At 48.7% G+C, this 71714-nt stretch overlaps 2 protein-coding genes and 1 pseudogene across 2 annotated transcripts; 1 reads left to right on the top strand and 2 right to left on the bottom strand.

Moving 5' to 3' along the window:
- Positions 1-26445: 26445 nt before the first annotated feature.
- LOC136517336 (acyl carrier protein 2, mitochondrial-like) lies at positions 26446-30074 on the bottom strand. The gene is made up of 2 exons (XM_066510887.1): positions 29776-30074; positions 26446-26896 (listed from the first exon to the last, which is right to left on the bottom strand). Exons 1-2 carry the CDS (start codon positions 29983-29985, stop codon positions 26720-26722), a joined length of 387 nt encoding a protein of 128 aa, XP_066366984.1. The 5' UTR covers positions 29986-30074; the 3' UTR covers positions 26446-26719.
- Positions 30075-33947: 3873 nt separating this feature from the next.
- LOC136515747 (uncharacterized) lies at positions 33948-39446 on the top strand. The gene is made up of 7 exons (XM_066509254.1): positions 33948-34091; positions 34166-34313; positions 34470-35813; positions 35926-36045; positions 36138-36147; positions 37006-37382; positions 39391-39446. Exons 1-7 carry the CDS (start codon positions 33948-33950, stop codon positions 39444-39446), a joined length of 2199 nt encoding a protein of 732 aa, XP_066365351.1.
- Positions 39447-58594: 19148 nt separating this feature from the next.
- Positions 58595-60309, bottom strand: LOC136518234 (uncharacterized; annotated as a pseudogene).
- Positions 60310-71714: the final 11405 nt, after the last annotated feature.

Genomic DNA, 71714 nt, shown 5'->3' with positions numbered 1-71714 from the left:
CGGTATCTTATACAATTAGGAGAGGCATCAGTTGAGGAGGCCCATCGAGTTTGTTTCTTCTCCTTGTCCCTATCAGGGCCAGCCTTCACTTGGTTTTCATCATTGCCGGTCAACTCCATTACCAACTAGGCTGACCTCGAGAACAAATTTCATACATATTTTTAGATTGGGACTAGAGAAAAGAAGATTACCGATCTAACAACTATACGGCAGAAGACTAATGAATCAGGCACTGAGTTTCTTCAGAGGTTCTGAAAGACTAGGAACTTATGCTTCTCCTTAAACTTGGCTGATGATCAGCTAGCTGCTTTTGCCGTTCAAGGAATGCTGCTAATGTAGAAAGAAAAGCTGTTGGGACAAGAATTTGATAACTTGGGTTAATTGGCTCAATGAGTGGCAGCACTTAATAGCCAATTCCAGAGTATGCATAGAGATACCCGATTTCAAAAGGGTACCACAGTGGCCAAAGCTTATAATCCATACTCAGTCGATGATGACTATGAAGATGAAGAAGAGGTTGCTGTGGCTAAATGGAATTGGGGCAAGAAGACAGTAATGGTACCGAATCCTTGGGGAAGAGGAGTCAATGAGAGCTATGACTTTGATGTCACAAAATCAGACAAGCTCTTTAATTTTTTGCTTGAGAAGGGACAAATCAAGTTGCCTGATAATCATGTTATGTTGCCCCTTGATCAGTTGAAGAATAAAAAGTTCTGCAAGTTCCATAACGCTACTTCTCATTTCACAAATTAATGCAGAATCTTCCGGTAGCATATACAGAGGGCTATTCAACAAGGGAGACTCAAATTTGATACGCCTCAAAAAATGAAAGTTGATGATAATCCTTTCCCAAGAGATCAAAATATGGTTGACACTAGGCTGATCAAAGGAAAGACTAAGGTCCTAACATCAACCAAATCAAGAGAAGCTGGAATAGTCGATCCAAAGATGCAAATATCAGCCGATGAATATAGGAAAATTAAGAGACGTCGTGATAAGCAAAAGAGCCGATATGAGCAAGGAGAAACGTCAAAAGATGGGGCGACAAAGCTGCGAGTTACATCTCAGATCTTGTTGAATAAGTGGCGGCGACAGAAGAAAAGGATTATCAGTGTTGGTTAAAGTATCAAGAATATCGGCGTCAACTGGAAAAAGAGAGGTATGAAAGGAAATAAACCAAATCACATTAGAATTGTCCTTTCTTCAGACATTGCTGGAATGAAGGTTTGAAGTTACCTACCAGACATGACTGTCCAGAATGCAGCAATCAATATTGGGAGTTTAGGCAATCTCAAACCAGCTGCCGGTCTATCCATGCTCAAGATGCATATCATCATAATAACATGGATCGGCACTTAAAAAATAAAAGTGTTCATAATCGACAGGGAAAAAGAGTTGTTGACCAAGACTGGGCTGATTATGAAGAAGAAGGCAATGAGATAAAATATGTTTGGCAAGAAGGCCAATGGTGCCTAGGAGGTTTGACAAGAAGCCAGAAGAGAAGGGTGCAACGCCTAAGGAATAGAGAGTTGGAACAGGCTCAGGCATCCGGTAAACCACAAGTATGGCGTACTAAGCAAACAGCCGATAGAAAGCAACCATCGGCTAATATCCAAATGGCTTTTCTGTTGCCATCAGAATTCAGAGCTCCGGTAGATCAAGAAGTTTATTCGGATTCGATGAATCAGAATATGAGGAGATAGTTGCCAAGTTGACGGTTGTACAACAAGCAATATTTGATAAACCGGTCAAGCATCGACACTTAAAGGCTTTATATATGAAAAGTTTCATTGATGGGAAGTCGATGAACAAGATGTTGGTAGACGGAGGTGCTTCTGTCAATCTTATGTCTTACACCACTTTTTATAAACTTGGAAAAGGACCAAAAGATCTGATGGAAACTAACATGATGCTTAAGGATTTTGGAGGTAATGCGTCTAAGACCCGGAGGGCAATAAATGTTGAACTAACAATCGGGAGTAAAACTCTGCTTACCATATTCTTCGTCATCGATGAAAAAGGGTCATACAGTTTGCTCCTCGGTCATGATTGGATTCATGTGAACTGTTGTGTGCCATCAACCATGCATCAGTGTTTGATTCAATGGCATGGGGATATATTGAACTGGTTCGTGCTGATGAGTCAGTGAGCATCACAATAGCCAATCCAGTCTTCTAGGAACTAGGAGAGTTCGAATGCTTTTCTAGCAAGTTATGGGAAGGAGGCTTCATTAGAATCAACAAAGAAAGCCAACAGCTGATGCAAGCAATCAGCTCTAAGAGTTTATTTTGATAGATAATCATGGATTCGTGTCGGCTATTGGATTGAGGAAAAAATAGGCATTAGTCCAGGAGATGGGTTTAGGCCGACATATGCGAATGCTAAGTCGAATCATAAGTTGATAGATTTCTGAAAGGAGTTCTGTTTTGCTTGATGGGATGCTTAACCTAGGTTGATAAAACCATTTAACCTTTTGTATGAAAAGTTCTGCGGCAAAATATTTAAAAGGATGTTATCCTAGCATTTGATCAACATTTGATAGCCGATTCGTTCAGTCATCGGCTCTAATAGCCGGTACCAGAAAGGTATCGCCTCTAGTTCAAAAAACTAAAAATCTTCAAAGACATAAAAGCCGATACGATACGTATCGCCTCCAGAGCAAGAAATAAAGACAAAAGTAGTCATACACAAGGGCATTGCGCTGAGACACATTCATGAAAGAACAGGAGTCTTTGTTCATCAGTTTACCCTAAGTACAAACTAATCAAAGACCTTGTTCACTACATCCTTCGCGGATGTAATATCCACAATGGCCTTCGCGGCAACGATGAATTCTTTGAGCAGGTCCTCATGTCCCTCAGGGTCGTCTCCCATCGAGAAGCCAGCTTCCATGGCGTGGAGGCCATACCCGGTCTAGACTTGCACCGCGGTTAGCGCCACCAATGCACCATGACGAATGCCGTGGAGGGCAATCTCCTAAGCGTGGGCTAGGATGTCTTGGAGACAAGCATTGATGAGGGGACCCCGAGCATTGATGGCATCCACGGCCGTGTTCGCTAGTAGTTGGAGAGACTCCGACTGCACCGTCAGGGCTGGTAATCACAGAAGACTATAAAGATAAAGATGGTGGAAATTAGAATAAAAGCATGCATGAAACTCGTCTTACCTGCTACCACGGCGTTAGACTTAGCCAGTCGCGCTCGAATGGCATTGGCCTCCTCCTTAGCCATATTAAGGGCCGCTTGGAAGACCCCTAGACTATAACACCCGTGGTGTTACATGGTACAGTTCTTGCTAAAACACTGCATGAGCATCATACTTGTTTGTACATGGGTGTAATATAGGGTATAAATCAACGTACGACACTTGAAACATTCATCTAAAACAAGAAACAAATGTTACATTTTATGTCGCTTTATATCGTTTAGTATTCTAAGTGAATTTTTATCGAACAAAAATACTATAGAATGCTTATGCAAAACTTTGATAAAGTTCATAGTACAAACTTTCGAGGTGACGATAAAATACGTGCAGTCGAAGAGGGGATTCACTAGCTAGTGTATCTAGTAGCTTGGAAAAGGAATTCGACGCGAAACCGTTTGAAGCTTAGTCGTTTCACGTAAGTTTGAAAATGGGTCGACGAAGCCATGTTCGGCAATTTTTGTAGAGCAATCAGGTTAAGAAGTGGTGAGATGTCTTGGCTTAGTTCGATAGCCCTTTGTACCCTCTTGTCAGTGTTTCGGACTGGGGGGTCCTCAACCAACTAGTAAATGTGAACTGCGTGCCCCTAATCCCAGATGGTGATGCAAAGAGACACAAGGTTTACACTGGTTCAGGCAATCAATGCCCTATGTCCAGTCTGAGAGATCGATCTTGTATTCCTTGCACCGAAGTGCTCGTAGTAGGGGGTTACAAGCTAGGTGAGAGAGGGAGCTAGTCCCAGGTCTCGGCGAGGTGTTGTGTGGGCTGCTTGAGACGTTGCTCTCACACAACTGGGGAGTGTGTGTGTTACCCAGTGTTCTTCGCCATGAGTTCTCCTCCCCCTAAAATGGCCCAAGTCCTCTCCTTTTATAGTTTGAAGGGAGGACAAAGGTAGTACAAGAGCTAACTATATGGCATCATGTAAACAGGGGCGGAGCGTCCAAGCCCTGTGGCCTGTTCCTATGGCAGCGTAGTCGTCAGAGTGGTCCATCCTTGGAGCACTAGGGCGGCGTGCTGGTCCCATCCGATCCTGTGCATCATGGGAGCCCCGGGACTGCCTCGGAATGGGTGCGGCGGTGAATGTGCGAGCCGCTGTGGACTGACTGTGCGCGAGACCAAGGCTCGGTCGGTGCCAAGGCTGCACCGCAGTGGGGGGCCTCGGTGGACACGAACCCTGAGATAGCCGAGACCTTGGTGCACAGTGCCGAGGCCTCGAGAGGGCGACTAATCTGGTGCGCTGGCTTGGAGGCGGTGATGACCTGGGCTGTGCAATGTCATTTTCGAGGCGGGGATCGCGGGGCACAGTGTAGTGTGGGCGCCAATCGTGGGCACAGCATCAGAACACAGTGACCGGTAATCCCCGCCGTGCCCTGTCCCAGCCGGTATGGCGCTGATGCGACCTCAGGTCCCGTCGGCCATTCTGCGATGTTGAGCCATCGTTCGGCTGAGATCGCGGGAGTGGTTGACGTATTAATGGGACATGACATGCTGTCAGGAGGGTCGATCGAGGCGGGGGGGTGACGGGCTATGGATGAACCAGCCTTGAGCGACACGGAGAATGAGGCCTCATGCGAGACGGGGATTTGACTCCTTGCCGAGGCCTTCTGCGAGAGGCCTCACGTGAGGCGGAGATTGCGCTCCCTACCGGGGCCTTCCGTGAAAGGCCTCGCGCGAGGCGGAGATTGCGTCAGGGCGCTGAGACCTCCTGTGCGAGGCTCGAGGCAGGGCGGAGAGCCTGGTAGGCTCGGACGTGGCCGGTGAGGAGCCTACGGCTTAGCTTCTAGCTTTGCTTTCTGGTGGGATTTAAGTGACCCTTTTGATGTTTGCTCAGGGTACCTAGTTCTATGATACCCGACAGTAGCCCCTGAGCCCCTGGAGGAGTGCGTGCACTCTCTCGAGGGTTTGCCGAGGCTTGGTTTATAGCCGCTCCCGTAGGAATTAGGTTTCGTTTCTTGAGGTTCCGGTGGGTGCGCGCGAGCGCACCCACCGGTGTAGCCCCCGAGGCCCTGGAAGAGTGGAGTTACTCCTCCAGGGGTTTTTTTTGTTTTCGTGTTTTGAGTGAGGAGTTTTTATCGTATTTGCCGAGCCCACAAGTGCAAATTCAGGTCGTGGGGGTCTCGGCGAGGTTGCAGGAAAAGCCCTCTAGCCTTCGCACGGAGCGAGAGGTCCGTCAGGGGTCCCCCTGGCTTTTGGTACTACCCTCATGCTTCCATTTCGCTCGGAAGGAGGGGTGGAATGTGCCTCGCTACCCTCGGTGGGCACGAGCGGTGGCACTTCCGGTGAGCTGTTATCGGGTAAGTCCGAGTGGAGGCCCATGCCCCATTCGCTAGGGGACGGCTAGTGGTCTAGAGACACACTCCAAGAGTACCAGAGGGTTTCTCTAGTGGGTGCTGAGGCCGTTTGCTGGGCCTCGGTGGCTTGGTGCCTCCCTACGGTGGGATCCCATTCAGAGACTTCCCTGCCGGTCTCGGACATGACTTTGGGCGTCCCAAGCATTTCGCTTGCTTGGGCCTCAGCCCCGTATAGGCTCGCCCACGGTTGTCCCTGACTCTGTTATCCTAGGGCAGCTATCGAAACCTCTTGGGGCCTAGCCTTCGAACCCCTGGACCGTAACGGGCTCGGTGCCCTTTATCGTATTTGCAACGAAACTTCTAGCGTGGTCTTAGACTGTTTGTCTTTGTCTTGGGTGCAGGAAGAGCCCCCGAGCCTCTGCCCAGAGCACGAGGGCGGTCAGGGGTCCCCTGGCTTTTTCATCCGACCCTCACATATCCTTTTCGATCGGACAAAGGGTTTGTTTGCCGAGCCCATTCTGGTGAGAGCCGAAGCCGCTAGTCTTGGCAAGGCTGTAGGAAGAGCCCCTAGCCTCTGCGCGGAGCGAGAGGGCCATCGGGAGTTCCCCTAGCTTTTTATACGCCCCTCGCGCGTGAGGGTTTGTTTGCCGAGGCCCCTTTGGGCACGAGCCTGAGTCGCGGGGTCTTGGCATATCTGTAGGAAGAGCCCCCTAGCCTCTGCATAGGGCGAGAGGGCCGTCAGGAGCTCCCCTATCTTTTTGTATGACCCTCACGCTTCCTTTTTGCTCGGAAGGAGGGTTTGTTTTGCCGAGCCCCTTCGAGTGCGAGCTAGGGTCGCTGGGTCTCGGCAAGGTTGCAGGAAGAGCCCCTTAGCCTCTACATAGAGCGAGAAGGCCGTCAGGGGTTCCCCTGACTTTTTGTACGACCCTCATGCTTCCTTTTCACTCGGAAGGAGGGGTGGAATGTGCCTCGCTACCCTCGGTGGGCACGAGCGGTGGCACTTTCGGTGAGCTGTTATCGGGTAAGTCCGAGTGGAGGCCCGTGCTCCGTTCGCTAGGGGATGGCTGGCGGTCCAGAGACACACTCCAAGAGTACCAGAGGGTTTCTCCAGTGGGTGCTGAGGCCGTTCGCTAGGCCTTGGTGGCTCGGTGCCTCCCTACAGTGGGATCCCATTTAGAGACTTCCCTGCCGGTCTCGGACACGACTTTGGGTGTCCCAAGCATTTTGCTTGCTTGGGCCTCGGCCCCGTATAGGCTCGCCCGCGGTCATCCCTAACTCTGTTATCCTGGGGTGGCTGTCGAAACCTCTTAGGGCCTAGCCTTTGAACCCTTGGACTGTAATAGGCTTAGAGCCTGGTTCCTTCATATGATAGGAATAGGCCGTGGGGAATATCTTCCCTATTGGCTCGGCAATGGGTGGCGCGCCTTTTGGGCGGTTTCCTAGGGAGGCAAAACGACGCCTGCTGCCGTAGTGGCCGAGTGTGACATGGTGGATGGGACATAACTGTTCTCGCATTTAATGAGAAAGACGTGGGCGCGTGGGCCGACGAAATTGGCTCATGGTTAACTGCGTCGGATCGGGGGGAAACTTCCCCGATTTTGTCGCCAGTTCGTTTCGCCTCCCCCCCCTACATAAATACTCGAAGAGTCTCGCCCCTCTTCACCTTACCTTGCTTGCATTAGCTCTGCCTCCGTCGAGCCATCGCTAGAGCAGCGGGTGCCGGGAAGAAGGGAGAAGAGCGAGCCTAGGGAGAAAGCGAGAAAAAAGCGAGAGCGTGGGAGAGAGAAAAACTCACTGCCACATCCAATCCCTCCATCGCACTCATGGATGGCGACATCGTCGTTGTCGAGGCAGACCCCTAGGATCTGTCGGATGTTACCGAGGAGATGCTTCAGTCGCTTGTCGACGGTGGACTCCTCCGCCCGGTGATGGACCCCACCAGGCCAGAGTGGATTGCTCCATATGGTGAGCCAGAGCTGAGGCCTCATGACGGCTACGTCGTGAGCTTCATCTCCTTTCATGAGCGCGGCCTCGGCGTCCTGGCGGATCGGTTCATGCGGGCGCTCCCGCACTACTGTGGCATGGAGCTCCACAACTTCAATCCCAACTCCATCGCTCAGGTAGCTATCTTTGTTGCCGTCTACGAGGGGTATTTGGGGATTGCTCCCCATTGGGAGTTGTGGCTCCACCTATTCTAGGTGGGGCACACCACCAAGCCGACGGGCACGTCGGGTACGAGGAAGGCGATGAGGGCCGGCGGCTGCACTCTCCAAGTGCGCCAGGACTGCCAGCACCTCTACATCCCAGCCCAGCTCGTGTCCTCCAACCGCCGGTGGTACACAAGCTGGTTCTACCTTTGTAACGATGACAGAGGACTTCCCCCTTACACTGGGCGGATTGTGGGGAGCTGCCTAGAGAGATGGAAGTACGGCGTCTCGAAGGACGACTAGCCCAAGCTGCAGCCGCTCCTAGAGGGGTTGGCGAGGCTGTGGGGCCATGGTCTTACCGTGGCTATGGTCGTGGCCGCCTTCCATCGCTGAAGGGTGCTGCCACTGATGGCTCGGCGGCGGCGACTATTCGAGATGAAGCCGGGTGAGCCCATTGAGGGCATCCAGATGTCCTCCTCCGTCCTTTCCGACGAGAAAATTCTTCGACGGGTGGGGGAGACAGTAGAGGCGAAGCTGAGGGGCGGCAACTTGACCCCTATCACGATGCGACCGTCGCGGGGGTTCCTCTCGCTGGTAAGTCATGTGCCGCTGTAGCCTCCAAGCCTCCTCAGTCTCCCCTTACCCCTTGTTCCCTCATGCGCGTTTGTCATTCCTGCAGGGGATGAGGGACATGCGTTCCTCTCTGCCGCCCATTCCCGAGGACGCGAGGCGGCGGGCAATCAACCGGGCGCACGCCGAAGCGCACAAAGCAAATCCTCGCGCGCGAGGAGCTAGATAAGCGCCGCCGTCAACAAAGGAAGGATGGTCTCCCATTGGAGGAATCCCTGTCGTCGTCACTATCGACGGAGGCCTTGGACGGGGATAATGAGGGGGAGGTGGGGTGAGGTCATCTAGACCATCTCCCTGACGTAGTGGAGGTGGTGCCTAGGGCATTGGCAAGCAGCCTGGCACTCCCGGGGGGAGGGGGAGAAGCGGACCCAGGGTCGGCAGTTGCCAGCTCTAGGGCCGAGGCCGACATGCCCGAGGCGCGGGCGTTGGGCAAACGCGTCGTCAGCCTGGTGGGCTCGGCGGCTATGGTGGAACAAGTGGCGGTGGAGGCGACGCTACTGCCCCCGCAGAGGACCGAAGGGGCGCCGGGGTTCATTGAGGACCGACCGATGCCAATGGACACAGAGGCGACGCCTCTGCCACCGCCGCCACCTTTGCGGATGAGGGCTGCCGTGGCGAAGCGGTTGCCACCCCCGCTCGAGGTAGGTGTATTTTGTGGGGTCACGGTACTTTCTGTTCGCTCTTTGGTCTCGTGCTGACCCTGTAGGTGATTTTTCCTTAGTCAGAAGCGGCCTACGAACGAGCTTCCCTTGGCGCCCCTTAAGGCGCTCAAGGCGAGCCCCGGCTCCTCCGCCCACTTGGTGGCGGAGGCACAAGCCACCATACAACGCGGCGTGGCGTCGGCGAGGGCCGACCTGAAGGAGCCAGCTGCCCAAGGAGGGGCTGCCGAGGCAACCCCGACACCGATGAGGGAGGGAGTGCTTCCGCCCCGCGAGGGCGAGGCTCACGAGTCAGATGGGGCCGGCATGCCCTTGGTTGCCGAGGCCCTCGGGGTCTTTGAAGCTAAGGCGACGGAGGCCAGGGCGCCCAAGACCGCCGAGACCGCAGTGGCCACAACCAGTGTTTCTGCGTCCACTGAGGCCACGATGGCGGAGGTCGGAGCCCCTGAGACCGTCGAGGCCATAATTGCGGAGGTCGGAGCCCCTGAGATCACCAAGGCCATCGTGATGGCGGTGAGGCCATCTGTCCAGGAGGCGGAGATGAAGGCGGTGGAGGCCTCGGTGGCGCCCTTGGTTCAGGGCCCGCCGTTGTTGCGAGAGAGCACCCAGGAGGCGGAGGTCTATCCAATCTCCTCCAACGATACTTCCCAGGTGCGGGAGGTGGTCGACGCCGAGGAGGCCAGTGCCGTGGAACAGCCAGCGCTGATCTTGGATGAGGGAAGCTCGGCGCTTGTGCGGGCGCGACCCGAGCCTCGCAGGTGGGATCACCCGTGGGTACTGTGGCGGAGCCGAGACGACCCTGAGGGGGAGCCTCTGTTTGCCCTCGAGGATGTAGCCAAGGCCGGGCGTTGGGGCACCTTCGAGCAATACCGCCAGCTGGCAGAGCGGTCGCTACGGACAGCGCTGTCCGTGGTGGCCGACGAACTGCCCGGAGTCACCTAGGTTCGCGTTTTCCTTTCTCGTGCGACGTTGTCTTTTTCTGGGTTTTGTTGCAATCAATGACCCCTGTTCTACTTCCCCAGGAGCTCGAGACCCGGTCCCTTGGGAAGTCGGTCTTCTTCTCCGGCGGGAGAGGGGCGTCTAGGACCAGCTTCAGCGGCAGAAGGGCCTTCTTGCCAGCGCCAACGAGCTCTAGTCGGCGCGGAGCACGGAGGTAGAGGACCTCCGCCTTCGTTGTGCCAACGTGAAGGTCAAGGCGGCCACAGCCCAGATGCAGCTTGCCCCTCTAGCGGCGCGGGTCAAGGAGCTGGAGGAGGAGCTCACCCGCGCGGTCAGCGATCAGGAAGCCTTTAGGGGCCGAGCCATTGAAGCTACGGCCTCGGCCACGGCTCTCGTGGGGTAGCTGGGGGTGGTACAGAATGTGCACCGGCTGATGAAAGGTGCCTTGGATGAGGCCCTTGCTGTAGCTGAGGCCTCACGAACTGAGGCTGTGGTTTGGAGGGGGACGGTCGAGGGTGAGTTTTAGTCCCCACGTTTTATTTTCTTCTCCTTATGTTCGTTCCCTAACTTCCTCGTGTGACATAGAGCTGGGGAGTGAAGCTTCTAGGGCGACCGAGGCTTCTCGGGTCGAGGCCCAGCGCTTGAAGGAGAAGGCCGAGGCTTCCCGGGCCGAGGCCCTATGCTGGAAGGAGAAAACTAAGGCCTATCAGGTCGAGACCCGACGCTAGGAGCTGAAGGCCAAGGGTGAGTTCCGTGGGCTTCCACTCCTAATTTAGGTTGTTTTTTCTTCGCTTAACCTTATTTCATTTTCCGTGGTGCAGAGTCAGAGGTGGAGGTTATTCAGGTGGCCGAGGCTTCCAGCGCGGTGCAGATGGTGCTCAAGACCGAGATCGAGGAGCACGAGGTGCTGAAGCATGCTGCCCTTTCTGCCTGCGAGGCCTTAGAGGTTGAAGGGGTTCAGTCAAGCAGCTCCCTTGGGAGCCGTTTGGTTGCGCTGAGCAGCCAGATGCGCGAGCGGCTCCGAGGAGCGCTGCACACGGGTGTCAAGCGGGCGTTGGCCATCATCTCCTCTCACTATGTTGGCATTGACCTCCTGGCCATCAGTGATGGCTATGTCTTGCCTGATGATGAGGAGGAGGCCGACGCGGTGGTCACAAAGCTGATGGAGGCGGTGGAAGGCCCCGGCATGGCGCTGGCAAAGCTTTTTGAAGAGGAGGTGGTCCCTCCCCTACCGCCTGCCGATGCTGGAGGCCCTGAGGCTTGACCTAGGCCCAAGGGGCTATGTAAAAATAGAGTAGAGTAGGAATTATCTTTGTATCACAACGCTTGTGGATGTCGAGGCCTTTCTTTTTGAAGTATTTGTGTTTCTTGGTTGTTTTTCTCGTGTTTCCGATCCTCTGGCCTCTGTTGCTCCTAATCAAATTTTGTTTGCAAAACACCGCCTTGGGGCCTAAGCTGTCCCTTGGGCGAGAGGTAGTGATGGAGTGCCGTAGCCCGAAGGCGTAGGCCGTCTCACGACTCTACCGGCCTCTTGCTTAGGAAACAGACTTTGGTCCGAGGGGTTTTTACAACCGATTCGTCAGAGCGTGTTAGAGACTTGGCGTAGGAATTTTTTCAAAAAATGACTGAAGAATGGTGCATGGGACTTAGGGGGAGTCCCCCATCTAGCCCCCGAGGGAGGCTTGGTTTTGCTGAGGCAGAGCCGAGTCTCCCTTACCGTGTTATTGTATTGCTGAGATCCGCGATGGGCTCGGGGGATTTCTCGAAAAATTATACCAACTAAAGAACGCTTTTTAATTGTATTTCGAGAAACAACATATACAATGCTTGGAAATTTAGGGATAAAAGTGACATAGCTGTTCTATGTTCCAAGCGTTGGTGAAGACTTCGCCCTTCTCGTTGGCCAGCTTGTAGGTCCCGGGCTTCAGTACTTGGGCGATGATGTACGGTCCTTCCCATGGTGGGGTCAGCTTGTGGCGGCCCTTGTTGCTCTGTGCTAGCCTCAACACCAGGTCACCTACCTTCAAGTCTCGGCCTCGGACGCGCTAGGCCTGATAGCACCGTAGCGTCTACTGGTATTTAGCTGAGTGTAGTAGCGCGACATCTCGGGCTTCCTCTAGTTGATCGAGGGCGTCCTCTCGGGTGGTGCGGTTGCTTTGTTCGTTATAGGCTTGTAGCCTTGGGGAACCATATTCCAAATCGGTGGGGAGGATGGCCTCGGCCCCATAGACCAGGAAGAAAGGCATGAACCCTGTGGCTTGGCTTAGGGTGTTCCTCAGGCTCTAGATGACCGATGGGAGTTCGGCGAGCCATTTCTTGCCAAACTTTTTCAACCGGTTATAAATTCTTGGCTTGAGGCCTTGTAGTATCATGCCGTTGGCACGTTCTACTTGGTCGTTGGTCCTCGGGTGTCCTACGGCCGACCAGGCCACATGTATGTGGTGGTCATCGCAAAACATTAGGAACTTTTTACCGGTGAACTGTGTCCCATTGTCGGTGATGATGGTGTTGGGAACCCCAAACCTATGGATAATGTTAGTGAAGAATAGCACTGCCTGCTCAGATTTGATTCGATTGATCGGACGGGCCTCGATCCACTTGGAGAACTTGTCGATTGATACTAGTAGATGGGTGTAGCCCCCAGGGGCCTTTTGTAGAGGCCTGACCATGTCAAGCCCCCATACAGCAAACAGCCACGTGATGGGGATGGTTTGGAGGGCTAGGGCCGGGAGATGTGTTTGTCGAGCATAGTACTGACATCCTTCATAGGAGCGTACTAGCTTGGTGGTGTTGGCGACCGCCGTCGGCCAGTAAAACCCTTGGCGGAAAGCGTTTCCTACGAGCGTCCAAGGCGCCGCATGGTGCCTACAGGCACCTACGTGCAAGTCCCAGAGCAGGGCTCGGCCTGCCTCGGCAGTGACACATCGTTGGAGGACACCAGAGGGACTTTGCTTGTACAATTCGTCATTGTAGAGGACGTATGTCTTGGCTCAGCGCGCAAGCCGTCGTGCTTCGGTCCTGTCACTAGGAAGCTCCCCCTGATCAAGCCAATCAAGGAACGGGATTCGCCAATCCGTGTCCTGATCAGCTTGTTGTCGGTGATGATGGTGTTGGGAACCCAAACCTATGGATAATGTTAGTGAAGAATAGCACTGCCTGCTCAGATTTGATTCAATTGATCGGACGGGCCTCAATCCACTTGGAGAACTTGTCGATTGATACCAGTAGATGGGTGTAGCCCCCGGGGGCCTTTTGCAGAGGCCCGACCATGTCGAGCCCCCATACAGCAAACGGCCACGTGATGGGGATGGTTTGGAGGGCTAGGGCTGGGAGATGTGTTTGTCGAGCATAGTACTAACATCCTTCACAGGAGCATACTAGCTTGGTGGTGTCGGCGACCGCCGTCGGCCAGTAAAAACCCTTGGCGAAAAAGCATTTCCTACGAGCGTCTGAGGTGCCGCATGGTGCCCGCAGGCGCCTGCGTGCAAGTCCCAGAGCAGGGCTCGGCCTGCCTTGGCAGTGACACATCGTTGGAGGACACCAGAGGGACTTTGCTTGTACAATTCGTCATTGTAGAGGACGTATGTCTTGGCTCAGCGCGCAAGCCATCGTGCTTCGGTCCTGTCGCTAGGAAGCTCCCCCTGATCAAGCCATCAAGGAATGGGATTCACCAATCCACGTCCCTGATCAGCCTGTGGAGGTTCGGTGTTGACTTCCATGGACCTCAGTTCGGTCCGAAGGGGTTCGGCAGTGGACACCACACCCCCCCGGGCCCCCCCCACCCCGGCATCGAGTTTCGCCGCGGGTTTCCAAAGGTGCTGGCCCTCTCTCTGTTACCAAGGGGTAGTTAATGGAAGGTTTGTGGAGGTCTCTGGAAAGACGTTCGGGGGGACCGGAGCCCATGCCGAGGCCATCTTTGCCAGCTCGTCGACGGCCTCGTTGTACTTCCGCACGACACGGTTTAGTTCGAGACCGTCGAACTTGTCTTCTAGGCGACGTACCAACTTGCAGTAAGCCTTCATTTTGGGGTCGAGGCAATTTGACTCCTTCATCACTTGATCTACGTCGAGCTGCGAGTCGCCTCGGACATCGAAACGCCGTTCCCCAAGTTCGATGGTGACTTGTAAGCCATTGATGAGGGCCTCATACTCGGCCACGTTGTTGGAGGCGGCGAAGTGGAGCCGCACCATGTAGCGCATGTGTACTCTGAGGGGCAAGATGAAGAGCAGACCCACGCCTGCTTTGGTCTTCATCAGGGATCCATCGAAGTACATGGTCCAGCACTCCGTCTGAATTTGAGCAGGTGGTAGCTGGGTGTCTGTCCACTCCGCCACGAAATCGGCCAAGACCTGAGACTTGATCACTTTTCGAGGCGCAAAAGTCAAGGTTTCCCCCATAAGCTTGACGGCCCACTTGGCTATCCTGCCTGAGGCCTCCTGGTTATGAACTATCTCACCTAGGGGGAAAGATGACACCATAGTCACTGGGTGAGACTCAAAGTAGTGACACAGCTTGCGCCGGGCTAGGACTATGGCGTAGACCAGCTTCTAGATGTGGGGGTAGCATGCTTTGGTCTCGGAGAGCACCTAGCTGATGAAATAAATAGGTCATTAGGTGGGCAGAGCATGCCCCTCTTCCTGCCTCTCTACTACTATGGTAGCGCTGACCACTTGGGTTGTTGCGGCGATGTAGAGTAAGAGGACCTCGTCCCTAGTCGGGGGTACCAGGATTGGAGGATTCGCAAGCAGTGCTTTGAGTCTGTCAAGGGCTTCTTCGGCCTCGGGGGTCCAAGAAAAATGCTCGGATTTTCTCAAGAGTCGGTATAGAGGCAGACCTTTTTCGCCGAGGTGCAAGATGAAGCATCTCAGGGCCGCAAGGCATCCCATGACCCTCTGTACTCCCTTGAGGTCTTTGATCGGTCCCATGCTGGTTATGGCCGAGACCTTCTCTGGGTTAGCTTTGATGCCGCATTCCGAGACTATGAATCCCAAGAGCATGCCTCGGGGGACCCTGAATACACATTTCTCAGGATTGAGCTTGATGCCCTTCTCTCTAAGGCATTTGAAGGCTATCCTCAAGTCGTCGACGAGATCCTTGGCCTTTCTGGTCTTGACCACAATGTCGTCCACATAGGCCTCGACGGTCTACCCAATGTGGTCACCAAAGACCTAGGTCATGCACCGCTGGTACGTGGCCCCTGCATTTCTGAGGCCAAAAGGCATAGTCACGTAGCAGTACATGCCGAATGGTGAGATGAAAGAAGTCGCAAGCTGGTCAGACTCTTTCATCTTGATTTGATGGTAACCAGAATACGTATCAAGGAAAGACAGGGTCTCGCACCCTACAGTGGAATCAACGATTTGATCGATTTGTTATAATGGGAAGGGGACTTTTGGATAGGCTTTGTTCAAGCCGGTGTAGTCTACACACATCTTCCATCTACCATTTTTCTTCTTGACTAACACGGGGTTAGCCAACCACTCTGGGTGGGACACTTCCTTAATGAACCCGACCACCAAGAGTTTCTGCACCTCCTCACTGATGGCCCTATGCTTTTCCTTGTCGAAGCGGCACAGGCGTTGCCTCACTGGTTTAGAGCTGGCCCGGATGTCCAAGGTGTGCTCGGTGACCTCCCTCGGTATGCCTGGCATGTTTGAGGGACTCCATGCGAATATGTCGGCATTTGCACGAAGAAAGTCGATGAGCATGGCTTCCTATTTGATATTGAGGGTGGCGCTGATCCTTAGCGCCCGGTCGTCAGGGCAGGCGGGGTTGACCAGGACGAGCTTGATGGCCTCTGCGGGCTCGAACATCCCTACGCAATGTTTGGAGTCAGGCGCTTCGCCACTGAATTGGTCGAGGTTGGCGATGAGGGTCTCAGCTTCGGCGAGGGCCTCGGCGTACTCGATGCACTCAATGTCACAGTCGTATGCGTGTTCGTACGTGGACTCAATCGTGATGATGCCGCTGGGGCCTGGCATCTTGAGCTTGAGGTAGGTGTAATTGGGAACTACCATGAACTTGGCATAACATGGCTGCCCCAAGATGGCATGGTAGGCTCCTTCGAATCCGACCACCTCGAAGGTAAGGACTTCCTTGCGGTAGTTGGAGGGGGTGCCGAAGCAGACGAGAAGGTCAATGCGTCCAAGGGGGCGCGTGAGTTTCCCTAGCACAATGCCGTGGAAGGGTGCGACGTCACCTCGGAGCATCGATCGGTCGATCTCTAAGAGCTCCAGGGTGTTGGCGTATAGGATATTGAGGCCGCTGCCTCCGTCCATCAACACCTTGGAGAGTCGGGTATTGCCGACGATGGGGTCAACAACAAGTGGGTACCACCTGAAATTCGGAACATGGTCGAGGTGGTCGTCTTGATCAAAGGTGATCGCCTCTCGAGACCAGTCGAGGTACCGGGAGTGGCCACCTCGACTGAGAAGACCTCTCGGCGTTCTCTCTTTCGCTATCATGCCGTAAGGCACACCGAGGGTCCACCGAAGATCATGAAGGCGTTGCGTACCTCGGGGAACCCATCATCCTTGTCATCGTCCCGGTCGCCCTTCTGCTTGGCGTCATCGTCGGGGGGCCCGAGCCTGGCGTAGTAACGCTGCAGCATGGAGCAATCCTCGAGGGCATGCTTGACCAGGCCTTGGTGGTAAGGGCAGGGTTTCTTAAGCATGTCGTCGAAAGGTTTGGGACCCCTGGGGCCTCAGGGATTCTTGTGTTATACGGCCATGACCAAATCGGCCCCCAGGACCTCCTGCTTCCCCAGGCGCCCCTTCTTCTTTCTCTTGGGGAGGCGGGAGGCCGAGGCCTCGGGGGCCTCGTCCCTCTGCTTACCCTTGGCGTCGCTATCGGGGAAGATGGCTCCAACAGCCTCCTCACCCAAGGCGAAGTTGGTGGCGATGTCGAGAAGTGCGGCAGCTGAGCATGGCACATTCCGACCTAACTCTCGAACCAAGTCTCGGCAGGTGGTGTCGGAGAGGAAAGCCTAGACGATCTCCGAGTCACCGACACTGGGCAACTCGGTGCACTGTTTGGAGAAGCGCCGGATGAAGTCTCGGAGAGACTCGTCTGGTTTCTAGTGATAGCTTTTAAGATCCCAGGAGTTCCTAGGGTGCACGTATGTGCCTTGGAAGTTCCCGATGAAGATCCTAACCAAGTCGCGCCAGTTGTGGATTTGTGAGGGAGGAAGGTGCTCGAGCCAGGCTCGCGCCGAGTCTGACAAGAGCAAGGAGAGGTTGTGGATGATGAGTAGGTCATCGTCCATGCCACCTAGCTGGCAGGCTAGGTGGTAATCGGCAAGCCAGAGTTCAGGGTTGGTCTCACCGCTATATTTTGCGAGATTGGCTGGTTGCCGAAACCGAGCCAGGAAAAGGGCAGCGTGGATGGCCCTGCTGAAGACCCGAGGGCCTGGCGGTTTAGGAGAAGGACTACGGTCCTCCTCGCTATCATAGCGGCCGCCACGGTGCGGGTGGTAACCCCGAGCGGGCCCCTCGTTGTCGTGGCGTCGTCGCCTGCTGACCACCTCATGGTCTCCCTGCACTCGCGTCGATTGCCGAGGCGGTTAAGAAGCACGGGGACCCTGTGGGCTATTGGTGCTCGGGCCGGCTCGGGATGAATCGAGGCTTCCCTATCCTGCTGAGGCAGTGCTGCGGGCAAGTTTGAGGCGCCCCCGTGCCGTCGGGAGGAGGAACTTTCGGCCTACTGTACCGCGGCGGTCTCCAGGAGATCTCGGAGCTCGCTGCGGACCCACCGCCCCTCCATGGTAGAAGGCTCAGGCATTGTGTGGACCAGCATTGCCGCAGCCACGACGTTCTGGCTAGCGTGATTGAAGACTAGGGGTTGCTCACTCCCTTCGTCATCGTGGATGCGGTGATGCACATCACGGGCCCTCTGTCGGGCTCCTCCACCTTCGCCGCGACCTCACTGCTCCTGTTCGAGAGAGTCTCAAAGCTGCTGTAGAAGAAGTTGGTCTTGTTCGACCTTGGCCTAGAGCTCACGGAGTTGTTCTAGGTTTAGGCGTTGAGGTCGCGCAAGAGTGGGGTTCTCGTTTTGTGCGGTCGGTAGGACAATGCGCGAAGGTGTGGCGGCGCCTGTACCTGGGCGAAGCAGGGAACGGCTGCCCGCCCCCTCATCCTCTTCGCCTGCCCTTGGCATCCCGAGCCCTACGTGAAAACACTCGCGAGTGGGGTCGTAGGTGCCCTCGTCGTCGGAGTTAGAGTAGCCGAAGCAGTAGTCACTTGCGGCCAGGAAATGGCGCATTGCTCTAGGGTCATGGAGTCTAGAGAAATCCATTCTGGGCCATGCCTCATCCTCCTCCGAGGAGTCAGCGTGGGCGTCCAGGTCGAGAGCAAAGCGCTGGCGGCGTCCCAAGGCATCCTCGTGAGCAGCAGTGTAAGCATAAGCATAAGAGGCGGCGGCATTTCTCAACCCAAAGGGGTATGGGGATGGTGCCGCCACCGGGCTCTACTCCGCCGGAGTCGGGTTCTCAGGGGTGGTGGAGCGGAGCTTGATGACTGGGCATTGCCGCGTTCCACCGGCGTTTTTCCCTTGTCCAAGCTCAGGCTAGACAGGTCCCCGACCAGGGACCTTGCGCCAACAGCTGGTCGTAGGATATCGGTGGGGAGCGGCATGTCGCCCTGGATTCGCGTAGCGTCGGGGTGATCGTGCTCGCATCGTGCCTAGCGAGCGCGGTGAGAGCGGCCGCCCGGGCGCTGCCTGCGCCTGGGCTACCGGTGCGTGACTTCATCGTCGGTTGGTGGGGCTCGAGGAGTGAGGAGTACCATGTCATACTCATGCCCTAGAGACATGAACTCTAGGCTCCCAAACCAAACCACCATGCCGAGACGCAACGGCCGTACGGGGTCTGCCATCCGGAACTTGCTGGGATGACAAAACTGACACGCAGAGGTCCCCTACCTGGCGCGCCAACTGTCGGTGTTTCGGACCGAGGGGTCCTCAACCAACCAGTAAATATGAACTACGTGCCCCTAATCCCAGATGGTGATGCAAAGAGACACAAGGTTTATACTGGTTCAGGCAATCGATGCCCTACGTCCAGTCTGAGAGATCGATCTTGTATTCCTTGCACTGAAGTGCTCGTAGTAGGGGGTTACAAGCTAGGTGAGAGAGGAAGCTAGTCCTAGGTCTTGGCAAGGTGTCATGTGGGCTGCTTGAGACATTGCTCTCAGGCACATAGGGAGTGTGTGTGTTACCCAGTGTTCTTCTCCGTGAGTTCTCCTCCCCCCTAAAATGGCCCAAGTCCTCTCCTTTTATAGTTTGAAGGGAAGACAAAGGTAGTACAAGAGCTAACTATATGGCATCGTGTAAATAGGGGCAGCGCATCCGAGCCCTATGGCCTGTTCCTGTGGTGGCATAGTTGTCGGAGTGGTCCATCCTTAGAGCACTGGGGTGGTGTGCTGGTCCCATCCGATCCTGTGTGCTGTGGGAGCCCCAGGACTACCTCGGAATGGGTGCAGTGGTGAACGTGCGAGCCGCTATGGACTGACTGTGTGTGAGACCAAGGCTCGGTCGGTGCCGAGGCTGCACCGTAGTGGGGGGCCTCGATGGACACGAACCCCGAGATAGCCGAGACCTTGGTGCACAATGCTGAGGCCCCGAGAGGGCGGCTGATCTGGTGCGCTGGCTTGGAGGCAGTGATGACCCGGGCCGATTTGTCCATGCAATGTCATTTTCGAGGCAGGGATCATGGGGCACAGTGTAGTGTGGGCGTCGATCGTGGGCACATCATCAGAACACAGTGGCCGGTAATCCCCGCCGTGCCCTATCCCAGCCGGTATGGCGCTGATGCGACCTCAGGTCCCGTCGGCCATTCTGCGATGTCGAGCCATCGTTCGGCTGAGATCGCAGGAGTGGTTGACGTATTAATGGGACATGACATGCTGTCAGGAGGGTCGGTCGAGGCGGGGGGCAACGGGCTATGGATGAACCAGCCTTGAGCGACACGAAGAATGAGGCCTCGCGTGAGACGGGGATTGGACTCCTTGCCGAGGCCTTCCGCGAGAGGCCTCGCGCGAGGCGGAGATTGCGCTCCCTGCCGAGGCCTTCCGTGAAAGGCCTCGCGCGAGGCAGAGATTGCGTCAGGGCACCGAGACCTCCTGTGCGAGGCTCGAGGCGGGGCAGAGAGCCTGGTAGGCTCAGACGTGGCCGGTGAGGAGCCTACGGCTTAGCTTCTAGCTTTGCTTTCTGGTGGGATTTAAGTGACCCTTTTGATGTTTGCTCGGGGTACTCGGTTCTATGGTACCCGACACCTCTTGAGGGTAGAATGGCTGGTTTTGTTTTTAGATCATCGAATTAGGTGTTGTTGCAACTTTAAAAAGCGTGCATGACATGTTTTGCACCTCCGGCCGTGGTCACCGCCTCTGTTTGGCTTGGCACCGTTGCTCTGGCTTGCCCCGCGTGCACTGCTGCGCCAGCCATGTCGCCACCACCACACTTGTGCAAGCACGTCCACGCACATGGTCCTTATGCCGTTGGCCACAGCCTTCTACCACCATGCTCTGGCGCAGCTCGCGCATGCCGCACGTGCCCAGTCACGCTGCCCACCGTCGTCGCCGCATGCTGGTCGCTCGGCCTTCACTACCGCCTGGTCCACACCGCTGTTGCGCACTTGGCTCGCGACTCGCGCACACACGCGCACACTAAGGCCCAGCGGGCCTAGATGCTCTACCCCTCCATCACATCCGCCTACACCATTGCTCGCCGTCGTGTCTACCAGCGTGTTTGGCTCATCCGAACCAGTGTCGCCACTCGCTCGAGCATGCTCACGCGCACCGCCTACATAGGCACTGCTCCTATTGACGTTGCGACTACACATGCATGGGTTGGCCCCACCAGCCCTCGTCTTCATGGTTGTGCGCATGGACATACCACATTGCCCCATCGCATCGTCTGGACGATCGCTGGCTACGCCACACCAAGGCCTACTCACTGAGCCGGTCCCCTCTTTTGAAGGCAAGTGGGGGTACAGCGTCGTTGAAAGGTCCTAATGGCTAGAGGGGGGGTGAATAGCCTAATAAAATTTCTACAACAACACTTAACAAAGTGGTTAGACAATTATGAGGCGAAGCGAGTGTTGCGCTAGCCTACTTAAAATGCAAGCCACCTACCACAATTCTAGTTTAGATAGTGTCTATTCACACAATAGCAAAGACACTATTCTATTTTAGTGTGCTCTCAAAGACTAACTAAAGAGCCACACCAACCAAGCAAGCAAGCTCTCACAACTAGCTACACTAAAGAGCTTGTCAACTAGTTTGCGGTAAAGTAAAGAGAGTGATTAGGATAGTTATACTGCCGTGTAGATGAAGTACCAATCAATCACAAAGATGAATAACAATGGAGACCAATCACATCGGAATCAAAGGATGAACACAATGTTTTTTACCGAGGTTCACTTGCTTGCCGGCAAGCTAGTCCTTGTTGTGGTGATTCACTCACTTGGAGGTTCACACGCTAATTGGCTTCACACGCCAAACCCTCAATAGGGTGCCGCACAACCAACACAAGATAAGGATCACACAAGCCACGAGCAATTCACTAAAGTACCTTTTGGCTCTCCGCTGGGGACAAGGTCAAGAACCCCTCACAATCACCACGATCGGAGCCGGAGACAATCACCACCTCCGCTCGACGATCCTCGCTGCTCCAAGCCGTCTAGGTGGCAGCAACCACCAAGAGTAACAAGCGAAATCCGCAGCGAAACACGATCACTAAGTGCCTCTAGATGCAATCACTCAAGCAATGCACTTGGATCACTCCCAATCTCACTATGATGATGAATCAATGATGTAGATGAGTGGGAGGGCTTTGGCTTAGCTCACAAGGTTGCTATGTCAATGAAAATGGCCAAAGATATCAGCCACAGCCGGCCATGGGGCTATAAATAGAGCCCTAATCAAATAGAGCCGTTATACCCCTTCACTGGGCAAAACGCGCTCTGACCGGACGCTCTGGTCATACTGACCGGATGCTGGCCCTCAGCGTCCGGTCGCCCGATGGACGCCACGTGTCATCGCCTTCAAACGCTGTTCGTCAGATTCCAACGGCTACGAAGCTGACCGGACGCTACGGTCAAAACTGACCGGACACTGAAGCCCCAGCGTCCGGTCGTTTCCAGTAAGCTCCCCGAGGCATGTTTTTCCGACCGGACGTGTCCGGTCCACCTTGACCGGACGCAGACCAGCGTCCGGTGCTCAACCCTACCCACTATGTCGTCTGACAGCTCGACCAGACGCAGCCCTTCAGCGTCCGGTCGCTGAGTGACCCAGCGTCCGATCAGTAGACCGACGCTAGCATTAATTCGATCAACTCTATTTCAACTCTAACTTCTTCACCCTTGCTCCAATGTGCCAACCACCAAGAATTTTGCATCCGGCGCAATAGAAAATAGACATTTCATTTTTCCAAAAGCGCCAAGGGACCCAGACCCATCTCAACCCTACAAACACCTTGTGCACATGTGTTAGCATATTTTCACAAATATTTTCAAGGGTGTTAGCACTCCACTAGATCCTAAATGCATATGCAATGAGTTAGAGCATCTAGTGGCACTTTGATAACCGCATTCCGATACGAGTTTCACCCCTCTTAATAGTACGGCTATCAAACCTAAATGTGATCACACTCTCTAAGTGTCTTGATCACTTAAAACAAAATAGCTCCTATGGTTTATACCTTTGCCTTGAGCTTTTTGTTTTTCTCTTTCTTCATTTCAAGTTTAAGCCCTTGATCATCGCCATGCCATCACCATTGTCATGCTATGATCTTCATTAGCTTCTCTACTTGAAGTGTGCTACCTATGTCATGATCACTTGATAAACTAGGTTAGCACTTAGGGTTTCATCAATTCACCAAAACCAAACTAGAGCTTTCAGTCGTGCCTAACTCGCCACGGGCGGTAGTACGATGTCGGGCTCCAATTTAAGCTTTTGTCATCGCTGTCGCTGTCGTCACATTAAGCCAAGTGCCGTCGCCCTCAAATTGGCCATGTGCAGTCCATCCCTTTCCAATTCACCGTGCGCCCAAATAGCTAGAGTAGTTAGCTTCCGATTGGAGTCATTTGGATGGGCTTCCTTCCTTCGGTGAGGTAATGGGGAGAGTTTTCCCCTTGGTGGTCCGCCATGGCTAGCACGATGAGTTCCTGGCCTGGGGCGCTGCTCCTTGCTCTTGTGTCTAATTCGAGCAGGGTTGTTGCCTCCCCTTGACTCGTTTGCCTCGCCCGTGTAGTGGCTCCGTTGACGGAGCAGTAGGGCGCTGGGAATGCCCGCTTTCAAGCCATCCTACGCATCGCTGGTAAGGCCCTCCTACTCCTAGGATAGCTGGGTGAGTCAATTTGGGCCGAGGCTCGCCGGAGCGTGGGGGCGGCTACCGACGAGTTGGTTTTGATGCCGCTCCTGTGGCTAGCTCGGTTGGGCATAGCAGTTATTCAATTAGGGCTTCAAGGTGGTTACTTTTAGCCTACAGATGTTCACCAGTAGAAGTAGAGGCATTCGGTTAGGTGGTTTCACCGGCGTTAGGCTACCGTGGCCAGACCCCTCCATGGCACGTGGCCACGCTTGCGTGGCACGCCATTCTTGGCGTTTGTTACCTCAATCTATTGCGCGTGGCACGTAGAAGCTCATGGGGGTGCTGGTGTGTGCCAGAGAGGTCTGTGCTCACCGGCGTTTGGCCGGCAAGGGCACGGCCCTATTAGTCCGGCCAGGGGCTTCGTAAAATGTGAATTTAAATAGAAGTAGGGTCCTAGATGCAAACTTTGTGACTCGGTGAAATAGTACTTGAGTGGGTTGTGTGAATATGGTAGAGAACAGGGGATTTTTCGCTAAAGAGCCAGCCGCACGCGGCTCCGCTGTGGACCGCTTGAGTTGGGTCACGTCGCGCGTCGCCGAGTGGGCCGTGCCAGTTGCTGCGCATGCGCGTAGGTGGGCAGCCGGGGTGGGCCAAGCCGTCGCTCGCGGGCCGCGCGGTGAATTCATTTTTCAATTCTCTAGTAAATTACCAACGTTTATTCAATATAATTTCTAGCTGAACTTTGATAAATTATAGTAAATTGTGTAGTTATTCAAAAATAGTAAAACTAATTTTGTTAGGTTCACAAAAACACCATCTACTTGTTAGTATAGTTAGCTGTGACAATGGTGGGGTCATAAATTCAAACTAAAGAGCTTAGTATTATGTAGATTAATAATTATAGGAATTTTGGTAGTAAATTGGTGATAGCTATAGCTATGAAAATTTTATAGTAGGCTCACTAGATTATTATGTACTTGTTGTAAATTTTGTAGCCTTAGAGTAGATTGATAAATAGAGTAGCTATTATCCTTGCTTTATCGTATATAGCGTAAATCAGCATTAGGAGTAAGAATACATGTAGTTCCTATAATAAGGTATACCATACTTCATACTTGTTATTGGAAACAATAGATAATTTAGTACCGTGGTCGGTAGCACTAGCTTAGTAGTTAGACAGATGTACTTTATTTTAAGAGTTGCTGTTGCTATATTACTAAGTATTGCATCATCATTTCATGCATGTAGATCACGAGTTGGAAGAGTTCATGCCCGTCGACGAATAGGAGTACGATGAAGTCATTGAGGAGTATGAGGAGGAGATCCTCGTGCAGGAGGGAGCCTCGGAGCCTTTTGGTGCTGACCTTACTGACCCGCCGCCTACCCAAGGCAAGCCCCGGTGCATAACCCCTATTTTATGACCACTTATATATATATATGATGTGCATTTAAGTTACAGGCATTTTGTGGAAACTATGTGCATAAATATATCCACCCATGAGTCCTACTAGTATAGGTCGAGTAGCTGCTATGCTTAGGATGTCGGTAGTGTGGGTAGCCTGTCGTTACTCACAAATAGGTGGTAAATATAATCACTCATGATTAAATGGAGAAAAGGAAAAATGGTGACCGGACAGGGATATGGTTTGGGTACTGGTGGGTGTAAGAGGTTGTGTCCTATGGCCAACGGGGCATAGCTTGGTTACACTTTTTCCCTGTCTGGTCGGTTAAGGATCGGTCGTTGCAATGGATATGAGGCAAGTCACAGATCTATTGTCCCGAGCACATACTTAGGTATGAGCGCAGAGAAGACTTGTTGCTCTCTTGTCATGGATTCGGCTCTTTCCGGACCGACTGATTGGAGGCGGAGATGGTGGAGGTCCTTGCACCACATTGAGTCTGGGACTCAGGAGTGGGGGCTTGGAGTCCAAGTTTGGATGGGGACCTAGACACCCAGGACACGAGGGTGATGGGTTAGTCCTTGTGCCTGGGGTACAAGCGGGCATGTGTTTTCAGGACACCCAGCTGGGCACATTGGTTCACGAATCGCCACCGAGTCGGTACGACTTTTCTTACCTCTAGCATCGTAGTAAGAACTAAAAGTTGAAAGAAGAAGAAATGGAACTGATTGCTCAACTCTTGCTTGAAGTAGAACATGGGCTTATATAGACTGGATAGATAATAACTTAATACGGCTGATAATAACAACATAAATAAGGACCTACTATTAGTATTGCTTTCTGCTAAAAGAAAACCAGCAAACCATGAAGTTTATCATATTCCTTGGAGTCGGGAAATTATTTCCACTAGTCGGATAAGTCTTGCGAGTACATTGTGTACTCAGGGTTTATTTACCCCTGTTGCAGGTGATGCATGAGAAGTACCTTTGTGTGGAGGATTCTTCTGGTGGGCTCAGACGGATCCTCGTTCTTATCGCTAGATGTTTATTTTAAATTCCGCTGTTTATCATTCCGCACTCTGACATTTGGTAATGTAATAATGTAATTTTTAAGAAACTCTGATGTACGAAATGGACCTATATTGTAACTTGTTCTCATTATTGGATCCTCGGGAAAAATGTGGATCTTTTGGGTTCTCCCTTGGGGTGTGCCCGACGGATACCGCCCGTTGTAGCTTGCTTTTGGGGTGCTTAGTGTCTGGTGGAAGACGAGCACCTCCATATTTTATCGTTTTTAGAAAATATAGAAGACCACATTGAAACCACCCAAATGATTAAATTTGTCTACTTTCAACGGTTAAAGGATGTCGTCTGGGCGAACCGAGCCTAGCTCAGTTGGTTAGGTTCCTTGTGGTGAAACTTGTCCATCTAGGTTCAAGTCCTCGACTTGGCACGGGCGCTCGCATTTTGCTGGATTGCGCTGTGCTTTCAGTGATAGGCAACGTCTCCGTCGACAGCTAGATATCTATGATGACTTCATCAATCTCGAGATCTGCCGACACAGTCTTACGGAGGTGCTCATAGGGCCAGGAGTTTGTGTGCGTACATTGGGTAAGTGTACGTGTGTCGTGAACGTCTGTGTTAATTCGCAAAAACAAATGATGTCGTTTGGTTTCAACAGTTCAAGGTCTATATGTATTACCCAATTTCATAGTTTTAACTATTACCCCATTTCATTGTTTAGGGTGGACGGCACAGTTTCAACAGTTAGAGGATACCGTCCATTACCCAAAAATGAACTGATGTGCAACTTGGACATTGAAAAATATACTTCACCCTTTCAAACTTACACATTAAACAATGAAGCAGAAAGAAAGCCCAAATGGATCTGTGGATTAGTTTACTAATGAGGGTTTCCATGCACCGTGTGTACAATGTTATGAAGTGTTCCACAGTTCACACACACATCACATGCATGGTGTCACGAGAACACAAAATCGTTTGATACACGTTTTATTCCCACAGATTCAGAAAGATAAAGAAATGCCTTCCTATCTACTGGGGTAAGCTACAGAAAAATGGTCCCGTGTCGCGTACAAGTTCTGGATGCAAACGCACGTTGAAATAAGGAAAAAAAAACAAATCCTCTTATTTTGCTTGAGGGTGCGAAGCGATGAAGTCAACTGCTGTCTTGATGGAGTCAATCTTCTCTGCTTCACTGTCAGGGATCTCGAAGGAAAATTCTTCCTCAAACGCCATCACGACCTCAACAGTGTCCAAGCTATCGAGTCCAAGGTCCTTCTGGAAATGGGCAGTAGGTGTCACCTGCGATTTGATGGAGAAACAAGAACTGGTTACTGATGATGGCCCAATGCTATGAATTTATAATCCCTGAACATTCGGAAGTTCAATATCTAATATTGGACCTAGTTTGCAGTACAAATTAGAGAAGTCATGCTACACACTGATGCCCATGGAACACAGAAGTAATCCAAACACTAGTGCCCATTTTGTTAAGCCCCAGATTAGAGAACTTGATTACTGAAGCAATGCAGAAATGGATCAGAGCTAGCATACAGCATATAGTTAAATTTGAAATACAACCAGGAGTCCTAAGGTACTAAGACAACAGATTGAATGATTGGCAAATATCTTACGACAGACATTGAGCATAAACTAAAGAACTGTTATACTGATCTTAAACAACAAAGCACAGAGAAACATTATTTAAGAAGGGTACTTATTTCATGAAACACAACATGAACAGATTTACCATTGACAAAAAACAGCTGCTTCCTCCAATCACAAATATAAGTCCATATGGGTTTGTCCAAGTCAAGCATTTTTTAGCTTTGATAACCAACAAGTTAAAGCTCCATTTGTGCGAACTAGGAACAAATTCTAGGGGGTTTGTCTAAATGTACTCCTATAAGATACTACTATTTGTTTATTTGCTTTTCTAACGGGTATTCTAAGACAATGTTTAACAAGAACAGAGGGTAAAATATTAAAGAAAAACATACAAACAAAACATATTGACAAGTTTTCACCCTTAATTTGATTGTAAATGGTTAGTTATATCAGGTCATACTAGCACTTGTACATCTATCAGGACGTTCCCATCAAATGGTTCACTACAACATGCAGGAACAGACACTACAACAAAGTTGGATGTGATGCTAAAACAATGAAAGAAAAGATATTACTACAGTTATCATGTAAAACACTTTCACAACATATAACTCTATTTAAGATAATATATGTTTTATAGATAGTTGAAGGGCGGGCCTGGTGCAAGCGGTAGAGTCTTACCGCCTGTGACCGGAAGGTCCTGGGTTCAAGTCGCGGTCTCGCATTGCACAGGCGAGGGTAAGGCTTGCCACTGACACCCTTACACAGACCCCGCACAGAGCGGGAGCTCTTTGCACTGGGTACGCCCTTTTATATGTTTTGTAGATAGTTGCAGACTTGCAGGCAAAGAGAAAAACACTGGAGTCTTTGTCCATGCCCTACTAGACTTATGTTGTCATAGGAGGAAGTGACAATTGCTACACTTGTGATTATGTTATTAAAATAATCCAAGCATTATTAATAAGAAACTCAAGTTCCTATAGGGAAGACAAAAGCTTTAGCAGAAATCTAAGTGCAGATTTCACTGTTTCAAACTTTCAATCCCCACTTAACTGTTTCACAATTGTGACATATTCGGCCACAGTGATAATATGTTCACAAGCTCTGAATTCTTGAAAATAAAATAGGACAACAAAGCTAAAGAAGGTAGCTTTATATTTCAAACTGAACTAGGAAAAAAAGCCAGACACAACTCACAAGGTAGCAGACAAGACATGACATCTCAAAAAGATGGAGAAATCGAATTGCTAGCTTGCCAGCTAGTACAACGAAGAGGCTTAAGGTTACAATGGTCCTGTTTGGTTCCACTTCTCCACCAGCTCTGCTAAATGCTATGTTTTTCCTAGCTTTTTCATCAAGCGCTTCACAAGATGAACAGGCAGAGCCGAGAAGCAAGAAGCTGGGAGCAAGCGGCTTCCCCAGCTCTCTCCCCCCACCCCCTCCCCCTCCCGCTGACCCGCATATGTGCCTGCGTCTCCTCCGCCCCCATGCTCGCTTACCACGCTGCTCCTGTCTCCTCCTTTCGCCTTGGGCCAGAGAGCAGCGTCCCTCCAGTTGCTACAAGCAACGGGATGCGGCTTCCCTTCCACCTCAGGCCAGTCAGCGGCAGACCTCTAGCCCTCCCCTGCCACACTAACCTCCGCCTTCCTCATCGCCCTTTGCCGACCTCATCACAACCCTCCGCTGATCTACCTTCGTGTACTTCGCTGGCCTCCATCATGCTCCCTCCGCCGGTTGAGATCCCCTTCAAGATTGACTAGGCTGGCCAAATCCCCTCCAAAGATCCACATCCTGGTGGCTCTCCTCCCCCTCTCATGCCCCCATCAGTGAGTATCTCCCCTCTGGCATGTCTGCCACCATGGAACCTCCTTGCCGCCTGCTTCCCATCGCCGAACCTCCTTTCCACCGAGTGCTCGCAAGAAATCAGTTACTGTCACTGCCATATGGGTCTCGTGTGTCAGTTTCTAAGAAAAGCTATAGACAAGTCAGGCTGCCAAACATCTACTCGGACTTCTTTGATAAGCAGCTTGTGTGGGCAGCTGGCCAAAAGCTTGCTTTTCTATAAGTAGCTTCTTCGGGGTAAAATGTTCGAAACAGGGCCAATATCATGAAAATTAAGTAGACCATGTATTGATGCAAACTTTGTGCACTACCCAATGTCACTGAGTACCAAATTAGCCAGTAACAAAGGAATTTCATTGTTTCTGAATCAAACATTGACAACTATAACATTGAATATAAGTTTGTTTTTGAGTTGGCGGTGGAAGCCTTATGGAGAAGAATGGTGATGAAATCCTTGTGTACAAGGGGTATAGCCATAGCCGTATAGGACAACACGAGTTCCGTACTTCTTAAGTAGATCATTGGATTCCTGAACTAACGCTTTACAATAACTTACACATTTATGCCCAGTTATTCGTGGAGAGCCTAAATCACACCATTACACGAAACCAACATTAGGACACGCACGCTCAAAACCCTAAACCATCAAGCACAGATCCGGATCCGCAAACCTAACAAAACGTACGGGCAGCCGCAGAAGCATCCGCCAAGAAGAGATAGATCTCGCTCACCTTTGAGGGTTCAACCTTCTGGAAGTTCTTGACGACGGAGAGGACGCGGTCGGCGACCTCGCCCTTGTCGAGGAACGACCCCTTCGTCTCCTCCGTCGTCGACGACAGGAGCCTCCGTGCCGCGGGGATGGTCCCTGCCGCCGCCGCAGGGTGGACCGCCGGCACGCGGAGGTGGGCCAGGAGCGCTCTCCTCGCCGCCGCCATCGCCATTTCAGTAGTTTACTCCTCGAAATCGATCCAAGGTGCGCGGTGGCGAGTGGGGAAGAGAAGGGCAACGTGGTCGTGGAGAACTCGTGGTCGTCCAGGCTGGTACAAATCCTGTTCAGTATGAAATTGCGGCCCAGGTAGCCCATTTTCAAACAAATTCACGGGCTCCTTTTTTTTTTTTACTGAAAGGCATATGTTGAACGTCAACAATAAATCTCTCAATGAAAAATATCTAGGTACGCCGTCTGATGTTGGACGTTCAAGTAACAGGGCTTTCAAATATTCGAAGGATCGAGTATAGAAGCATGTGCAGGAATGGATGAGAAAACGCTTTCAGTTGCTGGTAAGGAGGTTCTAATTTCAGTTGCTCGTAAGGAGGTTCTAATTAAGTCGGTAGCCCAAGCAGTGCCGACATACCCCATGTCATGTTTTCGCTTGCCGCGAGGCCTTTGTCATCACATCAATGGTGCTACGTAATTTCTGGTGGGGTAGCAAGGAAGACAAGTGTAAACCTTGTTGGGGTCTCTTGGAAGGAGATGACTCAGCCAGAATATTTGGGAGGTTTGGGGCCCAGAGATATTGAACTTTTCAATTTGGCTATGTTAGCTCGACAGGCTCGGCGCATTCTAAAGGAAGTGCGAGGGAGCTGAGGTCTTATTTTCCTGATGGAAAATTTTTAAATGCTCAGTTGGGAGCGCGCCCTTCAAATATTTGGCGAGCTGTCATGGATGGTAAGGACATATCCAAGCAAGGGTTAAACAAACGGAATGGAACGGGAGAACAGACTAATGCATGGAATCAAAATTGGATCCCACGTAATGGTGCACTCGGTCCAATTACTGGCATGCAAGAGACTGATTAAACCCACCCAAATAAACTCGACCATAAAACAACTACATTGTAGGGTTAAGATTTCACTATGAAGCAGCTCTACATGTTTGGATTTTTATAACTTAGCTCAAATGGATATTTTGGTGGAAATGATTCCTTACATTCTTATAGGGTGCGTACCTTGCTTATATAAGTGATTGCTTTATAATGCTTAATGTGATTACCATGTCCATCGCAAGAATCTTGGTTGGGCCTGTGCACCATACTCTTAGTAACAAGTATGCTGCATGTCCATCAACTATTGACACTTAGCTTGCCTTGTGTGCAGGTGGGTACAGTAAATTTGGTCTATATTGTATATGTGTTTTATATATTATTTTAATATTTATACAAGATAAGCTACTACATACAAGCTGTAAACCATAAATTGGGACATCATCTCTACACAATTTTCTATTAGGTACACAATACAAGTTGCTATATTGCATTTGCAAGAGGTGCTAACCTTTTAAGCATATAAGTTGCTAGATTGGCAGTCACAAAAGGAAAGGTTGCTAGATTGGCTTGGTTGGTGTTACAGATACAGTACAAGTTACGCAAGTTACCATACTTTCTCTGCACAGGCTCCACAAGTTGTTATTATATATTCACACAAATTGCTACAACATCTTTGAATAATTTGTTACATGCTTTTAAGCGCAAGTTTATACATTATGCATGCATAAGTTATTACTAGACCATACAGACATGTTCATCTCCATTCGAAGCTCTTCACTTCTCATCGCAAATTCGTGTATATTTGACATGTATTTAATTGAAACCTTAGCTTAAACTATGTTGGCTTTTTATGCATCCCAAATGTGACGACTTCGAAAATCTAGATTTTAGTTTCCCAAGTTTTGTTGTACTCACTGTAACTTGGAAAAAGAAACCTGCATGTCTTGTTATATCAAATACTCTTTTTTTTATTGCCTCTGTACAGCTTTAGCATTTGTTCGTACACACGCACACCCACACAACACACGCACACAATTCACAGGACCCGTGTACAAACAAATCTATAACTACAACCAGATCTGAAGACCGCGTCCTTCTTAAGGACTTAAGATCACCGAAATCCTCTAATTTCGTAGGCGACGGGCACGTCACGATCTCATTATGGCATCACGCGTGAGGGGCTGCAAATATTGAGAAAAAACCCTGGTGAAAAACATGAGTCGAGCAGAGCTCAAACCCACGACCGACCGCTCCACCACCCGGAGCACTTGCGAGCTACGGCTCGATCCCTGTTATACCAAATACTCTGAATATTCTATCACGGCCAAGGGCAAAGGCATCAATTCACAACCCAAGAATACAAGGCCAAGCCGGTTTGACTTCGGGGATCCTTCACTCCTATCTATAGATGACAATAGGTACCCGGAATTCAGAACCTAATGGAGTTACCCTATTGAACGAAATTACATCCGACATTAGTGCGATTGGACGTGCTCATTCGTCATAAGCAACGACTAATCGATGCGTCGTGGCGAGGCAGCGATCAACGTCGAGAGGCACACGAGGGCCATCGCCGGGATCCAGGATGCGGCCAGCGGATCTCCGGTGTTACCGGCGGGGTCGCGACCCACCAGAAAATTAACGAGGAAGAGGCGCCTTACGTTGGCTCCGGCGACCATGCACGCTCTGAGGAGATCACAAGCGCAGGACGAAGAAGAAGTAACCGAGAAGGATGAAGAAAATTGACGCGCGGAGGGACGTGAAGCCCTCTCACGAGCCGTGGCCATGGCTGTGGAGTTAAGCCATCGTCCGCATCCAGTGCATGGAGACCGAATTAAGTCCAAGTTCTGGGCGACAGCCGACGAGTTAGATCAAGACGACGGCCCGGATCCATCGACGCCGGAGTTCATCCAGGAGGCTGTTGATGCGGGTTTCACGTGTGATCAACTGGCCAAGGCGGAACACGTTCTTCATTCAGGTAAAACTTCGTCATCCGATGATCTCCGTCTTCCAAAAACAATTATTGCCAGGATGCTACACAGGAAATTCGTTGGGGAAGCATGGCAAGGTCCATTGCCGGAACCTAGAGTTTCGCCGCCAAGAACACTTGGGGATCTTATTGAGAAGGCTATTCAGCGGGATATCGGTCTTCGTGGTGGATCGAGGTCGATACGATCTCCGAGGCCACCTTCGGGATCGGTTTCGGCGAAGCCAGAAAAATTTTCAAATTCTTTTGAATCCCCAGAAGAAATTCCCGATCCTGTTTTTCCGCCTCTACCATGAAGTGCGACCAAGGTCGCGGCTACGGCGTTTCCAGCCAAGGCTGAGTGCGCCCGGCCTCGTGTGGGGAAGGAAGCAGATCAGTGGGGTAATGGGCATGACGATCAAGTTTTAATTGGGCCCAGAAATTTTTTTCGACCCGCCAAAGGTCTGTGCGCTCTTTTCAGCCGTACAGGAACCAAACGCGTAGCAAAGGTCGTGAAGAAAAAGAAGACAGCGCCGCCACGAAGCACCAAACCCTCATACGCCGAAGTCGTGCGTGAGGGGAAAAATGGCAGAGTTTGGGGGTGCTAATGGAGGTGATTTTGGTGGTCGAGGAAGAGGACGAGGAGCAGGTTATAATCCAGGCTTTCAACCCGGCTTCGATCCGGGGTTGGCGGGACGAGGTCGAGGACGCAACTAGCCCTACCCCCCGTGGTCGCAACCGCGGGTACGGTGGCCATGGCGACTACGGGAATCATAATCCCGTCTTCCATGGCCACGGCCGTGGAGGTGGTCGATTCAGAGAGGGCTATGGCGCGCACTGTGGCCGTGGAAATTGGAACCCTAGACAACAGGGTTATGGACCTAATCACGGAGGTTTCTAGCAGATCAGGGCGCCATCCAAGGCCTACCATGGCTTCCACGCCGAGGCAGCAGGAGCTGCTGTTGGTGCGGGTCATCATCCGACTGGAGGGGCCCTGGTGGACAGCCGTAGCCGACCGGGGTCATGCCTGGTGGCCAGCCGCAGTCGGCTGGGGTCGTGTCCGGTGGCCAGCCAATGATGACTGGAGCTGCAGCGGGAGGGCAAGTGGCCTTCCAACCAGGTGGCACGACTACGGCTGCCCATACACAGCAAATGGTCGGAGCAGCAGGGGATGGCCAGCCGCAGCCGGCCGGCGCAGCAGCCGATGGCCAGCCGCAGCTGGCCGGAGCACCAACAGGCAGCCAACCAATGCCGGCTGGTGCAGGAGCTGGCGGCCATCCTCGACCAGCAGGTGCTGCAGCTGGTGGTCACCCTGGTCAGGCAAATGGGGGGCTAGCTGGAGTCCAGGGGGGTGAGGCGCATGGACCTGTGCCTAACCCCGTGATGCAGATCAACGTACAAACTACAACGGGCAAGGCGACGTCGACTACAATTGACAATCAGCTGGTGAACACTGTCCCACCAATTTTAAATCCTGCTCATGCAATGCTAGATGTGCCAGAGTCATCTCATAAAGGAGGGAACCATAAAAGCAAGGGTAAACCTTATTGTTATCGTTGCCATACTAAAGGTCATACAATGTCCGTTTGTACCATGGTGCTTTGTTGCAATTTATGTTTTGGTGATCATGTCAAGAAAGTTTGTCCAAATTTGAAAAATCTAAACTCTACTGCTATACCTTGCGGTTATGCAGTGGAAGGTTTGGGCTTCTATTTTATACCTGTGGCAGAAAATCCAAAATTAACTTCAGAGGATAAATCAGCTGTGGTACGTGTTTTGGAAGGTTCTCTTACCGCTGATCAATTAGCAGTGGAACTGGACAAACTACTACCTAGAAATAGTTGGGTGATTTCTGAAAAGGGTACTGATGCCTTTATCACTAATTTTCCCACATCTGAAGTGCTTAACCACATGGTGAACTGGGGCCCAATGGATACTAAGACCGTGAAAGGAAAGATCCAATTCGAGAAGGGGGTTGAAAATGAGGTATATAAATATGAAATTGATAAAGTGTGGGTGCAATTTAGGGGCCTTCCAAAAGAATTTCGAGAGTTCCCTATTATTTGGGCAATTGGCACAATTTTGGGAGTTTCTCGTGCGGTGGATATGAAATTCACAAAAAAATATGGAAGGACCAGAATGAAAGTAGCAGTGCTGAATCCTGATATTATCCCAAATCTAGTGGATGTTGTCATTGGGGATTTTGTTTATGAGCTACAATTCAGAGTGGAGAAAGACATGTCTGATGGTGAGCCCCAGGTCATAGACATGGACTCTACCACGGACGAGGATGAAGATCCAGAAGGGGATCTAGAGGATATGGATCATGATGCTGACCAAAAGAAACAGGAACCAGAGGGACAAGTACCTAAGAAACAGTCTAATGCATCAGTGCCACCGAGCGGACAGCAGGGGAATAACACTGCCGTAGGTGCGCCTACTGAGCAGCTAGCTGCGCTAATGGCTGATATTAGTACAGAGGCAACCGCTGTCCAGGAGGACTTAGTGGTGATCAAGGAAAATTCAGTTAAGCCTATGGTGTTGCTCTCCCAGACTGGAATTACTCCAGATGGCTCTGCACAGTGGAAAACTAGTATGCTGAATAAAGGACTGGGTAGTGGGACAGTGTCACCAGTGAGATCTAGCAAGAGGAACGCGTCTACATCGGAGCAAGATTCTTTAGAGAAAGCTTCGAAATTAAAAGCGCAGAAAAATCTAGAAAACTCTTCACTCAAAGGTAAAGAAATTCAAACCCGGACTTTTGATTCTTTTGATGATTCTATTATGTTGCAGTCAGCTAGTATATTAGGTGTTTCTTTTGGGTCCAATGCACAGGAAATTTCAGAATCAATTAGAAATTTAAAAGATCTTGAATCCAGTAGAATAACTTCGAGTAATGTGTTAAATATTCAGAATGATATAATTGATGATACTTCTACTGTTTGCTCTGTTGAAGAAACCGTGGACTTAGAGATGCTAAATTTAATTTGTGCTGATATTGCTGAAGATCTTTGTGATGGGGGCTGCGACCCTTCGTGTCTGCAGACTCCTGTATCACGATCTAAGAAGGTTAAACCAAAGAGAAACAATAAAAAAATAAAAATTGTTCAAGATGAAAGGATTTTTTTGGAATTGTAACGGGTTCGCAGATTCAAAGAAATACAGATTTCTATCTGACTTGACAAAAGAAAATGATTTAGATTTTATTGCTTTATCAGAGACTGGGAGGGATTGTTTCCCGCAAACAACATTGAATAATATCTGCGCAGGTAGATATTTTCTTTGGCATTGCATGGCTCCGAGAGGTAGATCTGGTGGCATGATTCTTGGGATAAATCCTCAAATTTTTGATATTGGTCAGATAGAAGAGGGTAACTTTTTTATTAGATTTAAATTACGCCATAAAGAAGATGATTTTAAATTTATTTATTTTTAGTTTATGGCCCAGCACAGCAGCAGTTCAAATCACAATTCTTATCAGAATTGATTAGAGTATGTTCGAAGGAGACCGTACCTATTATAATGGTTGGTGACTTCAATATTATTCGTAGCCCAACTGAGAAGAATAATAGTAATTACAGTGATAGATGGCCTTTTCTTTTCAATGCGGTTATCGATACTCTAAATTTAAGAGAGTTAGATCTGACAGGTAGAAAGTTCACCTGGGCAAATAATTTACAAAATCAAACTTTTGAAAAGTTGGATAGAATTTTAGTTTGTACAGACTTTGAAGCCAAGTATCCACTTACAACTATTCATGCTTTGAGCAGAGAGATTTCGAATCATACTCCACTGTTATGCAACACAAATACTTCTTCTCTGACTTACCAACAACAATTCAAATTTGAATTGGGGTGGTTGCTTAGAGAAGGGTTTTGTGATATGGTGCGAGCTATTTGGCTCAATGTGGAGGTCGAAGGTAGTCCCCTTGAGAGGTGGCAAGCAAAGATTAGGAGGCTGCGTCAACATCTCAGAGGGTGGGCGAAGAATGTAAGTGGTGCTTATAAGAAAGAGAAGAAAGAGCTTCTAGATAAATTAAATGAGTTAGATAAAAAGGCGGAAAACGTTATGCTTGATGGAACATAATTAAATCTTAAATATGTTTTAAATGAGAGACTTGCTGAATTGCTTAGAGAGGAGGAACTTAAGTGGTACCAAAGAGCCAAAGTAAAGCATCTTATTCAAGGTGATGCCAATACTAAATATTTTCATTTGTTGGCGAATGGTAGACACCGGAAAACTCAGATTTTCCAGCTGGAGGATGGAGATACTATAATAGAGGGTGATGCTCAGCTAAAGCAGTATATTACCAGCTATTATAAAAATCTTTTTGGTCCTCCGGATAGATCTAATGTGGAATTAGATGAGCACCTTGTTCAAGATATTTCACAGGTATCTAATCTGAAAAATGAGTATCTGATAGAGGAGTTCTCTAAATCTGAAGTCAGATCTACGGTGTTTCAGATGGAACATAATAAGGCGTCGGGACTAGATGGATTCCCATCAAAGTTTTATCAGGTCTTCTGGGATCTATTAAAAGATGATCTCATGGTTCTGTTCATGGAATTCCATGCTGGAACTTTGCCTCTACACAGCCTTAACTTTGGTAATATAATTTTATTACCGAAAAAAGAAAGATACGAAGGTCATTCAACAATATAGACCCATATGTTTGTTAAATGTTTCCTTCAAGATTTTTACCAAAGTGGCAACCAATAGATTAACTACCATCGCCCAGAAGATTATTAGTCCAACTCAAACCGCTTTTCTCCCAGGAAGAAATATTATGGAAGGAGCAGTAATTCTTCATGAGACAATTCATGAATTACACTCTAAAAAATAGGATGGGATAATATTCAAAATTGACTTTGAAAAAGCTTATGACAAAGTAAAATGGAATTTTTTATAGCAAACTTTAAGGATGAAAGGTTTTTGTGGTAAATGGTGCTCATGGGTGCAGCAGTTCACACAGGAAGGTAATGTTAATATTAAGGTAAATGACCAAATGGGTTCTTACTTCCAAACTAAAAAGGTTTAAGGCAAGGTGACCCGATGTCGCCAATACTATTTAATATAGTGGCGGACATGTTGGCTATACTAATTACTAGAGCCAAGGAAGCAGGACAAATTGACGGAGTCATCACTCATCTTATTCAAGGTGGCTTATCTATCTTACAATATGCGGATGATACAGTGATCTTTTTGAGCCACAATGTAGCGAAGGCAGCTAATATGAAATTAATTTTAAGCACCTTCGAACAATTGTCTAGACTCAAAATTAATTTTCACAAAAATGAAATTTTTTGTTTCGGCAAGGCTAAAGATCATGAAGCATTTTATTCGCAGTTGTTTGGATGTGTGATAGGCAAATACCCTTTCCGCTACTTGGGTTTGCCTATGCATACTAGAAAATTAACAAAGATTGGTTAACAATTGAAAAGAGAATTGAGAATAAGCTTAGTGGCTGGAAAGGAAAGATGTTTTCGGTGGGTGGTCGCTTGGTATTAATAAACTCGGTGCTTTCAAGCTTACCGATGTTTATGCTATCTTTTTTCGAGATTCCGAAGGGAGTTTTATAAAAGATTGACTGCTTTAGGTCAAGATTCTATTGGCAAGGCGACCAACACAAACGTAAGTTTAGATTGGCTAGATGGGAATTTATGTGCCAACCAAAAGTCCAAGGAGGCTTAGGAATACAGAATCTGGATATACAGAATAAGTGTTTGCTGAGCAAATGGCTGTTCAAGTTGCTAAATGAGGAAGGTCTGTGGCAAGAACTGTTGAGAAATAAATATTTAAAAGACAAACCACTTGGGTGTTGCATAAAAAAACCAATGGATTCTCATTTTTGGAAAGGCCTGATGAAGGTTAAAGATACTTTTTTGAGCATTGGTACCTTTAAGGTGAAAGACGGATCCCAAACTAGATTTTGGTTTGATACTTGGTTGGGGAACAAACCATTAAAAAATAAATTTCATGCGTTGTTCAATATTGTGAGAAGGAAACAGGACTATGTAGCATCAGTACTTGCATCAGCCCCGCTTAATATTTCCTTTCGCCGTAATCTGGTTGGTAGAAATTTGTGGGATTGGCTTAGAATTGTTGCTTCATTACAAGATTTGAACTTATAGGGGGAAAGGGACAAGTTTATCTGGTCTTTGCATTCATCAGGCATTTTTTCTATAAAATCTATGTATGCTGTGTTAATTAATAACGGGGTCAGGGTGTCCCAAGATTTATGGCAAATTAAAATACCATCAAGAATAAAAATTTTCTTGTGGTACTTAAAGAGAGGTGTTATTTTGACTAAGGACAATCTTGCTAGACGTAACTGGAATGGTGATAAGAGTTGTTGTTTTTGCCATTATCCAGAAACAATTCAACACCTCTTCTTTCAATGCTATCATGCTAGATTCTTATGGCACGCTGTACATTTAATGTTTGGCTTATCTCCACCTCTTAGTATTGATGATTTATTTGTAAATTGGTCTAAGGGAGGGAGTAAAAGACATAATTCGTTGTTATTAACTGTAGCAACAGCATTATGTTGGACAATATGGATAACAAGAAATGAGGTAGTTTTTGACAAATGTAAACCAAAAACCTTTTTGCAGGTATTATTCAGGGGAACTTATTGGCTAAGGCAATGGGCCGGACTGCAGCGGCATGACGACACACGACAACAGCTCCTTCTTGTTGGTCAACGTTTGGAGACAGCCGTTCTATATTTTTTTAGTTCCAATAGATGGTTGTCAAATATGTTTATTGGTCTGTCTTATTCTGGACTTTCTTTTATGGGTTGTTTTCTTAGTTTGTGGCTGTAAGGTGCCAAGAATTATCCTTTGAATATTGGTTATAAACCAAAATCTTGTAATAATTGGCCTGATTTTACCGTGAGGTAGATGAAGCCGGGTATGAAATATCGTTTATCTAAAAAAAATGAAGTTACCCTATTAGAGTTTAGAGCACAGGCATGTGTGCCAACTTTGTTTATCCGTGGGTTTAAAAGCTGATCCAACGGGTCTGTGGACGTAAGTCTAGGAACACGGTACCCATATCCATAAACCCACGTGTTTTTAAAACCTGGTCCATCATAGCTTTTTACTTGGTATATATCCTACACAAACATCAAATATTATTTTATAATATCTTTATAGAAGATGCTTCAAAAAAAGAAGTACAAAACTCAAACAAAAAATAAAATAGAAAAGAATTGATGACAGGTAAAAAAATGCCTTATATTTTTGAGCCACCATGCACCACGTGCGCAACTTTTTTTGTGTGTGAGACACAATTACAGACACAAACGCTCACATATACAAACGCACACTCACCCTAATGAACACACACTCACACTCTCCCCCTATGAGTATCTCTGAAGAACTGAGTTGGATCGGCAACTCTCGAGATTGACGAAGTCACCACAGGCGCCTCGCTGTTGACGGGCACGTCGCCTACCACTGAAAGAATAGCACCGTTAAATCCTAAAATAAATCCAGGAAAATACGAGCACCTGTGTTAAGTCGGGAATGAATCCGGATGAGCAGGTTCACCACAAGGAACGCAAATAGTTAAGCTACGCTCAGTTCGCACCACGTGCGCAACTTTTTTTTAGCAACACCACCCGCTTTATTCAAATAGGAGGATTGTACATATTACACACCCCATCAGGTGGATTTAAGAACTACACATGCCCGCCCTATCTCGGCATGGATCGAGCTACGAGCTATTTTATGAGCATCGGCGTTTAAGTCCCTATGCTCATGTACAAACTCGACACTGCTAAAAGATGTCTTCCTCGCATCGATCTCCCGGATAACCTGTCCGTATATCCCGAGATCACCTTGTTGGACGCTCTTCACCACGTTCGGGCAGTCACTAGCCAATCTAAAACTATCAGCACATAAGTCTGCAGCTAGAGCCATCCCTTCTCTGCACGCGATAGACTACATCACCTCCGGATCAACAATGCCCTGAAGGACCAACGCTGAGGCGCCCGTAAAACGCCCATCCTTGTCTCTCGCTATTGCTGCTGTCGAAGCCATGGATACATTCTTGGACAAAGCTGCATCAACATTGATTTTAATGACACCTGAGGGGGTTACGATCCATGCCGGCCGCCGTTCGCGCACCTGAGCCTGTGGCCACTGCACATGCGCCTCCTCTCCTAATTCCGACACAAGCTTATCCACAAAATTATGCATCGACAGAGGACTTTGATAAATATTCTCATGAATCGCCTTCCGCCGTGCATACCAAATAGCCCACAACGTGATTGCCACTCTAACGACGTCCTCTTGTGGTAAGATCTCTGTCATGATAACCAGCCAAGACTTAGCGTCATTCTCCAAAATTCCACTCAGGAGCTCCACTGTCTCTTCCTTCTCTGGCGCCCAGATGCATCTCGCCACTATATTCCAGAAGAGAGTGTCTCCACGAGTCCTCCATCCCACAGAAGAAGCCATCTTCCTATGGTGAAGTACGTGTCCGATCGTTAGCGAGTGGTTCGCTAATCTCCACGCAGGTTGCCCAAGCCGCCAAGCTTGTGGGCCATGGCCCATGTGATGCACACATGAGGACAACAGTACAAGTTTTCTAAAAAAAAGCTACATTTACAAATAATAAAGATCATCGATGGACAATATTAATGCAAGAAAATAACCATTATTCATGCAAAAAACTTCTTTTATTATTCTAATCTATCATCACCATTCCACAGAAAATAGAGTTGAACAATAAAATTTTGTGACAAATATTTATTAATCAACGTTGGTCGGAATAATAAATATAAGCCACACTTAATAACTTTGGTGTCTCTAATCAATTTTTCATGTTGGTTTCAATTTAATTAGAGACACGTAAAATTCACTAATTAAGTTTTTTCATTGGTTCCAACTCAATGAGAGAATTTTTATTTTAGTTACACATCGGAAACATGCATTAATTTTGGGCTTAAAGTCCAATTAAAATAGTGCAACTGGAAGACATAATTGCACTAAAAGTAATACAGCCCGATTTAGTTCGGCTCTTAAGGTGATTTGGCCCAACACTATACAATCTATAGTGTTAAATGTAAAATAAAAATAAAAATTTCTTTTTTCTGATTCAATTTTCCCAATACTGAAGTTCGGCATTTAACTGTACAGCCCAACAAGTTGCATATATAAAAAACATTAAAATTAGATATGGTCTACACCACCTCCTTCCAGGCCGCATTCTCCTGTGCACCCGCTTGGGTCACGGGCCGACAAAGCCGTCTGCCGGTCCATTTGGCCCAATTGGCAGCACGGCTCTCGGCGGCCATCTAATTTGATCGGATAGTGGGGGTCACCCTGAGTGGTAAACAAACCAGAGCCGGCTACCTTCCCTTCAACCCTAACTTTTCTCCTCCCCTTCTCCTGCTCAGAGTGGCAGCGGTGGCGACTCCATCACGCTTGCGTCCACATGCACATTAGTAGAAGGCCGGCCGACCAGGTGGCTGCGGTGGCGATAGGGTGCTCACTCGCCTGTGCCCTCACGCAAGCAAGCCACCGGCTGAGCTCGTGGTGGTGGGGACGAGGGGGGCACTTGCCCCCTGAGCGCACGTAAGCCAGCAGCCTCCGACTGTGCTCATCATGGCGGGAGGCACCCGATGCCACGCCTGTGCTCTTGCCCATCTGCGAGCCGACAGAGAAGTTCAGCGCCACCGAGATCCCCTTTGTTGGAGTCACGTTCTGCGTTGGCTCGCACGTGGCTCCGTCAAGCGGTTTCTCGATGGTGCTATGGTGATGCATACGGCAGCGCACACACCCTATGCGGTGGCCCCATCAGTGGCGGCCTCACGCACGTATATGTTGGATTATTTTGCTCCGGCGATGCCTAGCAACATGATCACGTAGATGGAATCGGATGGTAGCACACGGAACACAAGGATTTATACGGGTTCAAAGCACGGTGGCGCGCTAAAGCCTACTCTAGTGGTGCTGCTGCTCTTGTATTCGTATGCTCAATTATAGGGGTTGTTACTCCTAGCTACGTAGTAGATTAGAACGGCGGAAGATGGATCCTGAGCCCGAGGTCCCTACCCTCCTTTATATAGGCAGAGGGGTAGGGTTACAGAAAGGGCGATCGGGCTAACAGATTGGATTCCTAGTTTGGTACACGATATGCGCAATAGATTGATCCTAGCTATCGTCCAGATACGCCTGTCTTAGCTTGCCTTGATCTCCATGTTGGTCGACTATGCCAGCCCTTGTGGGTTTCCTTCTTGGCGGCTGTTGGATCGATAGCTTGGTATTGGTCATATATACGGGCGGTGCGTGTACCCTGGCCCATATATCTAATAGTAGCCCCCATAGGACTTATTGATAAGCTAGCTCGTAGCTTTAGCCCTCGGGACGTCGTAGACCCCTGCAAGTTCTGAATACTAAGCATCAGTGATCTATCCATCGGGTACCGAGGGTGCAATTAGTGTAGCTCGATATTCTTAAGTTTTGAGGAGCCAGTATGTAACTTCTTGGGTGCCGAGGGTATTTCTCGGGTTCCGAGACCTCTCCTCGGGTACCAAGGAGGATGGTGGTGCATAATTTATTAGGGAACGTGGTTCCTTGGCCGCTATGAGCGCCTGGCTCGGGTAGTACACCCCATATCAGGAAACGTGGTTGCCTGGGCGTGGCCCTCAAGGCATTGTGAACACCGTGTTCGGGCGGTGGCACCCTCTAACCAGAAGTGTGGCTTCTAGGATGTTGTTAACGCCAAGATAGGGTGATTGCACCGCGCTACTCGGGAAGTTGATTCCCGATGTATTCCGGTGTCAGCTAGTGGTTACACATCATTAAGTCCTAATCAAAGAATAGATAATCAAGATAGGGTGATTGTACTGCTGTTATTTCACGCATCACTATGCCAGTTGGTTTTTAGGGTGACTCGATGTGAATCGTTTGTAAGCAGACACAAAGGGCGTCACGTTTTTCTTTGAGACCCGTTAAGTAACGTGATCTCAAATTTTTGTGAGCCTCGTTAGTGGAAGAAGTGAGGTCATTATCTCGGAGCCCTGAGGCCAATATAATAGCGTTCTAGGTCGGGAACCGCTATGGGCGAATAACGAACGTGTGAGTAGTTATCGGCAGTTGCATATGTTACTCTTCGAACTGATAATGGGTAGAACGAGTGAGCGGCCACGTCCTAATGAATAGGGGTGATAGGACAAAGCCTGACCAACATGGGCACGTCATAAAACTCTTTTATAGATTCCAGGAGCTCATACTTTGGTTTCAGCCATGGGCCAACCAGTTTTCTGGTTTCCCACGATGGGGCACACATCCACTAAAATAAGGTACTTCGAGCTCGTCCGGGTATTGGGAGATTTACGTGACACCGAGTGTCAGAGGTTTTAAGATCATACTGGTGACCCTCCCGAATACCCCCTGCCTCTGGTATGGCAGGGTTGGTAGTGAATGAATCATTACTGCTTACACCTACTAAAGGGGTGAGCCAGGCCAAGTATCAGATCTGAGTGTCAGATCACTCGCCGGCACCGGCTCGGGTGATGGTGCGTTGAGTTTTGGACCGTTGGGACCCATAGCCTCTGTGGTTACACGGATGGGTTCCTTCTCAATGAGGCTGAGGCATCGGTTTTGGTGGTTTGTCTCCCCACGTGTGTTTCTCGGAGGTTGTGCCTCTCAGAGATCATGGGGGCATAGCCTGGCCTTAACTCTCGCTTTCGTCTAGAGAGACTGCTGGGATTCCATCGACCGTGCACGTCCCCTACCTATAAAATAGAGGGAGAGAAGGGGAGTTAGTACACCGGCATAGTAGCCTTTGCACACTCACCTTCCACTATTCATCGCATCCCTTGGCTTCATCAGATCTTGCCCATCTTCCATGGCCAGAGAGAAGCATTCGTGGGAGGAGTCGAAGGAGGGGTTGGTCGAGTGGCACATACCCCCTATCCTTGGGCTTTCCGTCTGGGCTTGTTGGGATTAAGGTGAGGATGGATCTGTTGTTGACTTTGTTTTGATGTAGTTTGATGTGTTTCTTGATGTAGTAGTTTCTCCTCAGCACGCTCAATGTCGTGGTCGGCTGCCGTTCGGGATGCCCTATCGCCATCATGTCCCTCGGCAACGCAGGCTGTGTCATCGTTGGACTCTCCTTCCTCCTCTAGTGATGAGGAATCTGATGATGATGACCACGATATCCACACCATAGGGAGAGAGCTGGCCAAGGCCGGACGGGCTCTCCAGGATGGATGTTGGGAGGTGGAGTGGCTGAAGGCGTGTATTTTGGCGGCCGAGACGGCGCTTGGTGCCGTGGATAGGGAAGTGGCTGAAGCCAGGGCCATCGACAGGGCGGCCCACGCTGAGCTCGCCGATGAGTTGAGCTTCATCTTCATCACGTTCTTCATGGAGTTGTTTTTGCCTTAGTGTGGCAGTCTTTGAGTCCCCATTCACTTCTGCCGTGTAGGAGCAGTTGGTCGCTGTGCAGGCCATGGCGATGAATCTTCGCTGATCCAATGAAGGATTGGCCAGCAAACTGGTGCAAGTGACTCATCTTTGAGATGAGTTAGCCTCCTGGGCACGCGATGGTGTAGCCATGGCATGGGTCAATAGCAATCGCTATGTGGCATTGGAGGAGGCGGTGAGCGCTGCCGTCGAACTGGTTTAGGCGGTGGGGTCGAGCTTCCACGAGCAGGCTCTTAGCCTTTCAGTGTGGGTCAGGGATGTGACAGCACATGGCATTCGCCATGGAGCTGCAGCGGCCCTTGCTGCCCCCACCTTCATCTTTAGCCGAGGGTGGACCTGTGTGGGATGGCGCTCGGGTTCCCATTGAGAGCGGAGGTGCCTGGGAACGCCGACATCGGGCAGTTGATAGCCGAATTCAGCGCTGCTGCCAACGTTGTTGCTGTGGTTGTAAGTGTAGAGAAAGTCATCAAGGACACCCCTCGCTGAGGATGAGCCCTGTTGGTTCGCCCTTTTGTAAAGGGTTATCTGAATAAAGTTTCAATTTGCAGATTAGTAGTATCTTTGCAAACCTTCTCGTGTGTGATTGTAATAGTAGCCCCCGAGCGCTCGGATGGGTTAGTGTAACATGTCCGAGTGCTGAGACCTTACAAATCACAATGAGCGCTTTGTCGCACTCGGATATAAGTGTTATATCCGTGCATAGCCCCCGAGCGTGTTGATCTAAGTGTCGGTTGGTCAGTATGACCTTGCTCAGGTGGCATTATATTCGCATGATGTGATCATGCCGACATTTGTTGTCTCAGGATTGGTGACATTACACAGAACTAGAATGTAGCCCTGAGCAATTTTCTAGAAGGTGCTTCCTAAGTCATTGGGGGTGTAAGATCATTTTGTTCATAGCAATCGTGAGATCCATAGGTGTTGTCTTTATTGGTGGAGGGGGACAACAGTCTATGTATGCTGGTAGCACGGGCGAGGCTCGCCTTGTTATCTTTCGCCCTCCCCTGCTGTTTGGGGCTAGCCTGATCTTTATTATGGTGAGCGCCGTTGGCGCTTTAGGCCCCGATTACAGGGTCATCCTTGGTGGCTAGATTGTCTCACCCTTCCTTCGGCTTCGCTTCCTCGGGTGTTTTCTCTGGTGCCTCTTGGGGTACTGGTGTAGCCGGTGAGGTTGAGGCCAAAGGGTCAGGAGGTAAAATGCTGGCTGGAGTTACTGGTGTAGCCTATGCTCTGGAGACTAGAGCAAGTGTCAGGGAGTTCCCAAGTTCGTATCTTTCTTAGCCTTGTCATCGAGCTTCAGCTCATCCAGGATCAGGTCCCATTGGGCCTGTTCGACAACTAGCCTCTCGCACTCATAAGCGTCTTGAAAGTTGCCCACGACGGTGATGACGTCGTGTGGGCCTGTCATCTTGAGTTTGAGGTGGGCGTAGCTAGGGATTGCCATGAACTTGGCATAATAGGGTCTCCCAAGGATGGCGTGGTAGGGACCCTCGAAGTCGGTGACTTCAAAGGAGAGTGTCTCCTTGTGGTAGTGAACCTTGTCACCAAATGTGATGGATAGAGTGAGTGTGCCAAGGGGCATTACCCGACGTCCAGGGACGATCCCATGAAACGAAGAGTGCAAGGGGCGCAGTTTGCTGGCCCCAATATTTAGCTTCTCAAAGGCATCCTTGTAAAGGATGTTTATACTGCTCCCTCCGTCCATTAAGACCTTCATCATTTTTACGCCTCCTACGACCGCACTAACCACCATGGGGAATCGACCAGCCTCGACAACATGATCAGGGTGGTCATCTCTGTTGAAAGTGATTGGGTGCTCTGACCACCTTAGATAGATAGGAACTGCAGGGGCAGCGACAAAGATAAGGTGTTGGGTTACCTTCTTGCGACAGCGGTCCTCGTTGGCCTATGGGCCTCCGAAGATGATCTTGATGCCCTCAATTTTGGGGTAGCCATCTTGGTCATCATCGTCGGTTCTGCCTTTGCCCTTGTTCGAGTGGTCGCCCTTTGACTTGTCCTTGCTAGCTTGGTGGGTGACTTCACGCTTGTAGGCCTGGCAGTCCCTGGCCAGGTGATTAACTGGGAAGCCGTGGTTTTGGCATGGCTTGTTCATGATCTCATCAAACTTGCCACAACCCCCATGACTTTGCTTAGGCTTATTGCCTTTCTTATTTCTCGATGTTGGCCACAAGCTCGCCTATGCGTTTGCAATCCTTCTTTGTGGGTGAGGATTGGCCTGCGCTATCGGTGAGTCATGACTTATATTTGCCGTTGTTGGCGTTGAAATAGTTTTCGTCATCAGCCTGTTTGTGGGCCAGGGCGAACATATCGAGGAGACTGATGTTCTTCCTTCGTCTGATGTCTCGAATGAGAGCCTCGCTATCCATGCCTACAGTAAAGGCAGCGATGATGCTAGCATCAGGGACATCCTCAAGTTTGTTCTTGCATTGCGTGAAACGTTTGATGTAATCACGGAGGCTCTCGCCAGCCTTGTGTTTGCATCCCAAGAGGTCCCACGACATACCTGGCTTAGTATAAGCTCCCTCGAAATGATTGCAGAACTCCCTCTCAAGGTTCGCCCATCGTTTGATGGAGTCTTCCTGGAGGTTGTTCAGCTAGTTCCTGGCCAAATCAGTGAGGTAGATCAAGAGATATTGGATTATGAAGAATGGGTCCATAGTGGACATCGCCTTCATAGCAACTCGATAGTTTATTAGCCAAATCTTTGGATCTATCTCATGGTTGTATTTGTTGATGCTTGGAGCACAAAAATTTGGGGGCGTCAGAGCCGGTCAGATTTGGTTTCCAAATGTGTGGGGGGGCAACCAAGTTGTAGGAATCATCCTCGACTATGCATGGCACTGGATCGGGTCGATTTCTCGGGTTCCTCCCATCACGAGGAGTGTCGCCCTCACCATCGGAGTAACAGCTGCTTCCTGCGTCGTCGTTAGCCCCACCGTCTTCATAGCCTCTCCCATGGGCTGTATGCCCACCACCACGACCTCTGCATGCCCCGCCTCCCTGCCCTCCACCATTATCGCCCAGTTGCAGGATGGGGCCTTGGCGGCATTCGGGATCATGGTGTGCAAATCTGTTAGATTGGCATGGTGGTTGAGCCCCTGAGTTTTGGGGTGCGCGACTGTGTGTGGCAAACACATCGCTGGGTGCTGGTATGTGGTCGGCAGCGGCCGCTATCAGCTCTTGGATCCTTCAGAAGGCCTGGTGACCTTCCTCAGTGGATGGTTGCGGCGTCATCGCCGCCTCCCACATGGCTTCAACCAAGTTTTGCTCAGCGTTAAAGAATAGCGGAGCTGCTCGTAGAATGTCATTGTGAGCCTAGCGGCCCCAAGCTGCGTTCTACTCCTAGAGTTGACGTTAGAGTTTCTGATTTTCATCTGCCAGTACATCGTTGTGATTAAGTAGGCGATCCTAAGCCTACTGGCTGGTCTCATAAGGTGCTGCATAATCAAACTTGAAGTGATTGTGAGGAGAATGTTCAGGGGTAAGATACCCGTTTCCCTCGTAATCGTTCATGCTGAGGTAACAGCTGAGCGTGTGTGAGATGATGTCATCATCATCAGCGTTGGCATGGTTGCCTTCTGGCGACTGGTTGCAGTCGTAGAGGGAGAGGCGAGAGGCCGCCGTGTTCATGAGTTTGAAGGCATCTATGTCGTGCCGTCGGCTGCTCTCATTGGAGTAGTCCAATTTCTCTAGGACGGTGCCATCCTGGGTGAGGTTATGGATGATGACTCTGACGAGATTCAGGTTAAAGTCGTCATCATAGCAGTCCTGCCCAATTTGATGCGGACTCTATGAATCCTCTGTAGGAGGTTCGAAGGGTGGTAAGGTAGCTTGAAGAAGCCGGGTACAACGAGTCATTGCCGAGTGTGTGAATGTTCCTGAAGATCGAGAGTGGGCCGGATCGGGTGTCGAACCTATCGTCGGGGTAGGATCCCCGACCTTGTGGAGGTAGAGAGTGGCGTTGAGACTGTGCTCTTGGCCAGGATTGGCAAGAAGTTGACCGTAACGGGCTAGATGACGCGCGATGGGAGCGGTCCTCCATCCACAGCCTCCTCCAGTCCAGCGGCGAAAGCACAGATCTGAAGCGACTGCTCCTTCCCCCGTTTGGTTGGCTTGGACTCCTATAGGCGTTGGTCCCCGAACCTATCGGCAATGAAGTCAAGCTTGCCAAAGATGATCTTCTTGCCCGGCTACCTCTTCACCGGCTCATCACCGAAGTTGAAGACGATTCCAATCTAAAACACAAAAAACAAATTTGTACATGAAAGGCCCCTACCTGGCGCGCCAACTGTCAGATTATTTAGCTCCGATAATGCCTAGCAACGTGATTGCGTAGACGGAATTGGATGGTAGCACACAGGACACAAGGATTTATACTGGTTTGGGGCGCGGTGGCACGCTAAACCCTACTCCAGTGGTGCTACTGCTCTTGTATTCATATGCTCAATTACAGGGGCTATTGCTCCTAGCTACGTAGTAGATTGGAATGGCGGAAGATGGATCCTGAGCCCAAGGTCCCTACCCTCCTTTATATAGGCAGAGGAGGTAGGGTTACAGAGAGGGCAATCGGACTAACAGATTGTATTCCTAGTTTGTTACACGATATGCGCAACAGATTGATCCTAACTATCGTCTAGATACGCCTGTCTTGGCTTGCCTTGATCTCCATATTGATCGACTGTGCCAGCCCTTGTGTTCTTCGTTCTTGGCGGCTATTGGGATGATAGCTTGGCGTTGGTCATATATACGGGCGGTGCGGGTACCCCTAGCCCATATATCTGATAGCATCCTTCGTACGATGGCGACCCTTGGTAGTGGCTATGGTTCCATGAGCTCGCGGAAGGCCACGCTACTCGTTCTAATGCGGCGAACATCGAACCACGATGCCACATAAGCGATGACGAGCTTCAGGGGTGTCCGATGCTGTCAGCACCCATCTTCCTGGTGAAACCCAAGACCAGCCAAGGCCCACTAGCGGTAAGTGCAATAGGCCCAAGAGCTCCAAGGTATTCAGGCCGCAGTGGTCCTGTAACCAGCTGAGCCTCTATGTCGGCTAGGATAAATAACTTCTGTGAGGGTAAAGGCAAATTATTGTTGTATTGAACCCAGTTACATTACATTATATTCCAATCTAGCCATCGTTGAGGCAGGCGAACACTACTTGGACTCTTTCTTCCTCTCTAATCGACTCCTCTTCTCCCCGATCTCCGTCCATCGCCAGCACAGGGGTTAACACCTGGTATCAAAGCCACCATTCTTCGGTAGGGAGCTCTGGATCTGGTGTCTTATCCCCACTACACGCGCCTGTCGATGGCAAAAAGGGCGACAGGGAGCCGCCGACACAAGCAAGCTGAGAGAAACTGCGCAGAGGATATCTCGAGCTCTCTCCGGGTTTAGGAAGGGTGTCGGACCAGATGGTCATGACCGAGCTCTCTCCGGGCATAGGAAGGGCTCTCTCTGGGCGCGGATCCAATTCTAGTGATCGTATCGCATGGCATATGATCACTCATACAATGGATACAAATAAATCTACAAATAACTGGACTCAATCTATAGTACTGTCAATAGGTCGAGTCGTCTGATGCAGCATTGACAGTAGGACCCTAGATCAGAGACCAGCGGTCGATAGATCTACTTATATTGCAAAGGAATCATGAAAGCATGTTATGCGCGTGGAAGCTCAAGCCATCGGCTAAATAGCCGATGGAGACATAACGGGTGGTTGACGCCACGCTCTTCTTAATAGATAGATCTATTAACCGACAATATCCAATGTGACACACTATCAACAGGTCGAGTCGACTGATACAGCATTGATAGCGGAGTCATACTGGATACTGACGATCAATGAATCTGTCTCTTAATAGAACACAACTTCAAACACCCACCATGTAAGATCAAGATTGAGGTAGATTAGTCATCAAAACAGGATATAACGTCAAGGATCGAATTCAACTGTGATAGCAATCAGCAGACGATAGATCAAAATATATAAGACCAACGAATCTCAATCTAGATCGGGCAATTGATGATATTGTATTAAATAGTAAACTATTTAACACAGTATCGATAACTTTGATTAATACCAACGTTTACAAGAGATCAGTCGTCTGTTGCAGCCTTGTAAAAGTTGATATGAATCGATAACTAATCTATACCGCGATTTGTAAGAGATCAGTCATTTGTTGCAACCTTACAAATAACAATATAGATCGACAACTAACGTATACCACGACTCGCAAGAGATCAGTCGTCTGTTGCAGCCTTGCAAGTAATAATATAAGTCGTGACGGATACTCACAAATAAGCCGGAGGCCAGGTCGTCTGATGCAGCCCTGCTTGCCCAAAGAACTCATCGAAATCTGCTCTACTTCTACTCCTAAGGGGTGGCCTGAGCTGAAAAGTAAAGATACTTGTTTTAGTTAATCGATGAGAGATGTCTCTTTACAATGGTCGGAGGTTTATATTTATACACTGGGCTAATGACTCCTAACTTGTTCAAGGACATACAAAACTTACCTCAAAAAAAATATCTAAACAAAAGAAAATATTAAAATATATGGACTCTAGCTTCTCCTACTGTAGAATCCTCGCTAATAAAGCCTCTTTGACCCGACGTGTCTTTTCTTGTTCGGTTCAACCGGCAAGATCTTGTCAAGCAAGTTACCTTGCCGAATATATGTATATCAATATATGACACCTAGTCGGCCTTGTACATGCACGTATCCTTGCTTCTTCTTCATTAATTGTTGAGTTGCATCTAGACGTCATGTTCTATCCTAAATAAAATAATATTTCTTTTTCCTTCACGTACAGACTCCAGTTTGCGTCTCCTCTTGCTTTCCATATTTACGTGAAAAGCCCCCGATCCTCGTGCCTTTCTATCAAATATATTAAACAATATCTCCTCGTCGACAGAAGAGGCCAATTTGGTGCTTAGCTCGTGTCGCAATTGGACTTTAACAGCACGTATACCATTTGGGTGCAGACCCTTTTCTCTTTGTTTCCGAAGTTGCCGTCCCAATGGAACACGTAGTTCAGGCCAAGATCTTATATACGTGCTTTCCGTAACTAAGTCTTCTTCCGTAAGCTGTCTTTCCATCTTGGTCTCTCTGGTAAGCACGGCATGTACTTTGGAAAGTCCAAATCAACTTGCTTAGGGGACTTCGTGCCTTGCATGCATGTAAATATACATTAATTATTGAACCATGCCGTGTGCATACGTGACGACATCCAATAATAATTTATTTCCTTCCTGAGCATTGGCAATCGCATCCGAATTGATCCTCTGTGTGTGCCAAAGCTGCATTCGGTAACGGATCAATCAGCCGATCTTTTTTTCTCAGAGTAAGTTTACCAAATTTTAGTGTCAACACATGCCTCGTAGTTCGGAGCATGAATTTCCATGCTTCGAACTATTTTGGACTGATGATCTTCTTTCTTAATCCGACCGTCATGCGTAAGCTGGGCCGATTGATGAGCTCGGTCATCTCCTTTCATTGCGCGTAGCCTGATTGGCCTGGCTTCCTTGTGGAGCGGCATCAGTACAGTTGTACATGTGCAACTGCAGACTTGCGAGCCTTCTTGCTTGCATTCATGCCTGAAAACTTCGATCTTCTCGGTCATCGGCTATCTATATATTTAGGCCCCGTTTAGAAGCCAAAAATTTTTGGTTTTGGGTACTGTAGCTCGTTTGTTTGTATTTAGTAATTAGTGTCTAATTATGGACTAATTAGGTTCGAAAGTTTCGTCTCGCGATTTCTCACCCAACTGTGCAATTAGTTTTTTTTTTCATCTACATTTAGTACTCCATGCATATGCCGCAAGATTCGATGTGACGGGTACTGCGCAAAAATTTTTAAGAACTAAACAGGGCCTTATAATTATAAAGCCGATACCCGATGTGCGAGTTGAACAATCTTGCTGCTGCTGCTACTCTGGCCACTGTACGATGAAGCTCAGCTGCTCCATTAATGTCACGTCGCTTATCGGACGCTGATCGCGGTGATCAAGCCGCCAAATATGCGCTCCTTGACGCGTCGCTCTTTTCTGATCTCATCTCCATCTTAGTTCGGGCGGTGTTGTAGCGCCTTCTTTTAAAATCTGCTTGCTGATACCCGGTATTTAATCATATACCTTCATTCTTGTCATCGGCCATTAATTGCTCACAACTAGCCGACGACAAAGGGATACTCTTCACACGCTGAGCATTGACCATGCTTCGAATTATTTTATTTTATTCCAAGCATGACATGTACATGTGAATTTTGAAGTGTCTATCACACCATCTTAAGTGGTTGAGGAATAGAATGGATTAAAATCCAGTCATCCTTACTTCTCCTGCACCGAAAGCTTGAGTTTTTTTTTTAAGATTTTCAAATTAAAATATAGCCTTGCTCCTTAGATGATTCTCTCGGCTCGCTCAATGCGTATATTTCCTCATCAAAGCACTGTTTTGTCTTTTTGCATCCTACTTCTAGAAAGCTTACGTGGAGTTTAGGTAAGGATAAAATATGTAGCATACTTACTTTGTATATATTGTAATGTCAAATCCTGGATCAAGGAGAGAAGTGTCATATTCTTAGATCAAGATGTGTATGTGCATGGAATATTTGGTGGCTAACCTAATTCTATATGCTCTTTGAAATATATTTCTCTCTTATGTAATATTTTTGCGAGAACATGGGCTATCTTTCTTCTCATCTTTTTCTTTCTTCCTCTTTTTTTTACTTTGACCTCTTTTTGTCCATTTTTTTTAAATTATACTTTTGCATAACCCATGTCTCTTTTTGCAACAAACTTTTAAGAGAAATATTATCAAGAACTTGGAGCATTTATTCTAATATAAAACCTAACAAGCATATTTTTTGTCTTCTCCCTGTGTAGGAGCAGAACATTTTGAGGTGGATGAAAAATATGTTTTTGCGTACTTCCAATGTAGAAGCAGCACATATATGTGACATGTTCGTGATCTTAATCTTAAGAGCATGATAATCTCTCAACAAAGGTCAACAAAACTTGACAAAACTCAACACAGAGCAAGCAGCTTATGTGGGAGGTTTTTAATGAGACTAACATATGGTCTTGGTAGGAAATTTAACATCATTGAGGAGACAAGCTATTGATTTTGAATTTTTTGTAAGAAAATATCACAAATACTTTGCAACAAGAAGTAAGGTTCCTTTAATCATACCATATCTCATTCATCAACAACTTAGACGACATACTTTCTCTATAATAGTTTGTTCACAAGTGATAGGAAAAATAAGAAATAAAGAATATGCGAGCAAAGCATAGAGAGGCATGTATCTCATATCTGCATGTAGTTTCTCCACTTTGAGCCCATAAGTGCCTCCACTCAAATTTTATCTTGACATCAGTTATCATAAGCCGAGGCTTGGTTCTTGGCCATCATATTAGTACTATAGCATGAACATCGGCTTCTTCTTAGGTCTGATAGAGCGTGATCTTGTAAAGAACCCAATCGTCTTTTTGGCGGTTACAATCGGCTTGGTACTAGAAGGATCTGAATTGATGGGGGAAGGTAATCTCCTTGCACGATATAAATAAATCTTATAGAATTCTTGTAACTTCTCCGTGCAGGAATAATATCGGAAGACTTGTCATATCCTTCCAGACCGCTTCCTGGCCGATTGGCTTTATCATATTCCTCAAGGTAGGAAGGATGAACAACATGTATTTGCTTCAGCCGATGAAATATGTTTATATAGCACCGGCTTTTCTTTCCTGCTGATGACGCTTGAACCTGGGCCCTTTTTCTTTTTAATTCTAATGCACAATAATCAGCCAACCGTGGTTCTTGCATTAGCATGGATCTGTGCACATGTTGCAGTAGTATATTGACTATTTGTTAGCCGATTGGTCTCCTATTCGTCTGTAAGGTTGCCAACTTGTGACACAACATCTCATGATGACTTTTTCTCTTTTGTCTCAGCAGCAAAATTTGGTCAATAGTGGCTGCATCGGCTCTACATAGCCGATTGTGCGTTCAGAGCACCCATGTCTCCAAACTCTCTCCGTCGCACACGATCGTCTACTGTTGAGGTACCTTTGCTGCGGCAGCTTCACCTAAGCTAGCCACGCCGCGTCTACCAGGCCAAATGGCTCCATCACCTGATGCATCAACTGTCAGTTACTGGCTCCCTAGCTGACCTCTGTATATCTATTCTTAGAGTCGATGAAGGTAAGCAACAGATGGAGTTCAATCCAACGTGATGCATCTAGACCCTTTATTCCTGGTTGCTTGTAGTAAAAGACCTCATCGGCTTTTATTGGCATGAGTGTCGTCGGCTGCCATAAGTTGAAGCTTTTGAGCTTGACGATGTGTAGCTCCCTAAACCTGACTACCTCGGTGTACTTTACGACCTGCTTGGCGACCTCTGACAGCTCGTGGCAATCCTGGTTATTGCTGAAGAAGTCAGAATTGGTGGTAGCCTGGTCGAGGCCGTGCAGCATCTTCTATACCATGGCCAGTGCTTCTCGTTCTTCCTTGCCGTAGCTGGTGCAGTTGGCGAACATGGTGGCCATGATCATGTTCAGTCCGGGTTTATCAGTACGATGTCCGATGCACTCTGGGCCGCATGCATCACGTTGTCCATTGCGATGTCGATGTCCATCTTCTTTAGTGCCGACGTGTCGTTCACGCCATCGCCGCCATGCCATAGATGTGTCAAGCCACTTCATGATCTCGTACTTGCATTCTAGGAATATCCCTGTGGATCCGTCCACCTTGTTGATCAGACCGTCCATCGCCGGTCTTGTTGTGGTCTTGCAGGGTACTTGCCGATGTCATGCACATGCAGAATTTTTCCATGGATCCAGGTATTCACCATATGATTTTGCGTCGTGCTTCCGCCTTCTGCGAAGATCTGATCTGAGTCTAGGTGAGTTGCAGCAGTTCTCCCGACTTCCGACTTTCAAGTACAGTTTGCATACTTCTCTAGCTCGGCCTTCAGGCCATCGTTTCTTTCGGCCAATAGAATCGTCACCGCATAAAGTACTAATTTCATGGGCTATTGGCGTTGCTTCTCTGACAGCAGAGGACTACAATATTCCAACGGGCCATTAGCTATCCTTTGTTATTACCTCGGACGGCTAAACAATAGCAGATGACAGAATCTAAGATATATCTTGAAGCTGCGTTTGATGTTCATTGAGAGTTACCAATTTTAAATTATAAATGTCCATAGCCGATAAGGGCAGTCCCAATGAAAGAAATTAGTAGTTTCTATAACATAGGATATCGCACAAAAAAAAGTACTGCTTTCCAACCCATGGTTTCTATGAGTAATAACTATTTTCTCTTTCTCTCTCCCAACTCTATCTTTTCCTCCAATGGGAGTGCGACACGAGCTCCCTAGAAACTGGTAGTTTCTCCCCAATGGCGATTTCATGGTTTCTTGGTGCATTGGGTCAAGAGTAGACCTGGTTTCTTCATGAAGAAACCAGGTCTATGATTTTTGCTCTCTTTCTCTATTAATTACGTTACCATGTCAGCATTTTGCCTACGTGGCAAGTCATTTAATAAGGATAGAAACCATTATCAATGCACCATTGGGACTGCCCTAAGATCATCTCATCATGACGGACGAATAATGGCAATATACCCACCATCAATTCATCATTTAATGCTTCCGTCCATTTGAATAATAACATGTAGCCGACACATATATCCCATGGGGTCCCCCAAATTATTACCACCAATTTTTCCAATAAATAGGATCTTGAAACCTCCACTGTTGAGAATTTTATTAATAGCAGCTTCAACAATATATTTCGAGAAGACATTAGTTAACATGATTGATCACATCGGCTGTCTTTATGGGACCTATTACCAAACTGCAAATAGCCGATGCGTCAATATTAGCCGGCATCTCTTCCGATCACCTTTGTAGAAGTATTGTCATAACTGTTGTAGACTTCAGCTGCCGACATTCTCCAAGCCGACAAGCTTTCAAGAAAAAACAGATTACTCTACTGTATCGGCTGACACATTTTTTACTTTGCTTTTGGTGACTATTTTTAATAGCAGCCGATGCTTCTTAGCGTGGTCTATCGGCTCGAAATTTAATTGGATAACTGAAGTTGCCTTTCCCGAACGAGCAGCGCTTTTTTCTGTGCAAATATTGCCTTGCGTAGCCGTGCTTGATCCTCGCTACAGCTCCCCTTTTTGCCTGATTCCTCAAGGTGCAGATTTCCTGGATTTTTGCCGCATGCACCTATTGCTAGCTGGAGATACACTCCCGTGCTGTGCAACGCAACGCTTCTCCCATATTAATATTATCCAGTTGATAAAAGAAAATCTTCTACCGGCCGCTTATTTAGCCGATGATGGAATCAATTGCTAATTCAGCTAGCCGCCGATGTATAATTTTTTCCGCGGACGTCAGCCAGGCTGCTGTCCAACATGCTCGTGACACTAATGAAGAATAGGCTCATCATCAATTCCATCGGCGGTCCCACCACTGAAACCTTCGTCAATGCTTCTTTCTATCATGTACTCCCTCTATCCCAGTTTATTTGTCGTTCACTACCGGATCCGGCTTGTTTGCCGGCAATCCGACGTGGCCGTCGGCAAAGAGCCATCGGCAGACATTTCTTCGGCAAAGGGAGGTTTGCCGACGGCCAACTGTCGGGCCATCGGCAACACATCAGCAATCGGCAAAGGCGCCACGTCAGCCGACGCGCCGTCAGGCTGACGGCGGCTTTGCCGACGGCTGACGTGGCACGGCCATCGACAAAGCGTTTTTTTATTTTTTTTCGGAATTTCTATGGCGACCGCCACGGTCATCGGCAAACTATTTTTGCCGACGGCCGGCCATCGGCAAAGTTATGGTCATTTTGCCGACGGCCTGGGAAGCCGTCGGCAAACCTGGGATTTGCTGACAAGTAATCTCAGGTTTGCCGACGGCTGGCCATCGGCAAACCTGGGAATTTTTTTTTCTTTCCTTTTCTGTTTTGCTTGCATTTCCACGACATTTCAACACATACATCACATATATAGCATATGACCCACATATATAGCAACAAAATACCATTTTCATCCGCACATCACATATATAGCATGGTACCCACATATCCTCCAAGTCATCCATACACAAGCGACAAATGTCGATCGTCATCCATACATAGTCATCCATACAAGGTCCAAAAGCGACAAGTGTAGTACCTAGCTCGAGGCGCCGTCCCCAGGGGTCCCAGAGCCCCCACCACCTTGCTCCCACGGAGACCAACTCGGAGTCGTGCCCCCACCTTGCTCCCGCTGCGACCAACCCGACTGCGGGGCCGAACCGTACTGCCAGTACTGCCCCAGTTGCTGCGGACAGACGCCTGGAGGCCCGTAGTGCCCCTGCTGCGGCCAGGAGGAGTACCCCTGCGACTGTGGAGGAGGCCAGACGTACGGCTGCGTGGGGAAGCTCTGGTAAGGTGCCCAGCCGTGCGGTGGAGAAGGACCCAGTGGAGGGCTACCACTTGGAGTCGGGTTCGAACCCGCCGACGGTGCCTGCACAAAGACCAAGTGATGTAATTAGTACCTGTAGGCTAGCCGCACAAGCTAAAGCGATAATCATTGTACTCACCTGACCAGGTACAGGAACAGGCAGTGGAACTACCGGTGGTGGAGCGAAGATCGAGGCAGGAGGCTCCTGCATTCCCGGGATCTGGGCCCGGAAGTGTAGGGACAGGTCCGCCAACTGTCTCTGGTAATGCTGCGTAAGTGCCAGCAACTGCTCCTGATGGGCCGCATCCCGCTGCGCCTGGATAGCCGCCTGGGCTGCCTGGGCCGCCTGCAGCTCTTGGACCGTGGCCTGCAATATTACACCAGAATGGTTGATGGTATTTGAAGGCAAGGTACATCATGCGTGAAACGAGTGAACGACGAATGAAACTCCACTTACCTGAAGTGTCGTCATCATCTGCGCGCTGCTCTGCTGCCGAGGCGCTATGGGGATCTACGATCTGCCCCCCCTTTGCCGGTCTTCTTTGCGGATCTGGCTCAGCGTCTGAATAGACGATGGGTCGATGACGCTGTTGGCCATAAAGTACCGGCCGTGCTGCTTCCCTCCTCCAATCCTCATCACAAGGTCAGTGTCCTGGGGCTCGGTGGCGGGGTCGTAGTCATCGCCATGGCGCTCTCGAGCTGCTGCGGCGTACTTGGTGAGCTTGTCGTAGATGACCGGGCTGGTGTACTTCTCTGGCCCGAGCGACGAGCTGTACACGGTGGTGGGCGCTTTCGCTTTGCCGATGTGAGCAAGCGCGTACCCCGTGAACTCGTTGATTTGCTCCGCACCATGCGTCGCCGACTGCGGACAAACACAAACATGGTTACAAGTAGTGACAATTGAGTGCTATAACAAATGCATCAATAGAAGAATACCCATGTTTCCATGAACTCTGGCCGGATCTGGCTCCCTTGGTGGTGTGAGACCCCTGACCTATCGAGCTCTGCCTTGCGTTTTGCCCGACGTGCTCTGCGCTCCTCGTACGCCGCCGGCGTACGCCACCCTCTAACAATTACAAGCCAGCAGTCCTCGTACTTGCTGCACCAGCCCGGAGGCATCTACATGACATTCAAGTTTTTTATATTCTAGATAATGAATTGAATGTGTCATGTAAGAAATCATAACGGATGTTTCCTGACAATTACTTAAGTTTTTGATATTACCTGCATGTACTGCTCCTCGGTGAGGTCGGTCTCCTCATGAGACATCATCTCACTGGCTTGCTCCTTATCTACCTTCACCTTCTTGATGTTGGCGTAGTAGCTGATGGTGGCCTGGGGATCACAAACACGGGCCAACAAGTGTACGGGGCCGCCATCATTCCAAACGGGTTGAACCCATCTGTTGCCAGCGCTACGTGTACATTCCGAGCCTCCTCGGCCTTGCCAAGATTCATGGCATCGAAGTGCTTCCATGCATCACCATCCGCTGGGTGCTGCATCTTGTCACTGTATCTTTTGCCATTCTTGTGCCACGTCATTTGTTTCGCGGACTCCTCTGTCATGTACTGCCGTTGCAGCCTCGGTACTATAGGAAGGTGCCGTATGACCATCTCGGGGATCTTAGACTGTTTCTTATTGCCATCACTGCCTTCTACCTCCACGTACCTAGAGGCTTTGCACTTCGGACAGTGTGTTGCTGTCTCGTGGTCTCCCCGGAACAGGACACACCCATTCTTACAGGCTTGGATCGGGTCATACGGCATCTTGAGTGCTCAAAGGAGCCTCTGTGACTCGTACGTGCTCTTCGGTAGGCAGTGAAGCTCCGGAAGCAACCCGCCAACAGTCGCCAACACGAGATCAAAACCATCTCGACTGATGCCCAGTGACGACTTCAACCCTATTAGGCGTGAAATAGCATCCAGTTTAGAAATGTGGGTGTTCGCGTGAAGGGGCTGCTGTGCCGCCTCCATCATGGTGTAGTACGCCTTTGCGGTCTCCTCTGGATCTTCTTCCTCCACCTCCATTCCTTGAACGAACAGCGCTTCATTAATGTCTGCCAGCAAGTCTGCCATTCTGGCATCTGCATCAAACCGCTCGAGGTTCGGTCTCACCACCGCCTCCCTAAGCCGTTGGCGTTCCCCATGGAGGATCCAGCGGGTATAGTTTGGAACGTATCCATTCTTCCAAATATCATGGTACATCGGCCGCCTCTCTTTCTTTTTGTCGTTCTTACACTTGCTATAGGGACACCACACCCGAATTGCCCCTTTAGCAGCTGGGCCAAATGCTTGCTCTAGGAAGTGACTGGTCCCCTTTACCCATTCCTCTGTCTTGTCTTTGAACCCCGTGTACATCCACTCACGGTCAGCCATCCTTTGTCATGCGCAAACATAAGCGAGTAACAGAGGTGATTTATACCTAGGGTGGGGGCACAGAGGCGGGTAGCGGGCCGGTCGACGATCAGGGTCGTCGAGGTGCTCCGGGTCCCCTCCGACAAGCCCTGCTCTGCAAAACAAGAAAAACAACACTATAAGTACAAAATTTCGACAGAACCTCTCCTGTGCGGGGAGGTTTCCAAAACCTGCAAGAAAAAGCCGGCACGATGGTCGACGTCCACATTTCGAGCACGATGGCTCACACAACCATAATCCAGCACGAAGGCCATCAACAACACATCGACATGAAGGCCGATAACCCTAGGGCTTTACCTTCTTCGTCGGCGACGCGCAAGGACGACGGCGTGGACGAACGGTACGAAAGGTCGTCGGTCCGAGGTTCTTCCTCCTCCTCCCTCCTCCTCCTCCTCTTCTTCCTCCTTCCTTCCTTCCTTCTCCTTCTTCTTCTTCCTTTTTCCCTTCTTTTCTCCTCCCCTTCTTTTTCTTCCTCCCTTCTTCCTCCTCCCCCCCTTCTCCTTCTTCCTCTTTCTCTTTCTCCTTGTTCCTTGTTCCTTTTTCTTTCTCCTCCTTGTTCTTCCTCTTCTTCCTATGGCCGGTTGGGTTGGGGGGGGGGAGAGGGAGCTCGGCGAGGATAGAGGGGGGAGCTCGGCGGGGAGAGGAGCCCCGAGCTCCTCACCGGTCGGGCGTGGTGGCGGCAGTCCTCACCGGCCGGTCGAGCCACGGCGGGGGGCGGGGCCGCGGCGGGCCGGCGGGGACACGGCGGGCCGGTTGGGTTGGGGGGGGGAGAGGGAGCTCGGCGGGGACAGAGGGGGGAGCTCGGTGGGGAGAGGAGCCCTGAGCTCCTCACCGGTCGGGCGTGGCGGCGGCGGTCCTCGCCGGCCGGTCGAGCCACGGCGGAGGGCGGGGCCGCGGGGACACGGCGGGCCGGCGGCACTACGGCGGGGAGCAGGGAGCTGCGGCGGGCCGGCGGAGATGCGGCGGCGCGGCGGAGCTGTGGTGGCGGCGGCGCAATGGAGACGCGGCGGATGGGGTTAGGGTCGGGCGCGATGGGGATGGGGTTAGGGTTGGGATGGGCTGGCTGGGCCTCTGCCTTTTAATTTTTTTTTTAAAAAAATGTGTTTGCCGACGACCACGGCCATGGCCATCGGCAAAGAACCATCACGTGGCGGCCTCAGGGGCCGTCCTGGGCCTCCACCTTGCCGATGGCTACCTGGGCCCGGCCATCGGCAAAGAAACTTTGCCGACGGCCTTCACATGCCGTCGGCAAAGTTTGAAGTTTTTTTTGTTTTTTTTCAGTCCATTTTTTTCCTGGTGCCTGCCTACATCAAATATAACCCAACTTCAAAAGTTGGGACAATTTTGAGTTTTTTAGCTATATTTCGTTAATTATTTCTGTTTCTTTGCATTTTTCCGGTGACTCCAAATTTGAACTGCAGGTACATGAAATAATGGGATTTTTTGATTCAAAAGATGGTATTAATGATTCTAGGAGTATGCTGAGTCTGTATCCAGGAGCTCGCATGAAATGACGACCATGTTGGCGTCGTAACATGGGGAGTTACGTGCGTGGAAAGTGTTTTTAAATTATATAAAATCCATACGAAGTCCGAAATTGACGAAACTTGACGAGTTGTGTTGTCATGGCATGTGGAGGCCGTGGTAAAAATTTCAAAAAGTTTCGAGCAAGTGGTGACGTCGGATGGCCAAAACCCATACATCTCCACAACTCGTCAAGTTTCGTACTTGTGGAGATGTATGGGTTTTGGCCATCCGACGTCACCACTTGCTCGAAACTTTTTGAATTTTTTACCACGGCCTCCACATGCCATGACAACACAACTTGTCAAGTTTCGTCATTTTCGGACTCCGTATGGATTTTATATAATTTAAAAATACTTTCCACTCACGTAACTCCCCATGTTACGACGCCAACATGGTCGTCATTTCATGCGAGCTCCTGGATACAGACTCAGCATACTCCTAGAATCATGAATACCATCTTTTGAATCAAAAAATCCCATTATTTCATGTACCTGCAGTTCAAATTTGGAGTCGCCGGAAAAATGCAAAGAAACAGAAATAATTAACGAAATATAGCTAAAAAACTCAAAATTGTCCCAACTTTTGAAGTTGGGTTATATTTGATGTAGGAAGGCACCAGGAAAAAAATGGGCTGAAAAAACAAAAAAAATTCAAACTATGCCGACGGCATGTTAAGGCCGTCGGCAAAGTAGGTTTGCCGATGGCCAGCCATCGGCATAGACGGTGGGCCCGGCAGCTCCTGAGGCGGCCACGTGGCCTGTCTATGCCGATGGCCGCGGCCGTCGGCATAGCCTTCCCTTTTGCCGATGGCCTGATGGCAAGGCCATCGGCAAAGGGCACGGCGTCGGCCGGCGTCGGCCCTGGGCCAATTTTGCCGATGGTCGGACGTTGCCGATGGCCTGGCCGTCGGCAAAGATTAGTATTTGCCGATGGCTTTGCCGTCGGCAAAGATCGGCTTTGGCGATGGCCTGTCTTTGCCGATGTCTGGACCATCGGCAAAATATCTTTGCCGATGGCTCTGCTTTGCCATCGGCGAATCCTGTGGTCTGCCGATGGCTTATTCTCTGGCCATCGGCAAACCTCCCGGCCGTCGGCAAATAAGCCGTTTCCGGTAGTGGTTTCCGGTTTTCGTGCCACAAATTTAACTCGATTTGTAGAAAATACAGACAACATTTGTATCTCCAAATAAATTTATTAAAAAATTAGATTCAAAGATCTTTCCAATGATACTAATTATGTATCATAAATATTAATATTTTTTAATATATATTTTATCAAAGTTGTTTCTCGAGAAGCGAAAGTGACAGATATTTTAGGACGGAGGGAGTATGCGAGTACCTCCATCCACCAAGCAAGTCATACATGATGCATCAGGGTCTGGAAACGTATTTCTCGAAATCCAAATGTCTGGCCGGAAAATATCAATAATATATAGTAGCCGATGACTAAATATAAAGCTCCATCTGCTTGCATTGATGCCTTGATCTGTTGGCATCGGCTTGCATACTACACGGTCATACAGAGTTAAGTTTTGTTTCTGCCAAAGAATACTAAGAGAACACGTTACGTCACATGTCCTGATTTCTCCTTCCAGCAAATAGACTTGCATGCAAAATTAACCAAAACTTTCAGACATGTGCGTGCTCTTAAAATTATCGTATCGAGCCGATTCCTTGAACATCTGATTCCTTTCTCCAACAGCCGATTCTTTTAATTTGGCACGCTAAAATAATTTGGATCAACATCCCTAATGATCCTCTTCACTAATGGAGTAATTTTTTGGGCTGACTGTGGCATTTGATATGAAGTACTAAATCTCCGCTAAGCCGACCATTGCACAACCTGCTAAGTGACGGATGAGGTTGGCTGCTAGACTGGATATACCTGGGTTTGTTCAGTAGGAGGCTCGACAGGGGCATTTGGTGATAGCTGTGCTGGCGGTTGCCCTCCTGTCATCTGACCTTGCCTCCTGCTATTGGTAGGGCTTGATCTTGTCCCCCCTGCGGTTGGCAGGGCTTGACCTTGCTCCCCTGCTGCTTGCAAGGTCTGATCTTGAGTCTGTCCTCCTAGAAGCTGTTGTATTGGTGGCTGTTGGAATTGCCCACCATTCGGCTGCTGATTAGAACCAGGTATGTTGTTTCCCACAGCCGAAGGATTAAAGCCATTGAAGTATGCTGGTCCCACTTGATCAACTGGCGCTCCAAAGAAAACTTATTTCAAAACATTGACCAATTGTGTTGGCCAACACCTTATTGTGGTTTGTAAAGGCTTTGTGAACAGTCTTGTGGACCAAATGAGCAGTAGTTCTTACTTCAACACCTTCACTTTGTCCATGCAGGAGGGCGCTTGGTAGGGGAGTCTTTTGGACGACTGAATCGCGCGTCCTACTGTAAGACAGCAGGCAATTCTCTCAGAATTCTTCTGTTGCCTGCTCAATGAGTGCCTTCTGGTCATTAGGCAAGTCTTCAAGGTGACCTTGCGGATCGTCTGATTATCTATGTCGATGATTGTGGTCCCACTGGACGTGCCAATCTGTGTCAACGGCAAAAAGGGCGACAGGGAGCCACCGACACAAGCAAGCTAAGAGAAACTACGTGGAGCATATTCGAGCTCTCTTCGGGCTTAGGAAGGGTGCTGGACCGGATGGTCGTGACCGAGGGCGTGCCAGTCAATTTGACCCTGCAATTGACAAGGAGAGAAAATTGATCAGTAATTTAAGGTGAAACATGCCGATTTTTGTCCAGACAGCTCCAAATATACGGCCAAGTGGAAGCACGATATGGCTATCGACTAGAGAGTCGATATCCAGCATGTTCATGATGTAATGTAAACAAAACAAGCATATCGGCAATTATTATTACTCGGTTGCATGAATCTAACTTAGCCGATGATCATGAAAACATGCGAAAGATGTAAGGGTAGGCGTGTAAGCATACATGTGTGAGACATACTAGCTTTAACAAGGACAAAAACAAGTAAAAGCATATAAATAGCCAGTACATCCTCAACAAAGCGGGCTATCGGCTAAATAGCCGATTCCAGTGATCGTATCGCACGGCATACGATCACTCATCCGTTGGATACAAATAAAACTATAAACAACTAGACTCAATCTATTGTACCGTCAATAGGTCGAGTCGTCTGATGCAGCATTGACAGTAGGACCCTAGATCAGAGACCAGCGGTCGATAGATCTATTATATCGCAAAGGAATCATGAAAGCATGTTATGCGCGTGGAAGCTCAAGCCATTGGCTAAATAGCCAATGGAGATATAGCGGGTGGTTGACGCCATGCTCTTTTTAATAGATAGATCTATTAACCGACAATGTCCAATCTGACACGCTATCAACAAGTCGAGTCGGCTAATGCAGCATTGATAGCGGAGCCATACTAGATACTGACGATCAATGAATCTGTCTCTTAATAGAACACGACTTAAAACACCCGCCATGTAACATCAAGAATGAGGTAGATTAGTCATCAAAATAGGATATAACGTCAAGGATCGAATTCAACTGTGATAGCAATCAGCAGACGATAGATCAAAATAGATATGACCAACTAATCTCAATCTAGATCGGGCAATTGATGATATTGTATTAAACAGTAAACTATTTAACATAGTATCGATAACTTTGATTAATACCAACGTTTACGAGAGATCAGTCATCTGTTGTGGCCTTGTAAAAGTTGATATGAATCGATAACTAATCTATATTGTGATTTGTAAGAGATCAGTCGTCTGTTGCAGCCTTACAAATAACAATATAGATCGATAACTAACTTATACCACCACTCACAAGAGATCAGTCGTCTGTTGCAGCCTTGCAAGTAACAATATAAGTCGTGACAGATACTCACAAATAAGCCGGAAGTCAGGTCATTTGATGTAGCCCTGCTTGCCCAAAGAACTCATCGAAATCTGCTCTACTCCTACTCCTAAAGGGTGGCCGGAGCTAAAAAGTAAAGGTACTTATTTTGGTTGATCGATGAGAGATGTCTCTTTACAATGGCCGAGGGTTTATATTTATACCCTGGGCTAATGGCCCCTAACTTGTTCAAGGACATATAAAACTTGCCTCAAAAGAAATATCTAAACAAAAGGAAATATTAAGATATTGTCGGTGCGAAAACGTGTTGATGCACCTGGCACACAACAAGCTGGAAGGATCTGCTTAGGATGAGCCTGGAGATCCGCTTGGCTTCAATCGCAGGAATCATCGACCCTGCGAATTCCTCTCGAGGCGTGCCAGTCAATTTGACCTGCAATTGACAAGGAGAGAAAGTTTATCAGTAATTTAAGGTGGAACATGCCGTTTTTTGCCCAGACAGTTCCAAGTGTGCTGCTTCGGGAGCAGCCAGATGGGAGAAATCGACTAAACGGCCGATACGTGAAGAAATCGACTGTTACGGATTATAAAACTCGTGAGTTATGATTGATTTTATATTAACAAGTACAATGCACGTAGACATAAGTAAAATCATCAGCTTGGTGGGTATTATCAGTGTAAAACATTGAGCCGATGAATCTAATGAGAAAGGATATAACATGCAAACAAATCGACTGTTTAATACAAATGGATCTACAAATGCTCTGAATCTAATTTGTTACCATCAACAGTGAGGTTCGACTGGATCAATGACGGTTATGATGATAATAACAAACTAAAACCGAAGAATCCGTAAAACCATTCATACATTGATAGGCTTTCTGAAAGAGATGCTATATGTGTGAAAGCTCAAGCGAATTGGCTGAAATAGCCGATTCAGGTGGGAAAGGGACTACAACATGTGAACAATCAACTATTTAACATGGACAAATCTATGAATTCATTAGTCTCAACCTGTTATCTCTAACAGTGGGGTTTGACCGGATCGATGGCAGCCATGATAAAGACAACAAATCAAACCTTTAAAGTAAACAGAACTATTCACATTTAACAGAATCATGGAGACATTGTAGGCGTTGAAGTGCGGGCGATCGGCTATTTAGCCGATGCAGGCATAGCAAACAGTCAAGGTCATGCCTAATCAAAAACAAATCTACCAACTAGCATCCTCCGATCTAAAGTGCCATCAGTGGGGATTAACCGGATCGTTATAGCCATAATAGCGAACTATAGACCAGATTTAACTAGCCAGTAAACCTCCTCAAGATCAGACATGCCTTAACCACATACTATGTACAATCAAGATCGAAGTAGAACAGCCGATGAAACATAACCCATCGTTTGGAGTAAGAAACATCGTATTGTAACAAAATAAATGATGGACTAAAAGGATGTGAGGCCGATCTAGATCGATCTCGATCGGGCGGATTGATGTTGCTAAAACTAATGGCAATAAGAACATCAGCAAGATCGGTAACTTAATGAATCTACCCAAAAGACGTCACCCTTAGGTAGAGCCGATAACTTGACCTTAATCTAATTCGAGCAGTGGAGGTCGAACTTAACCGATGCAGCCATACTTGAACTAGATAAAGATCGATAACTAGCTTATGCTAGAGTTCGCAGTGGAGGTCGAACTTAACCGATGTAGCCTTACAAACCAAAGCATAAGCCATGATGGTACTTACAGACAAGCCAGAGGTCAGTCGGACCGATGCAGCCCTGCTTGTTGAAGAACTCGCCGAGATCTACACTACTACTCCAAAGGATTGGCGTAAAGCCGGAAAAGCAATTCGTATTGATTGATCGGATGTCCTTTTTATAATAGCCGAGGTCCAATATTTATACCTAGAGCCTGAGCATGAATCATACTCAAGTACGACTCATTACAATCTTTGGTATAAAAGAAAACATTCCTAACTTAAGATAACTTGGACCCTAATCTTTTCCTTTTTGTAGAGTCCGACATGTATTTCCCGACGCCAACTGTAGCTCATTGTCGTTATTTGCTGACGTCATTCGAAGAGAGCTGATTCTAGTGCCGTATCTGAATCAGCTGATATCGATCCTTATGTAATCGATTCCTTGATTGACACAATCTTGGGAGCTTCGAGTTCTCGTGTTCTTCTTCCAAAATTTTGGTGTAAACACATGCCCCCTAATTTTGGGATAAAAGTAATTTTATTCCAAAATTACCACGTCTGTACCCCTGATAGATCCGTAGTCATGGGTAGAGAATCTTGATCTGGGGCCTACTATTTGTCACCGTCCTTGCCTGCTTATGAGCCCATGCTTCAAAGCTTTACGAGAGCACCATTGCTTCACGGGCGCTTGGATCCATCTTTCCAGATCGGCTATAAATGTCTATCCGACTCTAGCGAGAGCAACTCAACAATTTAGTTATGTTTCTCTTCTGCTTGCTTCCTCGAGTGCCCTTGGCTCCACCAGACCCTCCATGGTCTAATTCCTTGCTATGAGGGTCTTGAGTGGTTAGAAGAATTCTTGTGCATAGGGTGATTGTGTCGCTCATTTCAGTGCCTTGTCGAGCAAGAGGATCAGCTACTGCAGTTAGAAGAATTCTTATGACATCACCTGAGTTTTCTCACCATGATCGCAGAGCTGTTCTAGTGTTTGCAAGGGCTAAAATATGTGGACACCATTCCCTTGTTCTCTTTATCAAATGCCCATCGGCGAAACAACAGACTTCTTTCCCATGGTTTCCCAGCCACTGAGAATTAGGCATCTTTTAGCAGGCAACTTTTTTCCCATTGTTTCCCAGCCACCGAGGAATCGGTTGGATATATGGGCATTTTTTGAGCAGGCGGCCTTTTCTCTCCCCTGATGCACTTCTATCATCGGGCCGATATGATTCGGTCCATGATGACCTTCGGCCTTGTGGGGATCCAGACTCCCTTCAATCCAAAGAAGTCTTAGTGGGTTGATCATTAGTTAATATAAACCTTTCGTATTAATCCCATGGTATCTTATAATTATTGGAAGCAATAAGTGTGAATCCGTTGTTTCTTCGTGATCCATCCCCTGAATTTTCGGAGTGTCAATCCATTTTCATAACTGACTTTAATTCTATAACCCCGACGAAGCCTATCTTCTCACCTCCCGGGCTATATATACGGGTCATGGCTGTGGATCGAAAAACAACCTGCTTCGTCCCAAACCTTCTGTGTCTTTGGTGCGATTTTGCTTTCCCATAGCCTTGAAGGCATGGAGAACGGCAAGAGGTCTGCTAAAGAGGCCTTTGATGGGTCTACGTCACCACGCCAGTATCTTCATCATCAGGAGGATGCAACCCATGATCTTGGGTGGATGGACCTTCATCTGGACGTGCTGTAGGATGCTCCCATCATCTCAGAGCATAGGGCCGACTCCACTCAACCTCTGAGGTCATCTTCATCATCGATTCGCTGCCCGCTCTCCCGTAATCTGAGGAAGCAGATCAACAACGATGATCTGATCGCGTCCATCGATCAGGTTGGCTAGAAGCTTGCTGACTGCCTTTCCATCGTGGAATAGGCTCTGACCACTTTGGTTCAGCATCGATCACCCTCTGATTCTGATCTATCAGAGGTTGATTAGGAAACTCTAGGGGTTGTGGCCACCATCCATCAAGATGCCCCAAGGGGCAGACTCGCCGACTAGGTGGGGGAAAGGTTGGCCGAGGTCGAGGCTAGAATTATGGGTGAGATGCCTACCACAAATTTTTTTCTTCATAGTTTTGTCTTCAAGATCTTGATTATCCCTTCCTTGAATCTTTGTAGATCTATCAGCCTAGTTGGAAAGCCTTCGATCAGCTACAGAGTACGTGGTAGGATTTGTCAACGCTAGGGGTGCCGTGCTGGTGGTTCACTTGTACAACATCCTAAACCACGTCAGAGAGGTTGCTCTTCATGGTGTTCATCATGGTGCTGCCATGGCATTGGCTGTTGCGCAAGCTCGCTCTGGCCACAAGCTTTGACTTCTTCCCCATGGTTTTCTAGCCACCGAACACCCTAAGGATCATGAGCGCCTGGTAAAGGATTTCTTCAACGCTGCCAACTCCATGGCCCTTGCTTCCCATGCCGAAGACATAGTGAACAAAGTGTTTTCTGGCCGTTAGCTTGTAATAGGAGAAGCTAGCAAACAATCTCTTCATTTTAAGTGGTTTCTCTTTTGCCCTGTACTCATGTTCCATGTACTAATTTGTCTGTGTTTATTTTTGCTCTATAGGCGATACATATCGTACCGGCTTTTACCCCTTCGGGTTTATTTTTAAAATATTAGGATCCAACTTGGCACTTACATACGTCAGCCTAGGCCTATCTCTAGAACCGATATCTATCCCTTCTAATTCATCGACCGACGCAAAGCCATATCCTAGTTTACCATCTGTACCATATATTGGATTATCCATTAAAACAAATTCTCAAAGCCAACTGCTTGGATCGGCTATTGGCTTTCATCATTGACTTTAATGAAGCCTTCTTTCCATAGCTTGCCAAAAAGACACTCGAAGTCTTCTAGCTCCCAATATACTGGATCGGCTGTTGCGATACTTACAGAATCATCAGCGTGAACCAGCTCAACATCGTCTCCATGCCACTAAATCAAGCATTGAAGCATAGTCGATGGTACACAACAATTTGCATGAATCCAATTATGACCAAGGAGTATATTGTATGACCCTTTTCCATCAATGATGAAGAATGTGGTGAGCAAAGTTTTACTTCCGATTGTCAATTCAACGTTCATTGCCCTCCTAGTCTTAGATGCATTGTCCACAAAATCCTTAAGCATCATGTCAGTCTCAATCAAATCTCCTGGTCCCTTACCAAGTTTACAAAAGGGGTGTAAGGCATAGGATTGACAGAAGCACCTCCATCCACCAACATCTTGCTCATTGGCTTCCCATCAACAAAACCTTTTATATATAAAGCCTTTAAGTGTCGATGCTTGACTGGCTTATCAAATATAGCCTACTATATCACTGTCAACTTGGCAACTATCACCTCATACTCTAATTCATCAAAATCTGAATAGACTTCTTGATCTGCTGGAGCCCTGAATTCTGACGGCAACATAAAAGCCATTTGAATATTAGCCGATGGTTGCCCCCTATCATCTATTTGTTTAGCACGCCACACCTGAGGTCTACCAGATGCCTGAGCCTGTTCTAGCTCTCTGTTCCTTA

The sequence above is a fragment of the Miscanthus floridulus genome, chromosome 17 (assembly GCF_019320115.1).
Source record: "Miscanthus floridulus cultivar M001 chromosome 17, ASM1932011v1, whole genome shotgun sequence".
NCBI lineage: Eukaryota > Viridiplantae > Streptophyta > Magnoliopsida > Poales > Poaceae > Miscanthus > Miscanthus floridulus.
Note: the sequence above shows the minus strand (reverse complement) of the source record. Positions and strands in the feature narration are given on the sequence as shown.

Coding starts and splice junctions, on each gene's coding strand:
- LOC136517336 (XM_066510887.1), bottom strand. CDS start 29,985: ATGGCGATGGCGGCGGCGAGGAGAGCGCTCCTGGCCCACCTCCGCGTG. Junction 26,897..29,775: donor AGAAGGTTGAACCCTCAAAG/GTGAGCGAGATC, acceptor ATCAAATCGCAG/GTGACACCTACTGCCCATTT.
- LOC136515747 (XM_066509254.1), top strand. CDS start 33,948: ATGGCCAGCCGCAGCCGGCCGGCGCAGCAGCCGATGGCCAGCCGCAGC. Junction 34,092..34,165: donor TGCAGCTGGTGGTCACCCTG/GTCAGGCAAATG, acceptor CCCGTGATGCAG/ATCAACGTACAAACTACAAC. Junction 37,383..39,390: donor TCTACACAGCCTTAACTTTG/GTAATATAATTT, acceptor ACCTTTTTGCAG/GTATTATTCAGGGGAACTTA.